Source organism: Henckelia pumila, chromosome 2 (assembly GCF_033568475.1).
Source record: "Henckelia pumila isolate YLH828 chromosome 2, ASM3356847v2, whole genome shotgun sequence".
Classification (NCBI taxonomy): Eukaryota; Viridiplantae; Streptophyta; class Magnoliopsida; order Lamiales; family Gesneriaceae; genus Henckelia; species Henckelia pumila.
The window spans coordinates 7878603-7950691 of record NC_133121.1 but is presented as its reverse complement, the minus strand read 5'-3'; the positions used below and the strand labels follow the sequence as shown (position 1 = coordinate 7950691).

General features: G+C 36.1%; 1 protein-coding gene and 4 long non-coding RNA genes across 7 annotated transcripts; 2 read left to right on the top strand and 3 right to left on the bottom strand.

The window, feature by feature from the left end:
• Positions 1 to 23205: 23205 nt before the first annotated feature.
• On the bottom strand, positions 23206 to 25007 carry LOC140879547 (uncharacterized). Its single transcript, XR_012149454.1, has 3 exons — positions 24916 to 25007; positions 24078 to 24309; positions 23206 to 23343 (listed from the first exon to the last, which is right to left on the bottom strand). It is a non-coding gene; the product is annotated as an uncharacterized lncRNA (long non-coding RNA).
• Positions 25008 to 25783: 776 nt separating this feature from the next.
• On the top strand, positions 25784 to 41705 carry LOC140885342 (xylan O-acetyltransferase 1-like). 2 transcript variants are annotated; one of them, XR_012150881.1, is made up of 4 exons: positions 25784 to 26362; positions 26447 to 26621; positions 26820 to 26896; positions 41560 to 41705. XR_012150881.1 is itself a non-coding variant. In XM_073292308.1 (4 exons), exons 1-3 carry the CDS (start codon positions 25872 to 25874, stop codon positions 26835 to 26837), a joined length of 684 nt encoding a protein of 227 aa, XP_073148409.1. In that variant the 5' UTR covers positions 25784 to 25871; the 3' UTR covers positions 26838 to 26881; positions 41560 to 41705. The 2 variants fall into 2 exon arrangements, 1 of the variants encoding a protein (XP_073148409.1); XM_073292308.1 differs by having other exon boundaries at positions 26820 to 26881.
• On the bottom strand, positions 41244 to 42419 carry LOC140885343 (uncharacterized). Of its 2 annotated transcripts, XR_012150883.1 has the most exons (3): positions 42305 to 42419; positions 42044 to 42194; positions 41244 to 41549 (listed from the first exon to the last, which is right to left on the bottom strand). It is a non-coding gene; the product is annotated as an uncharacterized lncRNA (long non-coding RNA). The 2 variants fall into 2 exon arrangements; XR_012150882.1 differs by lacking the exon at positions 41244 to 41549 and having other exon boundaries at positions 41823 to 42194.
• Positions 42420 to 60192: 17773 nt separating this feature from the next.
• Positions 60193 to 64637, top strand: LOC140882258 (uncharacterized). The gene is made up of 3 exons (XR_012150179.1): positions 60193 to 60731; positions 64115 to 64313; positions 64500 to 64637. It is a non-coding gene; the product is annotated as an uncharacterized lncRNA (long non-coding RNA).
• A 4258-nt stretch (positions 64638 to 68895) lies between these two features.
• Positions 68896 to 71187, bottom strand: LOC140882257 (uncharacterized). The gene is made up of 3 exons (XR_012150178.1): positions 71108 to 71187; positions 70206 to 70437; positions 68896 to 69048 (listed from the first exon to the last, which is right to left on the bottom strand). It is a non-coding gene; the product is annotated as an uncharacterized lncRNA (long non-coding RNA).
• Positions 71188 to 72089: the final 902 nt, after the last annotated feature.

The following is a 72089-nucleotide window of genomic DNA, read 5'->3' as shown; positions in this document are numbered from 1 at the left end:
GTCTTCTCTTACCATTGATAACTTTACCCGAGTTATCGAACTAGCCATGACTTACCAAAGTCAAAACATGCAATCACCTCCCGTGATTTATCGAACTTGAAAGTCCAAACGACTGCACTCCGAAAATCTCAACCACCCGAGAATCCTGAATGCAAATAATTTTCTTAATGTTCCGAGACATATACTTAAAGGATCCAAACTCATAAGCACGACGGCTTATAGTATCGTCCCAAGTATCTCTCGGTTCATGATATCTTAATTACTGATCTGCTCAACCAATCGATCTCGTCGATAAGTTGTGACTATCACACAACTTGTCAGTACCAACCAAATTATGGCAACCATCCGCCAGGTCTTGGTCATTTGAAATCTCACATGGCTCGATCAATAATCATGATCTCACGGCCATACGTCCGCATATCCCAAAATACTTGGAATCAAAAGAATCACAGCTGATTCAACTCACCTATCTCTGACAAAGTCAGACAATAGCTATTAGTAGTCTCCGGTACCAATCTTGCATCGATACTGACTCACTACCAACTGTCGCGAAACTTGCTCCTGATAACTATATCTTTTTCTAAGACTGCAACAAATCGAGACTGAGGTTACTTGCCGCGGTGTCCCACCTGAAATCACCACCAAGTGTACACTGGCATAAATCATGCTATCCTCACGCCTCAAGTAGTCATGTACAATCCTTAGCATCAGATATAATCTATCACTGAAGGAAACCATTAATGCTGAAAACTTACTCATCTCCGAATCAAATGTTTCAGGAATTTCACAAACCAAAACTCCTGGATAGCCCCTATCACAAGAGCATCCAAACCCCGACTAGATCCACTAGTCTAGCAGTATCCAATAGACTAAAACTATCTGTTCAGAGTACGTACTCGTCAAGGAAAATCCCTCCAAGACTGGTCCTTGTGACAAAACTGCAAACCAATATCTCTGACGACAGTCAGACGATATCTAAACCGCTGACACCTAACCAGGCATCCAATCCAATGTCATACCCCGTCGTGACTGTTATCAAAACTTTAGACTAAGTAGCCTTCCCACCGCCAAATCCTGAAGCACGAAGGCTTCCAGGCATTCTCCGAAGTACGAAAGACTCCCAGAGTAACACTGGCATAGGGTCGCGCTCCATCATGTCTAGTCATGGTCCTAGTCCACAACTCTCGGCATATACCCGACTTGGTATCCCGATGAAATCCCATCATCACGAAGTCTCAACCTATGCAGGTCAATCAGACTACTGTCCTAAGGAAACAACTTAGAACAAAAACTCAAAATTCCAAACAAAGATCGATATTTCCATGCTCCCAGATGAATTACCTCATCAATGGCACTAACTCAGTCAAACGACTAATTAGGTCAGCCTTAGGAAGACACCTAGACTAACCCCATGTCAATCCGTTACCGTTGACTTACTCAAAATCCATGAGCTATCCTAGTTGATTAGTCAACTAATTCCAAGCCAAACTCAGTAACATTACTTGTAATCAAACACGAATCTTTGAATAAGTAAAACATGTATCATTACTTCAAGTTATGTACAATTTCCTTTATTACAATCCCATGTAATACATACAGTATTCAAAATACAACAAAATGTACATCCAATAACTTAAACTGATACAACCAATTTCTGATGATTCATTACAACTGAAATACTGTTTACAAATACATCAATACAGTATTTAAAATCGTCGAACTTGTCTTCACTCCTTGAGCATGAAGCTTCCAATCGACACACGCATCGATACAAGCATACTTCCGTCCAAGTCTCTCTACATGTCCTCCAGCGAAGAACTCCGGAGAAATGGCACGTGATAGCTAACTAGTTATGCTCTGCGTCAGTGCATGTCAGTCGACTTCTTCTGCTCACGATCTACCATCAGCGTTCTTATTGTATCTAAATCATGCTTTTGAACATGAAGTATTCCGTATGCCTACCAAAAGCATCGATACAAGCATACCGGCAAAACCATGTTCTGCATGAGGTTAAAGACCTCACTCTCGAAACCTGTCATGTTTTAGGCACTCGAGGCATTCTCTGGTGAAGGTCTATCTAACAATCTCTCCAACTACGAGTGGAGAATCTTCAAGGACTGGAACCAAATGGATTACTAAACACCATTCGTTCCAAAAAGCCCTCAGAGGTATCTGACGCGATATAACCGATCTTCTCTTCCAGTCTTCCCTGGCTGGAATCCATATGTTCTTCGATCAACATCACAATGCATCAAATGATGAACCGTCCACAGTAGTCAGTCTATCTATCGATATGCTACTACTGGTGTTCTCATCACTGTTGCATTCCTTATAGTAAAAACTTCTGCCGCAAACCTTGGCAATGAAGAACCAAATCTTCTTTCGCTAGCCTCAATCAATCCTACAAGTATAATCAAGAAGTCTTATTATCAATTTCCTAAGTCCCTTGCATGCAGTGCTCTGATACCATAAATGTAGCGACCCGACCCGGATCCACTACCTAATCAGAGTTAAGAGCATAATTAAGCATGCATTAAATCAAATTGCTGCGGAAGACTAAATACAAGTAGACCGGCAGAATACAACCGGCTAATCAAACTCGATTTATACAACCCAATCGAATTACTTTAAATAAAACCTACAGCTAATCCTGCTGTCTTCAAGGTCACTGGCTACTCCAGGCTCCTGGTGCTCAATCCTGCACCTATACCTGCCCCATCGAATAGGGTATCCAGATACACAGAAAATACTGGACGTGAGCTCTAAGCTCAATAAGAAAGCATGGATAAACATACAAATATGATGCATGCAAATGACCGGGTATCCATATCTGGGATAACTGTATACAAACTGCTCAAACTGGCGCCTGGGATATAAGCTCGTCACATCGGGGTAGCTAACCACTATGTGCGACCACTCATTCCCGAATCCCGAACGCGGACCGCGGAGTCCTCGAGGTATCAGTACCTAAGGGTACTCGATATCAAACGTCCTAACAGGGCTGAGCAACCCTAACTGGCTCATCTCGAAAGATATACAGATGTACAGGCACAAGATGATATGCACATGCCGCATAACAATAATAACATGCAAACACATAAATGCAACATATAAGCATGCATATCCGCTGGCAATCTCAGTCAGTACTTACGTACCTTTCTAAGGCAGTCCTAGTAGTTTCACTCTAGGTTCCAAGCCTATCATCAAGTCTACAATGCAAATACCCATGCATCATTCAATAAGCGCTAAAAGCCTTAACTAAGCTATTGCATACTCCTAAATAATTAAAGGAGACCATAGATATACCTGCGTCCGTCGTCAGCCCACTGATGGCGACTATCCCGCAACTAGGGCACTCCCCTGCCGCGAATTCACAGCCTCGAACACGGCTCTACAACACGAGCGCTGCTCCGCTACTATGTCAGAAACTATCTGACTATACTAAAATATGTTCCCTACTCCAACTCTAAAATAAGAGTACCCAAAGCCCTAAAATAGAGCCACGAGGGCGAAGGAAAGGAACTCGGAATTGGCAAGAAATGAATGCCTCGGACCTTATATTTATAGGCATCGATCGGAACCTCCGATCCTCGATCGGAACTTCCGATCCTTGTTCGGAACGTCCGATCCTGCCATCGGAGCTTCCGAACATCCTTATCTTCCACATGTCAAAATCTCACCGGTTGACTTGGGATAGGGCGATCGGAGCTTCCGATCCCGATCGGAGTTTCCGATCCTGCCACACGTCATGCATGATGTAATATCGATCGGAGTTTCCGATCCTGATCGGAGCTTCCGATCCTTCAGATACCAAATTGGTTTAATTAACATAATTAATCTCTTAATTACCAATTTCGGTTACGGGGTACTACAATCCTTCTTTCGAACAAATAGAACAGGAGCATTCCAAGGCGATACACTAGGTCTGATGTATCCCTTGGCATTCAAATCCTCAAGTTGTTCCTTCAACTCTCTCAATTCAATAGGTGTCATACGATAATGAGCTTTGGAGATAGGTTGAGTACCGGCACTAAGTCAATACTGAATTTGATCTCTCGAATAGGCGGCAATCCAGGAACATCTTCCGGAAACACACCCGCAAAATCTCTAACCACTGGTATATCAACCAATTCAGGGCTAGATTTCATTACATCAACTGCATAGACAAAAAATCCTTCTGCACCTCTTTGTAACAAACGAGTCATAGATAACACTAAAATCAAAGGAATTCTAGATCGAGAACTCTTACCAAAGAATTTCCACTCGTCTGCCATTTCAGGTCTGAACCTGACAACTTTCTGAAAACAATCGACTATTGCCCGTATTTGGTTAAATAATCTATACCGACAATACAATCAAAATCTGACAGTCCAAGTACAATACAATCGAACTCTAACAAATTTCCCTCAAAACAAAGTTCACAGTTCCTGACTAATCTGACAGAAACAATTCCTCCACCCAAAGGTAAAGTAACACAATTCCTCCACCCAAAGGTAAAGTAACAGCTACTACAGTAGGAAACAACTCAGTAGGCAAAGCATGTAATAACACAAATTTCTCAGAGATAAAGTAATGGGAAGCACCTGTATCTATCAAGAAATGAGCAGAATAACCGAAAATCGAACATTTACCTGCTATAACATCGTCTGGTGCTGCCTGAGCCTGATCCTCTGTCAGTGCAAAGACACGTGCCTGCTGTCTCGGAGGCTGGTTCGCACTAGAGTTACCACCCTGTCTGTTCTGCTGCTGGGGCTGGAAAGAGTGCACTGCAGAAGACTGCCTCTCAGGCTGAGCTGTAGGTCGAGATGAAATTCCACTCTGAGCTTGATCTCTGTTACGTTGAGGGCACACCTTAGAGAAGTGTCCCGGTTGCTGACAGGTGTTGCAGTTCCCAAAGACTCCCACACACTGATCCGGTGAGTGTCTTCCCCCACACTTGCTGCAGTACATGGATGAAGATCCAGAACTCTGTCCTGAACCAAACTGTCGGGAACCACTGGAACTAGATGAACTGTTCCCCTGCCTCTTGAACTGTTTCCCTCTTGCTTTATACTGATCCTTTCTGTTTCCCATACTGTTTCCACCTTCGTACCTCTGTTGTTGGTCCTGAAACTGAGGTGGATGATTTTGATGCTGAGATGGTTGGTTCTGAAACTGCCTCTGCTGCTGAGACACCATCTGATTACCTCTCTGCCTCCACAAGCCTGCTTCCGCTCCCTTTGCGTGATTCATGGCATCCGCAAAGTTATCTGGCCTAGCGGTGTTCACCAAAGTGAAGATGTCGGGATTCAAGCCGTTGATAAACTGATCAGCTTTGGCTTCTTCACTGTCGGCAATGTGCGGGGCAAAACGCAACAAGCTGTCAAACTTGGCTACGTAATCCTCAATGTTCAGATTCCCTTGCCTCAGATTGGCAAACTCGGCTCCCTTGTCCTTTTGGTACGAAACAGGTAAAAACCGCTTATAAAACTCAGTTTTGAAAAGAGACCAATCAACAACTGTACCTCTGTTCTCCATGGATCTCTTGGTCGTGATCCACCAGTTCTTGGCAACACCACGCAGCTGATGAATGACTAACCTGGTTCGGCAGTCATCTGTATAATCCAGGGAATCGAACAGCTAATCAATGTCATCCAATCAACTCTCACAGTCAACTGGATTCTCAGTACCCATCAACAAAGGCGGATTAAAAGACTGAAACCTCTTCAGCAAGGTTTCCATAGGAGTTGCTGTAGCATCCAACTGATCAAATTCAGTACTAGCTTGCTCAGTCGCAGGAATAACTGGCGGAGGGTTTTTGTTTATCACTCGACGAGGACCCATCTGATAATCAAAGTTTAGGACATGATATATCTCAATTGCTATAATCGGTGCCCTTATAACCGCTTGGAATACCGGATACCAGTCGATAACAGAAACAGATATACTCAAGTAGATCATGCTTTATTATTTAAATCACATAACCACGTAATTCAAATAATTCTCAAACAATAAAGCATGCTCGCATGGAATTAAGTACACAGTTAAATAATTCAAACACATGCGAGGAGCCAATACACGCAGACTCGATCTCAACCAAGAATCTTAACTCTCTGATACCACTTAATGTGAGACCTCGGTTCTAAACAACTAATCTCGGGATTAAACAACAATAAGGCATTCAAGATCCAAGATTAAAAGCAATAAAAAAAAATTTTTTTTTTTTTGAAATACTGCCTCGCTCGAAAGTTACTGCCAGAGAAAACTCCCAGCTCCGCTCGATCGGTAAGATCTTACCGATCAAGCGGCCACCAAAATTTCAAAACAAAAACTCAGCAAAAGGACCTTCGCTCGATCGGTTAAATCTCGCCGATCGAGCGGTGACAGCTCTGAATCAAAAACAGCAGAAAACATGCTGGAAACTCAAGTCCAATACATTCAAAATACCAACATGCATTTCAATCACAAATTATCCGAATAATACATGAAGGACTAGAGTTGATCGACTATGCGTAAGGCTAGAACATGCAACCAAAAAGTTCGCATAATCGATACAACATAAACCACGAAGTTCGAGATCTAAACATGTTCTAACATAAACTAGGTAGACATGCTGACACGACTCCTAGACCGAGTCCCACTACTAGCTCTCCCTCTTGTTGCTAAGCAGGTCTTCGCTGACTTGATCCTGCCCCACCTGTTGCCAAGTACACATACAAAACAAAGCAATAGCCGGATAAACCGGTGAGAAAGATACTCCCAGTAAAAGCAACATAACAATTAATGAAACCAGTAAACATTCTTTCCAGACAACACGTAATCAATATCAACGTAATGAAATGCATGTCTTTAAATCGGGATATCAAATCTGATAAACGAGGGATTGCTGCTGTGCTTATGGGATCCCAAGGATGAGATCACGTAACAACTCACCGACTCTCCCAACCGAGGTGGTGCCACGTATCTCACTCCCCTAGACTTTGAGCAACTATAATGAGTATGCTAGCACCAGGCAAAACGACTACGACCTAGGCCACTCAATCATAGTTCCCAAACATCTAAACAAAAAGGGCGGTTCTGCCCGCTGAAATCAAAGTTGGCTCAAGATGAATGCATAAACAAAAACATAACATAAGCCTCATAACAAAACCCAACTAATCAACAAAATACGAGTTCAACATGCTAGAACAAGTATTGATGCAATATGTGATTTGAAAGGGAAACTCGAGAACCAACTGTCCCGAGTATGCTATCCCGCTAACGATGACTGCTTTTACCTTTCAATGCAGTAGCTCCAACTCTGGAAACTCTACAACAAAAGTCTTAAATCAAAAACTAAACAATCCCAACAACAACAACAACGGTACAATGTAATCTCTTTACCGATCTTCCTCCAACTCTTGATGCTCAACAGCTGTTAACTCCGGGCTTGACAACTCCAACGAAACTGTACGAAGACAAAAGATGATCAACATCATTGAACAAACTCAAAGCCCAAAGTACAACAACTCAAATGGTTCAAAATCTCAAAACTAAAACTGACGGCATAACGGCTATAAACTGAACAAACTGGAAACGCAGACAGTAGTTCAATACCGATATCAACTCGTATCAATGCTAATACTACCATAATAAGGCAAATCCAACAAATCTCAAAAACCACATTTTTGAAAATGGATTCCAAAAATCATAACAAATCCAAACGTCGCTCTAATTCAAAACTGACAGATAATAAATGATCAGAACTCCGTCAAGAACAACATACTCGAATCTCAAGCGATTCTAACAACATCCAAAAACTAGAATGAATCCGATCGTAGAAATACTTACGATATAACGGATCTCTCGTTGCAGTGATCACTAATCTGCCTTCAAAAATAGATTCCAACGGCCGGATCGAGCTCGGACTGAATTCAGAAAGCTTGGAGGCTCAAAGAATCGGCTTCAATGGAGGAGGTGTGCTTGGGGAAGATGGAGGAGACTTTTCAACTTAATTTTAAGTGTAGATAATATATAAAACTCAATATTTGCATTTTAGTCCATGAAAAATCCAAATTTTGCAAAAAGGACCCTGATCAAAATCAAGTCGGCTCTTGAACTCTGTAATCTCCGATTAACTCAAATAAACTCATTTAAGATAAAAATGGGGCGTTACACAAATATTCCCCTACACTGGTCACTGGAGTGATGACCTCCACACTTGCTACAAGAAGTACCAGAGGAACCTGAACCTTGACTGTAACTGTTCTGTTTCGAGCCACCAGAACTTGAAGAACTGCTTCCCGAGTTCTTAAACTGTTTTCCTTTGGGACGAAAGTAATTCTTCTTATTACCTCCACTGCTACCACCTTCAGTCCTCGGTGGTTGATTCTGGTATAGGGATGGTTGGGCCTGAAACTGCCTCTGTTGTTGTTGAGGGGCAAACTGATTCCCTCTCTGCCTTATCAGTCCAGCTTCCGCACCCTTGGCATGATCCATTGCATCAGAAAAGTTATTCGGCCTTCTGGTATTCACCAGAACAAAGATATCAGGGTTCAGACCGTTAATAAAGTGGTCAGCTTTCGCTTCCTCGTTATCAGAAATGTGTGGAGCAAACCTCAATAGACTGTCAAATTTGGTAACATATTCTTCGATACTCAAATTTTCTTGCTTCAAATTTGCGAACTCGGCATTCTTATCCTTACGGTACGAAACTGGGAAGAATCGTTTATAAAACTCAGTCTTGAACAGAATCCAAGTGATAAGCGTAACTCTGTTCTCCATGGCTTTCTTAGTCGAGGACTACCATTTCTTAGCCACTCCGTGCAACTGATGAATAACCAATCTAATTCTCTGGTCATCGGAATAGTCGAGAGAATCAAAAAGCTGATCTATATCATCCAACCAGCCCTCGCAATCCACGGGATTCTCCGTACCTTTCAAGATCGGTGGTCGGAAAGACTGAAACCTCTTCAGTAAGGTTTCCATAGGGGTAGCCGTGGCATCCATCTGATTCTCAACCGTATCGCCCTAGTCATTCTGAGGAGTCACTACAGGTGGAGTTTCAGTCGTAGCAAAAATTGGCGGAGTATTCATGTTCAATCTTCTTCGAGTACCCATCTAAAAACAAGGGATTAGGACACAGATATCTCAATCTCATAATTCCAGTGTCCCACAACCTCTGATCTTCTAACACAATTCAAAAGATGGAACTCGTATCCAATGAATGATTATAGTTCATATCTCAATCAATCCATGCTTTATAAATTAAATCACATAATCATGTAATTCAAATAATTCTCAATCAATAAAGCATGCTCGCATCGTATTTAATAAATCAATTAAATAACTCAAACACATGCGAGAAGCCAATACAAGCAGCCTCGATCTACCCCGCTCTCTTCTAAATTCAGTCCAAGATCTTATTTCTCTGATACCACTTAATGTGAGGCCTCGATTCTAATCATAATCTTAGAGTAAAGCAATTGATCAACACAATTAAACAATAAGGATTAAGACATCGAAATATTTTTTTTAAAAGTGCCCACTCGATCTGTAAATTCTTACCAATCGAGCGGCCAAGGATTCCGAAGCCACTGTCCAGCACAAACAGGACCCCCGCTCGATCGGTAAAATCTTACCGATCGAGCGGACACAAAAATGTCCAACTCTCTGCTTTGGTACAGGGGTGCTCGCTCGATCGGTGAACTTCTACCGATCGAGCGAGATGCTCTGTACTAGAAATAAAACTGGTTTTTCCTCAAAAATTCAACTTCAACTCTATCAAATACATTTCAAACATCATATTCCCATTCAACAAGATATAAAAGTATTCGATTCTAGATGCATACAATCTTCAACAAAAATCATGCATAATTTCCAACTAGTTCGACTTATACAAAACAACAGGAGTTCAAAAATACATAAATGACTCCTAACATCTAAGCCTCACTTCTATCATCTCATTCCCGATCTATCCATGAGGTCTTTGACTTGATCCTGCCCCACCTGTTGCCAAGTACACATACAAACAAAGACAACAGCCGGATAATCCGGTGAGAATAATATTCCCAGTAAAAGAGACTAGCATACAATATCACATAATATATCAAAACATGATATATAATCAAATTCCACATATACCTCAAGTAATTCATTCAATTGCGGAATTAAAATGATATGCATGACTTTAAAACTTCTGGATTATCAGACTCAGATAATCAAAAGAAATTCTTCTTTCTTTCTTCGGTTTGGGATCCCGAGGTTAAAATATCCAACAATCACACCGAACTCCCCTTTCGAGGTGGATGAGGTATATTTTAATCCTTTAGACTCTAGGGCATTATAGTGAGTTAATCGACACTTGTAGTAAATCGCCTACCAAGGCCACTCAACTATAATCTCTAGATCGTCTAATTCAAAATGAATAATCAATCGGCTCAAAATGAATGCATATGAAATCTCATGCATTCAATCATAAGTTCAAATAAGCATATAAACATGCAATATGTGATTTCTTCTAGGACACTCGAATCAATCCGGATTCAAGTTAATCGTCCTATTTCATTCCAAAGTCGTCTTATACCTCTTTGTCGTTCACAATCTTCAATCTGTAAAACAACAAATCTCAATTCAATATCCATTCAAGTTCTACGATCGATAAGTAAGAAGTCGATACTATACCGGCTCAATCTTCCAAACTAATCAAAGCTGCAATCTCGCAACTCCAAGGACTTCGAATCAATCTAACAGAAGAAGTCACATGATCAATATCGATAGCAAAACCTCATCAAACTCGGTATAATCAAATCAATAGAAACGACATCCCGAAACTCAAACTGACGGCATAACGGCTATAAACTGATCAAACCAAAATTGCAGACAGCAGAATATCAATTCCAAATACTCAAACCAATCATCTAACATCATTTCCAAGTCAAACCCAACACATCTAAAAAATCTAAGTTTCGAAAATCATAAGAAAAATCATAACAAATCCGATCGTCGATATATCTCCGAACCGTCTTATATATACTATCACAGCAACCTCAAGAACATCCTCTCCGAATATCAATCAATTCTAAAGACATCCAAAAATTCAAACCTCGTAGAAATAAGAGAAACTTACTTCCAGACGGAGCACTCGATGTTGTGATCGCAGATATCTACTTCAGATCAAATTCCAACGGACGGATCGAGTTAAAATCGAAATCACAAAAGCTTGGAATCTTTGGAACCGCCTTCAATGGAGCATGGCATCTTGGAGGGGATGAGAAGAATAATGAAAAGACTTAGTCAACTCACACAATATAACAATCTCATAATTTACAATTTAGTCCCTGAAAATCCAAAAATTGCAAAATAGTCCCTGATAAGTAAAAGTTCGGCTCTCTAATTCTGAAATCACTGAATATCTCAAATAAGTTCAATTAAGATAAAAACGGGGCGTTACACATCTTATGTCATTGACATTAAGATACATAGAGACAGAATTAGAGGAATTCTAGGTCTGTCTCAAGAAGCCTATATCAACAAGGTTTTAGAAAGATATCAGATGAAAGATTGTCAAGTGTAGCTTCCATTGTGAAAGGTGACAGGTTCAATTTGAACCAATGCCCAAAGAATGATCTTGAACGGGAACAAATGAAAAACATTCCTTATGCTTCTGATGTCGGAAGCTTGATGTATGCTCAGGTTTGTACTAGACCTGACATTGCATTCATTTTTGGGATGTTGGGAAGATATCAGAGTAATCCAAGTTTAGACCACTGGAAAGCTGCAAAGAAAGTGATGAGGTACCTTCAAGGGACCAAAGACTATATGCTTATGTTCAGACGAACTGAGAATCTGATTCAGACTACGCTGGCTGCATTGACTCTCGAAAATCCACTTCAGGATATATTTTCATACTTGTTTATCAGAGGACTTATCGCCATGATTCATGTATTTTTGTTTTCTTATTATTGGCTTGTATATGTGCCAAGTGGGAGAATGTAAGAAAATATGGCACATAATTAAAACGAGATATATACGATGACGGAAGCGGTGACGACCGATGCCGCCATACTTGAACACTGTGCATATGGCGTCTCACATTCATAAAATTGAGACATGCAACACACATTTATTTTGGATCTCGTGCTCCCGAACACTCATTGATGGTATGAGAATTTTCCTATAAATACCGAGGCTCTTGAGGTACCTAAATACACAACTCATAACAATACAAATACACCATCTACGAGAGAGTTGGAGTGTTTAGAAAGCTTCAAGTGGAGAGAAAAGCAGCACACTTACAAATTATTCGATGGCTGGAGGTAACACTCGATCTTGCTTCCGCATATTGTTTATCATGTTCATATATTGTATAAACATGATTATTGAGAAAACTCTAACATTTTTTTGTAATTTGACACTTTTATGATGAATTTTTTTGCAACATTTATTGTTTAGCAAGAGTTATTCATAATTTTAAGTTTTATAATCGTATTCAAATTAGGTTTTAGAGTTTATGTGGTCATTTATTTGCTTAATTATATTACCTACACAAATAAAAATGATATTATATTCCAAAAATTCTTTTAATTATATATAATGATTTAATTAGTTTTTCAAAATATACCAACGATAGTATGAGATATAAGATTCATGTTATAATAGTTTTATCTCAACTGTATAAACTTAGTTTTTTCTTCACACAAAGAAAAAAAAATCATTGACAAACAATATATATAAACTTCATATTTTATCCATATTTTTAAAAATTATATTTTATTAATATCAACCAAAGTATATCATTAACATCTAAAATAAAATAATTATCAATATTAATTTTTAAGATCTTTTGTGTTTTATCTCAAAATCAATAAATTTTTTGTAAAACAAAATTAAAGTTTAAATATTTATTATATATATATATATATATATATATATAATCAAAACGTAATAACCATAAAAATAAATAATGATAATATATATAGTAATCTTACTAGTCACAACACATCGATAATAAAATCGTAAAATTGATCATCAAATATCCTTCATATGCCGATAATCGAATACGACGATACCCAATAAATAATATCATGACAATAATTTCACTCTCGAAATCAATCATAATACTTCCAACTTCTTAATAAGTCTAGAGACAATGCAGCATTAGATTAATATTATACGTGTATTCATATATACGTGAAAATATACATAAATTCTATTTGTTATAATGTTTTGAATTTCGGTTTATAATTTGAAATTAGATCGAATGTTATAACTATTTTTTATTTCTGTTAATTTTTGCGTCTGCGTATCGTGAACATTCTATAAATTATATTTATGATAATATACAAAATGTCAGCTCTATATTTGATTGAATGTTATCAATATTTTTCTATGTAATATAATATACTAATTTTCGCTTTAAAATTCAAAATTTGATAAGATGCTATTACAACTTTATAAATTCAAATATTTTTGTGTTTATACATATGTATGTTAAAATTTCATAAATGCTATTAATAACGCATCAATTTTTTTATTCAAAAATTGAAATTTGATCGAATGTTATCACTGATTTTTAATTTGAATTATTTTTTTATGTCCATATGTAAGTGAAATATTTTTATAAATTATGTGTGTGTGTGTACCAACTACCAAGTTTAAGATAAAGGGTCTGTCTGATTTCGGTAGATTTTTTAAAAAATAAGTGTTGTTTTAAGTTGGCTTTTAAAAACACTTTTAAAAAAAAAGCTGAAATAATTTTATGTTTGGATAAATATATTGAAAGAACTTTTTTAAATGTGAGTTTTAAAAAAAAAAAAAAGCATTTTAAAAGCTATAAATATAGGCTTTTAAAAAAACACTTATTTTTGCTTAAATAAGTGCTTTTAAAAGCACTTAAAATTTATCCGAACACATTTGAATTAATAAAAACATTTTTTTTTTTGAAAAAATTATTATTTCTTAATTATCAACTGAAACCAATCGGGCTCAAAATTTTGAATTTTGATCGGATATTATCACATTTTTTTAATTTTAGTTAATTCTTTGTTTATTAATATATGTTACAAGTTACATAAATTCTATATATAATATGATAATGCACTAATATTCTATTTAAATTTAATCGGATATCTATACTGATCCTTATTTTATATAAAAATAATTAAAATTTTTATCAAATATATTCTACGAAAATGACAAAAATTTTGATATTTATTCTTTAGATATCTATTTATATTATTTCTATTGGCAACAATTTCCTAAAAGAAAGAAGTTAATTTAACCTCGCAAAATGTTATCCACATTTAAGAGTTATCTCAAATAATATAAATTTTTTATATAATAATTTTTCCCAATAATATTTAAAAATTATATAAATTTATTATATCATATCAATAATTTTAGATAAAATTTCAAATTTAAATTTTTCGTTAATACTAGTTGACATATAAAAAGAAAGGTTTTGTATTCGAGTTTTTAAATAAAATCAAAATTTTATTATTTAAAATAAATCAAGATTTGTTATTTCAAGAAAGATTTAACTTAAATTTAAATATACTAGTTTTTAAAATATTATAATTTGTAAATTTACTCAATGAGCATATAATGATTAAACGAGATGAGTTCGAGAAACCATATAAACCAATATACTTTCACAAGCCAACAAAATAAGACGTGTCCGATCCCGAGTTCGAGCTCAATCTGATTAGCCACTAAACAAGCCGAGTACGAGCTCGAGCTGGCAAGCCATTAAACGAGTTGACCGACCCCCTTCTAACGAGCCGAGTTAATGAGCCACTAAACGAGCCAAGCCCAAGCCCTATCTAACGAGTCACTTAAACGAGCCAAGCTCGAGCTAGTTCTAACGAGCCAATAAACGAGTCGAGCTCGAGCTTCTGAGTCTATTAACAAACATGTTCTTGAGCTAACGACCCAAACATCCTTAAGTTCAAATCCGGCTCATAAAAATTACCGAACTCAAAATTAAGCTCGAGTTCGACTCGATAAGCTTAATGAATGATCCCGAACGAGTTTTTTCATGAGCCGAGCTCCGAATAGCTTGCGAACAGCTCGGCTTGCTTACACCCTAAGTGTATATCTCAATTCCATGAAATATTTTGATAATATAACTATATATATATATATATATATATATATATATATATATATATATATATTTGGTTACTATTTGACTATTTCATGCAATTTAATTAAGAGAAAATAAGTTTTTTGGTCCATTAACTTGTCCATGTTTTGGTTTTGGTCCATTAACTTTTTCGATGTGAGTTTTGGTACACTAACTTTGCACTTTCAGTGTTTTTGGTCCAACTGCATACGTGTCAATTTCTGATTGGTCCAAAATGATGACGTGGACCAATCAGAAGCTGCCATGTATACAGCTGGGCAAAAAAACACTGAAAATGCAAAGTTAGTGTACCAAAACTCATATCGGAAAAGTTAATGGATCAAAACCCAAATGAGGTAAAGTTACTAGACCAAAAAACTTATTTTTTTTTAATTAATGCATTGTAGAAAAAAATCTTCATTCCAAGAAAGAGAAATCATTTTGTTGCAAATTCACCAGAAAATCGATTTTCTTCTAAATTAAGATTCTGTAATAAAGCTTAATTAATTGCAAAATTTTATTGAATAAGATGTTGTAATCAAGCATAGTCTGCGAATATATTTGCATACAATTGTTTCAATATTATAAACATATTCATGGATATAGTAGATATGGTATTCATAAGTTTCCCTGTTCTGGGGTCCTTTATCTTTGAATTTTGTTTCAATGAGTAGATCTATGTATGGATGCGAAAGAAAATGCTAGATTGGTTAACTCAATCTAATGCCAGAGGATGAAAAAGGGTGTTTTGTGCTACCTTCAGACGTGGAGAGTCTTGGCCGAGCTAGGTTAAATTCAAGCCTGGTTGCTAAGGTCTACTCCAACAAAGTAGTAAATCGAGATCTATTTCGTACTCAAATGCCAAAGATACTCCAATCTAATCAAGTAATTTTTTTAATTTTTTAAATTTTACATTATTATTACAAGCATTTTTTTACAAAATATTTTTAAAATTTTACATTATTATTAAAAACATTTATTTAAGATTTTTTGTACTCATAAAATAGACCAGGTCATAGTCGATACTACAACTATGTCTCACCTCAATTCGATATTGTTTGCATTGCCTGGAACCCTCTCCCGACGAATCATCCATGAAATCTCATCTTCTTCACTGACATCTGCATTTTTCAGTGTCCTCATCATTTATCAACAAAGACATATCTGGAGAGAAATCGGGACAAAGAAAGACAAAATAATCATCCTATATATGCCTGAAATATCATTGAATCCTATATTATGTGTCGATGTTGCACATAGGGTACTATCCTGTGTGCAGCGTGGCAAGCTTTCATTGGCCCAAATCATGTGAGCCCCACATGATTTGATGTGGGGCCACGTGATTTGGCATGTGTGGCCAATTTCTGGCCACACAACTAGAGTGGAGTTAGTACCCTCACTCTAGCATCGATTGAACCCTGTTGTGATGCCTTATGTTCTGTTTACCTATAATAGACTCCTAGATCTGATGTCGGGAATTTGTTTGGGTAGATTTCAACCTAGCATATGGGTAATACCCCAATGATAGATCAAATGTCCCATGATTTTCCACGTCAACAATATATAATTAATTACGCCTATGTGTAAAAATACGAATCATTGGATGCATGGTTTGTGTATTACTCATATGCTAGGATCTCATCTACCGTTTGTTTGAGACTTTCCCGACTGAATTCTTTGTTCCTAATTCAAAGAAAATTTTGGAGTCCTTTGCGTAAGTCAATTTGATAGTATGATAATTGTGAACTTGGAACCACACCAAAGTTCTTTGGAAGTGTTAACAAATAGAATCAAGCTCAGTATCGAGACAAATATTGAAGTTTTAATCTGCCTGAACTTGGTTATTTGAGCTCGAATCTCCTAAAATTTTGAAGTTATCATTGTGGAGAACTGCCCATCAGGCTAGAGTATTTTTCAAACAGAATATTTTTGTTCATGTTTAAGATCAATACATAAAAGACGAAAAATTAGTCATTTCAAGTTGTAACCAAAAAAAAACCTCAATATGTATTCAATAAAAGATATTGAAATTGATCTAATAAAAAAAGATTGTAGATGAACCGATTAATTACAATACAGGCAAATAAGAAACTGTTGAAAAACAAATTATTACAGTACAAAGAAAAATAAAAAAAAAATTGTAACAAAGTACATACAGTACTACTAAACCCAAAAAATGAAAATGAGTAAAAAGTTAAAAAATGAAAAATGAAGGGTCATAATAACACTAATAAGATTCGAACCTTGGCCTTTTCAATGATGTAAACTCCAAACCACTACAACCCTTTCTTGTCAACTTATTTAACTTTTTATTTATATATAAATACTTAACAAAAAAATCATATATAATAATAAGACTTCGAAAAATTTTCGGCCCCTGCGTGTGACAACACAAGAAGTTGGGAAATTCCGACATCCGTTGGATCCGAACCAACCACACTAAAATTCAAATCATTACCCGATTCATAACTTGCTCAAAGTAGTCAAATTTCAAGCTTCGTCGACTAACTTAATTATGATGAAGTTGAACCATGACATTGAATGGCTCGTGAAATATCGAGTTTTTAGTACACAGATGATCACTAATGTCATACAGCTACCATTTAATGGCCACATAATTAATCAGTTTGTTAATAACAAAACAGAGTAAAACCGATGAACAAACTTAGTGGGATCGTCTTCAACCACATTTCCACAAAAAACACACTTTCGCACTTTATGCCTGAATTGTTATGGTAGGCCCAGTTAATCAAATACGACCCCGACAAGAGCCACTTGTCCTGGAAGTAGCATGGGCCGCCGTATTGTACTTGCATGCATGGGAAATTCATCTCTTTTTGTTCAGCATTGCAGGTGATATTGATAATGGCACGAGCATCATTATCTGAAATGCTGGTGCGCAGTACGCACCATCTGCCTGATACAGAGTACAGGAGAAACGCTATCAAGAACCATATTGCAGGAAACTTCATGTTTAGTGTTTCTTTCTTTATTTTTTTTGTTTTTTTGTTTTTTGAGGAAGGTGGAACGTATATATATAGTAAACTATATTAAGAGCCTTCAATACTTCATGCAGATGGTGTACTGGTGGTTATGATTGCAAAAGTGCCCACCGGCATTTCTAAAAAAGGGTTGACACTACGCACCAGCTGCCTGATTCCATTAATCACTAAACCAAATAGGGATTTAAGCTACTGAACGAGTTTGACTAAGAGTCGCAACTTTTCGACATCGTCTATTCATTTATATAAATATGTGCATCATCATATTCAATGGTATGTCTTGAATTAGTTTATTACCTTCATTGTATCCTGAGAGAGATCGTAAAAATATCTCTTAAAAGATAACGTTTAAAACGTGTCTTGTAGTTCATCAAAATCCTTATAATATTTTTGAAATTCTTCAACAGTTTTAAGAGATGTCTTCATTCAAGGATTTAACTCTGAATGAATCCGTGGCACAATCTATTCCAGTGATGAATCAGGATCTAGTTTGTCTCGACCGTTTTAATTGCCATAACTTCTTGTGTTGGCAAGAAAAAGTTCTGTTCTTCTTGACAACAATCAAATTGTCATAAATTCTAAGTGATGACATTGCTCTCCAGATAAAGCTCCGACTGATGATGCAAAACGCAAAACGGAACTAAAAGCACAGAGACAGAAGCGGAAAGATGATGATTTCTTGTGCCGAGGCCATATACTGAATGCATTATCAGACTCTATTTACAGCGCACACAGAACAATTGAAACATCGAAGGAGTTGTGGTTGGCTCTGGAAAACAAATACCGTATCGAAGAGGCAAGTAATCAGAAGTTCTTAATAGGTAACTATTTCGATTTCAAGATGACTGAAGGTAAACCGTTCTTGATCAAGTTCATGATCTACAGTTAAATGTTAGTAATCTTAAGAATGCTGAAATTACTTTGTCTGAGCCTTTTCAAGTTGGATCAATAATTACAAAATTGTCTTATTCCTGGAATGACTATAAGAAGAAACTTAAACATGAAGAAAGTAAGCATACTTTGGAATCCCTCATGCGTCATCTGCATATTGAGGAAGTCTCTCGTAAGAGAGAGCATCTTGATCAGGAGACTGGAAAAGCTAATATGGTTCAAGGAAAAAAATCTAAGAACCATAAATGAAACGACCCTAACTCTATTATAAATAATAATTAAATAAATAAATGCATATTTTAAGAAAATTTTAGGCATGAACTATCTGTTTATATTTAAACCCGTCTGTCACAGACAACAACTAAAAATACAACCAACAATACTAAATAAACTAGACCGATAAATGAACGAGAACCATAGAAAATGATTCGACATTCCACGCGTCAAAAGATTAAGCAATTACATAATTACACGCCCACAAATAATTTTAGAAATATTTACAATAACATTTATCCAAATAGCAAAATTAAAGACTTTAAACTTTCTAAAGTAAGCTTTTGCGAAAGACTAGCATAGGTCGGAGGGATGTGTCATGTCCGCGTCGCAGTCCACTCAATAGTCTTGCCCCTCGATCTCTACAATAAATTAACCTGCACCAAATAGATGTAGTGAGCCTAGAGGTCCAACAAGAATATGAGGGAAATAACGAGTAATATATAAATACATTCACACGCATATTAAAAATAGCTTGTAATAAAAATATTTTTGTTCCCTTAACTTAAGAAAAATATTTCTATAAAGAACATGAACATGAATGAAACATATGCATGGCTAAGTAGAACATAATCAATGTAACTGAGTAAACTTTACTGAAACATGGTCATAAATGTTTTTGAACTATAACTGTGAACTTAGATCCTTGAATTGTGACTCTATGTTTTCGACCATGATCATGGTTGCAGTGCACTATGCTGCAAGGAAGTCAGGATATCTCCGAAACTTGTCTTGCCCGTACTTGGTAAGAGAAGTCAGGATTTCTCCCAAACTCGTCCATACACGTCTTTATATGGTATGGAAAGTCAGGATTTCTCCCAAACTCTTCCATACATGTTTGGTGGTATGGGAAGTCAGGACGTCTCCCAACTCATCCATACACGTCTTTCTGTGGTCACAACCATCTCCCTTCGTTCAAAATATTTTCTTTCCTTCTTAATTCATGGACTTAGCATGCTTATGTAGATGTAGTGTAATTGATAATATTTACTCGATGATCATGCAAGAGACTCAAATATGGATGACCGGGATGGTGATTAAGGGGAAAATCAAGGATGGGAATCTAAACTATAATTTTGCACTTAGGACATTTGATCGGTTCGCCCGTAAAACTTATAACTCACTCTATTCTTATTCCAAAAGGATTCTTCTTGAAACCACAACTCCCACACACTTAATAATAAGTTTAGAACTCCTCTTCGAGTTATTATTCCTATCCAATCATTTTATAAAAATTGCATTTCGGACAGACCCTCACTAAATTTCAAAATTTTGCACCTATTTCTTCAAATGCTTAGAACTCGACCAAAACTTAACCGAATTAGTTCCCTCTTTCGCCAGTATATTCCTAACATCTCAACCCGATTCCAAACCCGAGCCCTTCCGGATCTCCTTTTCCATCGTATTCCTCAATGCGCAGAAACTTGAAATTTTTGGGGAGTTCTGAATTTAGTATTTCAGCGGAGAAAGGGACGTTCCATACTGGCATAACTAAGTATTCGGATTGTTTCTTTTTCAAGAGTTCCATCTCTTCTTTCAATCTCTTGATCTCCTCTAATTGTGCGTTCTGATTGTTCCATATGTGTGTTTCCTCCATTCATGTCAGCCATCTCAGCTCTTTCTTCTTCAAGTTCCCGCAGACGGCGCCAATTGATTATACCAAAATTTACCTTGGCTTCGGTCTGGTAGAGCGGATCTCCAAATATTCAACGAATCGGGTCGGGTCGGGAACGATGGTGCTCTAGACAGACAAAAACTCCGTTAGGGGGCGTCAAAGGTGTTTTCGGCGTGATCCCACCGATGTAGAACTCAGTCACCAAGATAATTAGGAGTCTAAAACCAACCCATGAATCATATCAAATCTCGGATTTGTTGGATATTATCTTTATCTGTTACGGATCTTCATATATCTGATAATGACCAAAGGTAGGGGTAGGCATAATTTGGTTAAAACCGAAAAAACCTACCGAACCAAAAAATTTGGTTTATTTGGTTCGGTTTTTTCGGTTTTTCGATCGGTTTCGGTTTTAAATTTTATGAAAACCGATTTTTTGGTTTGGTTTTCGGTTTTATACCCCGAAAAAACTGAACCGACTGAATTTTAATTAAAATAAGATTTTTATGGATATTGGCCATTGGACCTTACAAATGGGCCTTTATTATCACTTTCATGCTTTCTTCCTTACAAGATATGATCCTATTTTAATTAAATATGGTTTTTATGGAACTTAATAGTCGCTTTATTGTTTAAATTGAAGTTAATATTATTAATTCTAATGGAATAATTTATGTTTTATTGTTATTAATTCTCTCTTATCAGTATTATGTATTACATGCATCAAGTAAAATATCATTTTAGTTCTTAAAATTTTTTTAGTATTAACCTTTTTATATTTTGGTTTTCATTTTAGTTTTAAATCCATAATTATTTTAAACAATGCATAATTTTCTCTGTCTCTAAAATAATATTTGCAGTCGGGCAAAATCAATTTAATTAATTAATTAAATCGTATAAAATCGACCAAAAAAACGGGACCGTATCACAAAAAAACTGGACCAAACCATAATAAAATGGTTCGGTTTCGGACCAGAGATTATGAAACTGAAACCAAAAAAACCGAATCATAGTAGAGTAAATTTGAACCAAACCGACCGATGCCCACCCCTAATCGAAGGTTCTAAATGTTGGGCACGGGTCGGTTCCCTATAGCACCTGGTTTAACTTAGCCCAAGGAGTTTAGCAGATAAGGCTTACATCACCTGTACTTATTCGAGCCCACATCCCCTCCATGGGCCATGCATTAAGCCCAGTTCAGTATTTCGTCCTGCCCAAGTAGAATCCAGCCTAGCAGGCTTTTGCAGCTAAGATTTGTGCTCCAAGTCATCTCCTTTTACCCTAACTGGACAATTTCAGTCTGGACTTCTCATAAAATTAAATTAGATGGGCTTTCAGGTAGATCTCTAAAAATTGGGCTCGGATCGGATCGGACCCACATATTTTATAGGGGCATCACATTCTTTTCAAATGATTCTAGAATGTTAATTGGTTTGTAGAGAGATTATTTTGAGTGTCTTTTGTTCTGTTTGAAAACCAAACTCGATATATTCTCTCCGTGTTCGGTTCGTTTTTTTAATATTCAAGAACGAACTAATGTAGCTAAAATATATTTTCAAGCCTGTACTGCTCCTTCCCCTCGACACAAAGATTTCGATCCAAACAATGGGCTTTCAACTTTTAATGTGACAGTGACGTCGCACAAAATAAACCATTTGTAGTGGTTTATTACTACATATGCCTTTATATATTGTCTTTTTTTTCAATATTTATTTTTCATTTTTTGTTAATATATGGACTAGTAAAACATGCAATGCGCGGATTCGAGTATTAATGTGTCTCTCTCTCTATATATATATATATATATATATATATATATATATTCATTAATTTGCAGATAAAATGATTAAGTACAAATATGTTTGAAGTAGCTTCTAAAAAACATAAAAATAAATAAATAAATAACGTAATCATATCAATTTTTAGAAAATAAACTAGCATTCCACCCGTACGATGCACGAGATTTTATTTTAATGTAATTAATATTAAAAATTAGTAATATGAGAATTTGAATAAATAATTAAAATACAATTAAACTAAGATTGAGTTTGAATGACTTAACTTAAAAAAAGCAAATCAAATTCGTTTTTACATTTATTTACTCTATAATTGAGCACTAATAACAATAAATTTAAAATCTTAAAAATATTTGTATAATTTGAAAATCATTGTGGAAGTGAAAATAAGTAAGATCTTTAAAGTTTCTATTGTTAAATTTATATAACAACAAAAGTAAATTCAAATGTAATAGATTTCAAATGATCTAATACAAATAAAACCTAAAAATTGATTATAAACCATACATTTAGAAACAAAAAAATAAATAATTTAGAATTAATTAACAACTTCAAACAACAACACTTGTCATTACATTTTTTTCAAATTTTGTTAATTGACTATCGAAATTTAAAGATTAATATTATTATATGGGAACAATTAAATTCCATCTCACTTTTACAAATAATGACAACTTCCGTAAGCTGCAACACAGAAACAAAAAGATAAAATTAGGATCTCTGAAAAATTCATAATATATATATATATATAACTTAAATAAAAAAACTCATAATATATATATAATTAGTTTAAAAAAAATTGTGTTATTCATGATGCAAATACAATATATGCTAAATTTACACAATATATTTAATATACCCTGAATATCTTTTTTTTCCAAAAAAAAATTGACCATCACATTATTCAAACTCAAGAAATTTTCAATTCAATTACACGAAAATTTAGTATAAATACAATATATACTAATTCACAAACATATACTAGGGTCCTTGAAACTAAATTTTATAAAACTCTTGAATTCAAGTTTTTTCATTTTCTTTATATATAAAAATTTTCGAGAAAAAATAATAATATAAAATGTATACAATATAATAATCATTTTAAAATCACTTTATATGATATCAAATACATTAACAAAATAGAGAGAGAATCTTTTTTAAAAAATTGTACGTACAGAACTATTCAAATTCAAGAAATTTCCAAATCAGTTAGACGAAAAATTTGTACAAATACCATATATAATAATATACGGGTGAATTTAACCATTAAACTATTCAAATTTTCATATATTTAAAAAGTAATGATATAAAATGTATGTGATATTATAATTTTTTTTTAAAAAAATCCACTATATATTTTAAAAATAAATCCAGTATACATATGTATATATTGTATACGAAAAAAATTGTTTTCTTACATGGATCTTGTAGCCACAGAATCCCCAATTCATTCCAACAATTTCCCGTCAAACGATAGTAAGAATTGAGAACGAACGATGTCATCCAGGCTAAGTTATCGGCCTGATAGCACCCACCTCCATGCTTAATCGGTCCACAATCAACAGTTGAGGAACATGCGAAATTCATAAATTTCAACATATCACCTTCTTTAGTGCTAAATTCGTTCACAATGCACCAATATTTTTGTGGCTGAAATAAAATTTAAATAAATATTATTATTACTACCATAAAGTGATATATATATATATATATAGTTTTGATATCACGCACCCTAGGGTGCTGGGATCCACGTGCACGTGTATTTAAAACAATTTCGATTGTCTTGAAACTTTCAAAGTAGGGTCGTTTCAAAAATGCGAATTCAACAATATATCTTATGATACAAATTTCAATCTCGGTGGTCGAAAATGTGAAGATGGACGAAAATTGCACATTTAGCCTAATTTTCGGTCATCTTCAAATCTCCGACTACTGATATTGAAATATATATCATATGATATATCGTTGATTTTACAATTTCAGGACAACACTACCATGAAAATTTCAAGACAATCGAAGTTGTTTTTGACATGAATTGCACGTGGATCCCCCATACTGTGGTGCGTGAGATCAAAATTAATATATATAAATATATATATATATATATATATCCACTATTTATGTAAAGAAGCTAATAGCAAAAGGATAGAAATAAAGGGAAAAAAAATTCGAGATAAGAAGAATTTTTTGGCATATCAACGAGTTTTTGGCTTTGGTGGATTCGTAATAAACCGCCAATAAACAATAAAAACTTACCAGTTCATTGGCATAACATCCACGTCCAATCAATGCGAAAAAGATTGAAACAAAAAGCAAATAAAAATTTGTATTAGTCATTTTTTTTACATGAAGTGTGTTGTTAAAGAATAGCATGTTATATAGATAAAAAAATATTTGTGAAATTAATGACATAGATCTTTTCAAATCCGTGAATCCAAAATATATAAATGATATTATATCTATGAATACCATATTTACTATATCCATTAATATGTTTATATTATTGAAACAATTATATGAGAATATATTCGCAGATTATGCTTGATTACAATATCTTATTCAATAAATTTTTGCAATTAATTAATCTTTATTACAGAATCTTAATTTAGAAGAAAATTGATTTCTGGTGAATCTGCGAAAATTAAATTATTTCTCGGGCAATGACGATTTTAACAAGAAAGAGGACAAAGACAAACAATTCGGTCTAATAGAAAACAAATTTAGACAATGAATTAGGCATGAAATTGCATAACGAACATAAAAATATATCATCTATTCCAGTTCGATTACCTTCATGGACAATACAACTATGTTCAGATATATTCTCTCAAACACCAACGTAACCTCAGATGGTTGATGGGTAGCGATTCATTGTCCAAAGATTTCAAGTGTTCATCGGCGCCGATGTGCAAGAGTGACTTTTAATCAATCCTAATATTTATCCAAGATCAATAATTACTTCAAACATGAGATTGAAAACAATCAAAAATAATCAAGCATATAAAAAAACAGGGCCATAGGATTTTGAATATTTTAAATAAATAAAATTTGATCTCGTTTTTTTATTTTATTTTATTTTTCTACATTTCAGTTCTATTTCATGAAGATATAATGTTATGTTATTTCTTAATTACATTTACAGGGAGCCAAAATTTCATGCCACCATTTTTATCATACTCACTCAAATTCATTTATTACTATTGGATTATGAAATGATTAAGGCTCCGTTTAGTATCAAAAGTCAGATCAAAAAAGCATTTTTTTTATTAAAAAAAATATATCATTTTGTTGATTTCCTGCCATCGTCGTTTTGTCGTCGCCGACCGTCGCCTAGTCTAGGAGGAAGGCTTTCCAAAAACGGGCAACCGATATATCATTTTGTTGGAACATCAACGTTCAGCAAATATACAGTTGTGCATGTTGGTTGTGTCGCCAAGAGAAATCCTGCGGCGCCTCTGGATAAAATTGTGTTCTTACCTGTGGGATATCAACAGGTACAAAGAGGAAGATCAAAGAAGAAGAAGTCGAAATCCCACCTCAATTTATTAACGGGAAATTGGGTTTTCGACAATGTTTCTCACCCACTGTACAAAGAGGAAGAATGCGAGTTTCAAACAGCACAAGTAGCTTGCATGAGAAATGGAAGGAAGAATTCTCTTTACCAGAACTGGAGATGGCAGCCCAGAGATTGCAATTTGCCCAAGTAAATTTCATTATATATTTTTCTTTGATCAGTTGATTTATTTTTTTCATTCATATTTATTTTTTTTAATTTAATTTAATGAAGGTTTAAGCCAAGATTATTACTTGAGAAAGTGGTCAGGAACAATAGGATGATGTTCGTTGGGGATTCTTTGAATCGGAACCAATGGGAATCCATGATCTGCTTTGTTCAATCTGCGGCGGCTCAGGGGAGGAAGAGCTTGATCAAGAATGGATCTTTAACAGTTTTCAGGATGGAGGTATATCTTTTATTTTATTTTATTTATAATTCTTGTAATCAGTTTTACTTATTTATTGATTGATATTTAAAACAAGTTCATAATTTCGATTAATTTATGTTCAATATTCTAATACATATTAACTGAAATATAAATAAGTGTAATCAAATTCCAAATAAAATTCATTTTTTTAAATGACTGTTGTGTTCTTGTTGACAGCAAGGAAATTTGGATTGACGGAGTTTGTGAAACCCAAAGATCATGACAAGCATGTTCAAGAGGTTAATCTTGTTGCGGTATTCTATTTTTGCTCCGTTTTACTTATTATAGCTATGTGCTCAAGTATTTTTTGCGCTGGTTAAACTCTTCTAGTATATTTGGTCCAGACTTAATATAAGGCCTGAACTTCTCTGAATTTGGACCTCGTGCTTGGGCTTTCTCGGTCCAATATCAGTAAGACCATAACAATACCCTAGGCCCATAACACATAGTCTGTAGTTGAGATCTCCGAAACAGATTATCCGACTGTTCTAGAACGCGATACATTGTCATTTCCAACGAATGACAATCATTTGATCCAGCCATGCATTCATCCACATATACAGCCAAACTTCCCGTAGGAAACCTTCCCGCTACATTCCAAGTACCGACGATCACGAAGACCCGGAAATACACAACGCAATGCACCAATGAATAAGACTTTATCGATTATAAAACAAACATATACATCAACCTTGAGGATAACCCACAAAATTAAATTACATGATTATTCAAATTTATAGACAAAAATATGATTTTTGGTCCTCATAAAATAGACCAGATCATCATCCATGAAATCCTCATCTTCTTCACTGACATCTGCATTTTCAATGTCCCCATCATTTATCAACAAAGACATATCTGGGGAGAAATCGGGACAAAGAAAGACAAAATTATCATCATATATATGCCTGAAATATCATTGAATTCGAATGTATCGGCTCTCCTCTTCCTGGAAAACAACCGTTCAAGTATTTCCCCGGTTCTCTAGTTTTGGCTCTTTTCTTTCATGACAACGAGGAACAGATCGAATTAGTCATTTCCCAAATCACCGAATGAAACAGTTAAAAGAACAAAGTTTGAACACTTTCCTGGTACGGACGACACCAGGTCCTGTAAATTTTCCCCGCACAGACATTTTGTAAAAGAGATAACAAAAACGTACGACAAACGGTAATAACGAGAGAAGTCAAATATACAACAGTTGGCGTAGTCGGGTAGAAGCTCAGAGGTGGCACCCCATACAATACGATGCTAATTATCCGGTAATTAAAAATAATTATCGTGAATAATTAAGTAAGAAAAAACCATACTAGTATAACTAATCACTCGTGCGCGTATACGGGTTTCTTCGACCCTACTCATGGGGTAATATCCCATGGGTGGTGTGAAAGCACATGATTGGTTCAATCATGTGGGACTAACATAATTTAGACCAATCACAACACGCCACACAACTCATGGGGTATTATCCCATGGGTAGGTTCGAAATTTCCCGAGGACAATCGGGAAGACATAATATTAAGAAGTTCTTGGGTCACCTCTTCATTTAGACCCTTCGAAGCCCAATCTTTAATTTGTCGGCCTATTGTTTGATAGTCCATTCTTATGTTAATTGGACATGATTTACTTTCCCACTTCATAATTTATTGTACATATCTATCTTTTCCTGTACTATCTATATATTATAAATCAGTCTAAAGATAAATTTCTAATTCTTCATCTATTGTTTATTTTATTAATCTTATTAAGCTTACTAAAAAATAAATACTATTATCTATTTGGCCCATAAAAATTTTTTTCGAACAATTGACCCCTGGAAATTAGTGATGGAAACAAAAAGCCCTATCTTTTCATGTACATCCCGGTTTAGTACATGCCGCCCGCAGGGCACTACCCTGCGGCTGATGTGTAACCCCATGATTGGTCAAAATTAGTGGGTTCCACGTAGGGCCCATTGATTTTAACCAATCATAAGCCGCCACGTCACCCGCAGTGCACTATCCTGCGGGTAGCATCTACTCAACCGTAGATCCCATGTGACCAAGTGTCGATAATTGGAAGCTTATCCGAATGATAGTTTGAATTATATTCAATCTTTTTTCTGGCTATTACTCTGATATGGGAAGAAGTACAACAAAAGTTAAATAACCACCCATATTTCTCTTGGCACTCTAATTGCTCTCGAAGTTGGAAATAATTGAAGTTTTGGAGCATCGCTCAAAAAATAGAAATTCTTGCTAATTACTGTAGAGTGAGTAGCTTTGAATGTAGCCTGTGATGATATTTCTCGAACAAAAAAAACTTTAACATAATTTAATGTCTAACGTTACACACCCAAAGTATTTGGATCAACTCAAATTATTATAATTGAAGTTATCTAATATAAAAAAATTAAATTAAATACCTTATTTGATAGAGTTAATGTCAAATGAATCGACCGTGTCGTTCTGTTTTGGCCCATCAATAAATGGGACGAGGTGAGTGGGCCACCAAGGGTTGCGAGTTAGGTTTGATAATTTTAAAAAAAAATCGTGCATAAATTATTATAAATAATATAAATCTTTTTAAAATCAATAAATCAGCAACCTCACATAAATCATTATAAATAACATAAATATTTCAAATTAAATCAATCATGAATAAAACATACATATAATATATATAATTCAAAACTTGTAAACCATACATAAATGAATGAAATAATTTTTAAATTAGTGATTCGACTAGTGTTGTGAAAATTTACTCGCAAGCGTATGAGTGTCAAGTTTTAATATAGTGATTAAATCAGATATCGATACATGGAGTAAAATAAAAATATTCAGTGCTTGTAATTAAAATAGTCTAAACTTTATCTAGAAAATCAATATTTGAGAAATTTGCAATAAATAAAAATAATCAGGATGTTTTTGATAGCACGCACACAACTTGCAGATATAATCAATCAGAGAAAATTGGTCTAGAGGTATAGATTTCACCTGGTTTCAACAACAGTCAATCCTAAATGATTAATCATCATGAATTTCAGTCAATTAATAGCCAAGAACACTTAAGTTTATTATTTTCCTCTCCCGAGCAACAAATAATGTTTATCAACTACAATTCAATTCCAATATTCCTATTAAAAATTTATCGCAGTGATCTATCACAAAACAATGTTCTTTTTAAAAGCTCTGTTAAAATCATACACTCTCCCGAGCTGTATAAATAATTAACAGTGTAGTTTCTAATGTCCTATTCAAAATCCCCTCTCCCGAGCAATGATTTCAAATAAATATAACAAATCAATTATTGATCAGATAATTGAAAATACAATCAATTCTAGAAAAAACAATTAATCTAGAAGAAACTCAATCCAATAAAATCAAGAATTCATGAAAGCGTCTACACCAGGTTCCATCTGACCTCTAGACTCTAAAAATTTAGTTCATAATAAAATTATGAATAAAACAAAACATATTCAAAAATCCAAACATATTCAGAATAAAATAAATAAAAGATAAAAGAAACAAATCCGTCGTCGACGCCGTGTCCGATCGATCAAACTCCGTCTTTGTTCTTCAGATAAGCTCCAGAAATCCTTCCCAAAAGTTCACGATAAAACTCTGATATTCTCTGATCTGTAGTGTTTAAGTTGTGGCGGCTCCCCCCTCCAATTTGTCTGGCAGAAATCTTTTTATATTGCTCAGCAAAAGCCCACAAAAAGCCCAAGAAAATTATTTCCCAATATAATAAAATTTTCAAATCACAGCGACGGGGCGGGCGCTCTAGTGAAGGCGCGGGCACCCCTTTCTCTCGACTTCATTCTCCAGAAAAGTAGCGCGATAGCTCTTTTTTAGCGCTAAAATTAAGCGCTGATGTTTCTTGGCACATTAACAAAGCCCATTTTCTTCCTTCTCTTGATCTGATCGTTCCTTTCTTCTCTTCAATTTTCTCTTCTTTTCTTTTTTCTTTCTTTTATTCTTCTTTTCTCCTTTTTCCTCTCATTTCCACATAAATTCAATAAATCACTGTAAACACAAAAACAACAAAATATCCACATAAATCTGCTCGAAACAAATAATTAACAATTAAAATCATAACTAAATTAAGTGTATAAAATACACTTATCAAATACCCCCAAACTTAGACTTTTGCTAGTCCCGAGCAAAACTATTCAATTCAAAAACTTCCAAAAACTCAAATCATCATAAACTCACAAGAATAGTCAATAAATATTATGGAGCAATGGCCTCGACAATGATTTCAAAGAATTTTCAAATCCAATCTCATCCAACTTACTAACACTTGAAAGTTTCAGTCATAACAAAATAACCGCATAAACTCACAATCTTCGCAACTCAAGTTCAAAACACCATTCTCCAAGTTCAATTCAAACATTCATAGATCATGAGGACTTTTCAAGAAGGCAGAGGCTCAAATAAAGGATATAAAATAAAAAACACTAACAATTAGGTAAATGCAAAGAATAATAGTGTGTGCGTGTTTCGATCAAAATTCATAATCATTAAAAGTATCAATCAACAGTCCATAGGCTAAATTCTCGCAACTCTTCTCTACTAGTATATTGGGCAACTGAGACTTGGTCAATATGACTTATTTGGCTTATAATGTAAGGCCTGGCTCATGGCTACAAACGAAGGATAAGAATTCAAAATTAAGGAGTAATTTATATTCATGTTTAAACTCTAATTTCAACTCCTTTTCTTTCACACTTTCACACTTAATTCTTTTTTTTTCAATTCACTTCACTGATTCAACTTTTTCTCACAACTTCTTTCACAACTTTTTCAAATTTTTTCTTTCTTTCTACTACCTCTTTTCATCTTTTCAATTCATCTACCACGCCATTCCATTTTCACAAATATCAACTAGGAGCATAAAACAATTTAGCATTCAAATTACTCCCTTAAAGGTAGGAAATAGTGTATAGGCTATTCAGGTAGTCAATGTAGGACCTTGAAATAATGACGAATGGGGGTTAATCACACGTTTACACGCATGCCATTAGATTTTCAATAAAGCTCAAACAAAGTACTAGGGATAACAAATAATTAGGTAGCTTGAAAGGCACAAAAGAATTCAGAAAAATCGCCTAAATCATTCATAATCTCAGTTTTGCCCGTATTTCGCCTCGAAGAGTGTTCAAACTAGTTCTAGACAAGTCTCAATCCACAATTAAATCATACAAATTCAATCAGTGCAGGAAAGAATAATCATCAGCAGTAAACGATGATTTTCAACAAATTCATATTTTCTCGTACCTCAATGTACTAATATACGTGTAGGCTCAAATAAGCAACTAAGGATAAAATTTTTCAATAAAAATCAGGCCCAAAAATTTCAAACAATGCCTCAATCATATCTATGTTTGTATGTTTCAAAAATCAGATTCAAGTATTAATCACAGAGTATATAGAAAATTGTTCATCTAATTGGTTCCATTTTTTCAAAAATATTTGTCAGATAGACAGACAATCATGTATTTCAGTTATAGCACAAAAAATATTTTTTTCATCATTGGCCATGCATCCATTTCTTTCTCAACTTTTTTTAAATTCAACTCAATAAAACTCAAAAAATTTAATCTATTAAGCACAATAACACTAATCAACTAAATCCTTGAAAAAAATGATTCATCCCCCCAAACTTAATATAATCATTGTCCCTAATGATTAAAAACAATAAAAAGAACAAGGGACATATACCTGGACACCGAGCATCAGTACTCGATGTTATCAACTTCATCTCCATGTTAAATAATTTTGCAGCCGCAATGCCAAGGTTAAAATAATTGAGAAGCACCACATGACATCCAAATGATCCTGAAAAGAATACATGCACACCATAAGAGAAGATGCAAATGAAACCCGAAGCAATCAGTTAAGAAAATATTGCTAGAAGAAACACAAATCCATGGCATGGCATGCTGCGGATAGGCGATAGCTCAAGGTGTAAGCTTGGTTTGATTTCATGCGAGGATTTTGGGCTGTAAGGTTCTAGGATAGGTGCGCTATAAGATGCTTGTTTGCGCTTGGAGGAGATCAGGAAGCTGCACGTTTTTTCTTGATGAAGCGCAGAAGATGAATAGAGAGCGCGATTGCTCTTTGTTTCTGCGCTAATGGGAGATGGTTAGAGCATTAATTGGGAAGATGGCCTGCGCTAATGGAGAGATGTTTGGTGCATGGTTGTGGAGTTGGAGATGGTGGAGCGTAGATGATGGATGGGGATGCGCGATAGCGCAGGTGGGAGGGCTGCTGGTGGGTGTTGGAGAGGCGCGATAGCGCGTGTTAGAGGGCTGTTGGGGAGCGCGATGGTGCTCTGCTGGTTGAAGCGATAGCGCTTCATGCTGCGTGGTTTGGAATCATTGGCGCAATGTTTTGGTGCAGCTCGAAAGCGCGATAGCGCATGACAGGCGCTGTTCAGTAGCGCGATTGCGCAAGGAGTAGCGCGGTTGGTGCATCAGTGCAACGAAGGGGAGGCGCGGGCGCTCGAGAGAAGGGGCGCAGGCGCGCCTTGAATTCGCAAATCAACACCAATTTTGTCCAGGAGATGCGCGGGCGCTCAATTTAATGGGGCGGACGTGCCTCTAGCTCGATTTTGAGGTTTCTCAAGCCTGCAAATTTTTGAAAATTAATAAAAATTAAGCTCAAAAATTTAAAATAAAAAACATAAAACAAATAAATAACAAAAATTAAATAAACTGCAAATAAAATAAAATAAAAGAAAATGCTTGGGTTGCCTCCCAAGTAGCGCTTGGTTTAAAGTCGTCAGCCTGACTTTCACTGGTGTTAGATCTTCCCTTTCTCTTTTACTCGCCAAATAAATTCCACGAACCGCCTTTTAAATTTTGCTTTCTTGTTCTTCGTAGCTTTCTTTGTTGGTAAATTTTTCGCTTCCAACTTCTCCACTGGATCAATTAAACACAATTCTTCAATGGGTGGAGTGGGTGCTTTCGTGAATAAGTTGAAGACCACTCGTTCGTACTCCACACCCATTGATAATTCACCATTCTTGACATTTATTTTGGCATCAGCAGTAGCCAAAAACGGGCGTCCAAAAATCAGCGGAGCACCATGATCCGCTTCAATGTCGAATATCACAAAATCCGCTGGAAAGATAAATTTATCCACCTTGACTAGAACATCTTCAATAATTCCTAGGGGATATGTAATGCTCCGATCCGCCAACTACAATGAAATAATAGTGGCTTTCATCTCGCCCAACTCCAAGGCCCTGTAAATAGATAATGGCATTAAGTTAATACTGACCCCTAAATCACAAAGTGCATTATTTAAATAAGAAGAACCAATAGTGCAAGGAATAGTAAAACTCCCTGGATCCTTAGGCTTCTGTGGCATCTTCTTTTGGAGCACCGCACTACACTCTTCAGTCAAATTCACCACCTCGTTTTCTAGCATCCTCCTCTTCTTGGACATCACCTCCTTGATGAACTTCGCATAATTCGGCATTTGCTCCAAGGCATCAGCAAAGGGGATGTTGATGTGAATTTTCTTGAAAATCTTCAAGAATTTGGAGAACTGCTCATCCAATGCCTTCTTCTTGAACCTTTGCGGGTATGGCAGTGGAGGCTTGTACATCAGTTTCGGGTCAAGTTCAGGCTCCTTCTCTTTCTCCTCGACTTCCTTTTCTTCAACAACAGCTTTTTCAGGTGTCTTGCTCTCAGGTTGGCACTCTTCTCTATCTACTTGCTTCTCACTTCTCAACGATATAGCATTGCATTGCTCCTTGGGATTCACCTCAGTATTGCTAGGAAACTGGCCGCGGTTGTATCCTTTAGTGCGTTTGCCAACTGCCCAATGCTAGTCTCCATGGATTGCAACACCGCGCCCATGTTGGCCATGTGCGTCTCCAAACTATCAAGGCGAGACTCAGTTCTCGTCATTCTCTTACCTGATTCCTGCACAAAAGTACTAACCACATCCTCCAAAGATGGCTTACCATCACCCTTATTAGTATTGTTAGCATATGAAATTTTTTTATTATTCCGCAAATTAGGGTGAAAAGTATTGGGAATAGGATTACCTCTGTAAGCTCCATAACCTCGGTAGCCATTAGGATGGATATAATTAACTTCCTTTGGGTTATGTGATCCTTCAACTCCAATGGAATCTGCAACAGTGATCTTATTCAAAGAAGCTACCTGTGTAGTCAGTGCAGATAATTTGGCCGTGATAGATGTGAGAGGATCTACTGCATACACTTCAGCTGGCTTCTTGACTCCCACACGCTCAGATGGCCATTGAAAACTGTTTATCGTCATCTGTTCCAGCATATCATAGGCTTGAGCGGGGTCCTTTGCAAAAATAGTTCCTCCAGAAGCAGAATCCACGTTCATCCTCGTAGGCGCATTCAGTCCGTTGTAAAACCACTCGATCTGTTCCCAATCTGCAAAATTGTGGTTAGGACAACGTCTAAGTAGTTCTTTGTACCTTTCCCACGCCTCGTAGAGCTGTTCAGAATCCATCTGCCTGAAAGTGCTGATCTCGATCTTCAACTGGGTGGACTTGGCAGGTGGAAAATATTTAGCAAAAAATTTTTCTGCCATCCCTTCCCAAGTAGTGATGCTTCCAAACGGCAGTGATTGCAACCAACTTCTGGCTTGATCCCTGAGAGAAAACAGAAACAAGCGTAAACGAATAATATCCTCAGGAACACCGTAAAATTTTACCGTATCAGTAATTTCTAAAAAGGTCCAGAGATGCAAGTGAGGATCAGCTATGACACTCCCATTAAATTGGTTCGATTGAACCATGTTAATCAAGGCCGGCTTTAGCTCAAAATTGTTGGCATTGATTGTTCCTCGAGCTATTCCAGAGTAGTGAGCCTGGATCGTCGGCCTGAAGTGATCTCTGATAGGCACCAGGGGAGCTTGATTCACATTCTCTTCAGCCATGTTATTAATTTCTTCTCTTCTCGCTCTTCTCAAAGCACGTGCAGTTCGTTCGATCACCGGATCAAAAAGTAGAGAATTCGCACTTTGAGATCGTCGCATAAACTGCAATTAAAATTAAGAAGAATTTAATTAGTAAATTCAAAATAAAATAAAAAAAACTCTAAATTAAAATCTAGACTAATTGGTAACAAGACTAAAAAAAATAATCAAAATTACTCCCCGGCAACGGCGCCAAAAACTTGTTGTGAAAATTTACTCGCAAGCGTACGAGTGTCAAGTTTTAATATAGTGATTAAATCAGATATCGATCCCACAGGGAGTAAAATGAAAATAAGCAGTGCTTGTAATTAAAATAGTCTAAACTTTATCTAGAAAATCAATATTTGAGAAATTTGCAATAAATAAAAATAATCAGGATGTTTTTGATAGCACGCAAACAACTTGCAGATATAATCAATCAGAGAAAATTGGTCTAGAGGTATAGATTTTACATGGTTTCAACAACAGTCAATCCTAAATGATTAATCTTCATGAATTTCAGTCAATTAATACCCAAGAACACTTAAGTGTATTATTTCCCTCTCCCGAGCAACAAATAATGTTTATCAACTACAATTCAATTTCAATATTCATATTAAGAATTTATCGCAGTGATCTATCACAAAACAATGTTTTTTTTAAAAGCTCTGTTAAAATCATACACTCTCCCAAGCTGTATAAATAATTAACAGTGTAGTTTCTAATGTCCTATTCAAAATCCCCTCTCCCGAGCAATGATTTCAAATAAATATAACAAATCAATTATTGATCATATAATTGAAAAGACAATCAATTCTAAAAAAAACAATTAATCTAGAAGAAACTCAATCCAATAAAATCAAGAATTCATGAAAGCGTCTACATCAGGTTCCATCTGACATCTAGACTCTAAAAATTTAGTTCATAATAAAATTATGAATAAAACAAAACAAATTCAAAAATCCAAACATATTCAGAATAAAATAAATAAAAGATAAAATAAACAAATCCGTCGTCGACACCGTGTCCGATCGATCAAACTCCGTCTTTGTTCTTCAGATAAGCTCCAGAAATCCTTCCCAAAAGTTCACGATCAAACTCTGATATTCTCTGATCTGTAGTGTTTAAGTTGTGGCGGCTCCCCCCTCCAATTTGTCTGGCAGAAATCTTTTTATATTGCTCAGCAAAAGCCCACAAAAAGCCCAAGAAAATTATTTCCCGATATAATAAAATTTCCAAATCACAGCGACGGGGCGGGCGCTCTAGTGAAGGCACGGGCGCCCCTTTCTCTCGACTTCATTCTCCAGAAAAGTAGCGCGATAGCTCTTCTTTAGCGCTAAAATTAAGCGCTGATGTTTCTTGGCCCATTAACAAAGCCCATTTTCTTCCTTCTCTTGATCTGATCGTTCCTTTCTTCTCTTTAATTTTCTCTTCTTTTCTTTTTCCTTTCTTTTATTCTTCTTTTCTCCTTTTTCCTCTCATTTCCACATAAATTCAATAAATCACTGTAAACACAAAAACAACAAAATACCCACATAAATCTGCTCGAAACAAATAATTAATAATTAAAATCATAACTAAATTAAGTGTATAAAATACACTTATCAGCTAGTCCGTTTAGGGTATTAGCTGACCCAAGAATAGTCTATCATAATCTTCGTGGTAGAGTTTACACCGCCACTCAAACCACTAATCTGATCATTTAAAGAGTCCCAAGCACAAATTACTCCATTATGGAATTTATTATCATTGCAAAAATAGAATTCTTTGCATAAAATTATATATATATATATTGGTCCGACAAACAAAACACTAAGTTAGACAAATATTGTCAACAACCACTCTTATTTATATATGGTTGTTTCTTAATGTCTAAGCCCTTAATTATTTACCATATTGAATTATAATTTTTGGATCATAAACTTATCCACCTTTGTGGCTTTCATATTTAATCATTTCATAATCCAATAGTAATAAATGAATTTGAGTGACCATGATAAAAATAGTGGCATGAAATATTGGCTCCGTATAAATGTAGTTAAGAAATTACATAACATATATCATATCTTAATGACATAGAAAATGTAGACGGAAAAAAAACCCTACGTACACGATTTTGGTCGTCTACAATGTAATGGATGGTGACAACGCTGATGAACAAAATTCTCAGCCACCGATTTTTTTATTTTTTTATTTGTATTATTTATTATTTGTATACTTTTTTATATATGATTTGTTTGTCGTATATATATTATGTTGACGCCTAGCCATTTGAAATTTTGAAGTGAATAAATAGGCATAGTTTTACTCCTAAAAAAAAGCATAGATTTAGTGAGAGAAGAGTTTACTAACATTACGTTTTTTTTTAATTTAATAATTTGAACTCGAGGCTAACTTCCTTTGGGTTGAATTTGGGGTCGAATCCGCAAAATTTCATAACCATAATGTAAATACACTCTTGAATCTCTATGAAAACTTAAAAATAAATAAATAAATAATAATAATAATAATAATAATAATAATAATAATAATAATAATAATAATAATAATAATAATAATAATAATAATAATAATAATAAACAGGAAAGAAATTTATACACACCTACGTGCAATAAACACTGGTTTAAATCAAGCTAATATATAATTTTAAATATTTTTAGGCACCGTTTGGATAAGTAATATAATTTAATATAAATAAATAGAAAATGATAGTTAATTTAGTATTTGATTTGATTGATAGATTATAGTTTATTTGATTTGATTGATTGAATTTTATATTAAAAATATAAATTACCATTTTGTCCTTTTAAGAATAAATAAAATATGAATAATATTATTTATAAGGGTAATATAGTAATTTAAATTCAATGATTTTATTGATGTAAGATAAATTATTAATGATTTGATTGATGTAAAATAAATAATTAATAGATGGATAAATAATATGACGAGAAGAACGTGAAATTGGATAGGATAAGTTGTACAAGTACTAATTGTACTTGTACCAAACGGTACCTTAGGGTACAAAAATCAGTGATTAATGGAGACTGGAATTTCCAGAAGTAAAAAAATTTACATTTAACTAGTCTTAAACTTGCAAAAAATTTTCAGAAAAAAGCATCTAGATTAATTTGGTTTAGTAGATTAAATCACAGAGAAGAGTTATTTTGGAGATATTTCTCATCCCATGCATACTCCCTATATATTTGAGAAGAAATCTAGAAATGTCAGACATCTAAATTAATTTGTTTAGTAGTTTAAATCTTTATTTGGTTTAGTGATTAATTGAATCAGGCAGCTGATGCGTAGTGTCAACTCTTTTTTAGAAATGTCGATGGGCACGTTTGCAAACCACCAGTCCACCATCTGCATCTTAAGGCTCCTAATTTCACTATATATACACGTTCCACGGCCTCCTAAAAAAACAAAGAAAGAAAGAAAGAAAAAAAACTCATCAAATGAAGTTTCCTGCGGCAATCTAGTTCGTGATAGCCTTTATCCCCTACTCTCATGAATCAGGCAGCTGGTGCGTACTAAGCACCAGCATGCCAGAGAATGACGCACGTGCCATCAGGGACGAAGCCAGAAAAATCAAATAGGGGGCGAGATCATGGTTCGCAGTTGCGGTGGCGGAGGCTGTCGTTTCGATTTTATTGGAATTTCACGGAACGATCGCGGTTATTGTCGAGAGATTTTTTATAATAAAAATACAAATAATTATATAATTTGCTAAAATTTTAATTAAAAAAATTATCTAAAACGTTCCGCGACGGCCGCGAAATCCGTGAAATTGTTGTTTCATTCCGCGACATCCGTGAAATCGCCGATATTTTAAAAAAATAGTGTTATATTAATCAACCTTTTTCCTCCATCACTTTGTCGCGACAACTGTCGTTCCCATTTCAAAACGGTCATTCCCTCCATTCCGTGACCGTTTTTGCGAACGATGGGCTAAATGAACAACACATATATTTCAAGAGAAAGATAATTATAGGACAAAATATTACTTCAACAAAATAAACAATCATTAAACAAAAAATAAATAACTTAGATAAAAAATAAAAATTTCAAAGTACAATTTTTATTTTTATTTATTTTTACTTTTTAATCTTTATTTAAGAATAAAAAAATTTTGGTCACTCCGACTCGGCCCTCTGCCCCCCACCATCGACTCCATTTACCTCCTACCCCTTTGTTAAGCTGAAAAATTGAGGGGGGCGGTTGCCCCCACTGCCCCCCCTCCCTCCGTCTCTGCGTTCCATCATCAATATCACATGCAATGCCGAACAAAAAAGGATGAATTTCCCGTGCATGCAAGTACAAAAAGGCGGCCCGTGTTACTTCACGGACAAGTGACTCTTGTTCGGGTCGTATTTGATCAACTTGGCCTATCATAACAGTTCAGCCATGATGTGAGAAAGTGTTTTCTTTGGTGCAAATGTGGTTGAAGACGATCCCAGTAAGTTTGTTTTACTTTGTTTTGTTATTAACAAACGGATAAAACAAACTGATTGGTTATGTGGCTAGTAAATGGTAGTTTCATGGCATTAGTGATCATCTGCGTACTAAAAACTCGATATTTCACGAGTCATTCAATGTCATGGTTCAAATTCATCATAATTAAGTTAGTCGATGAAGCTTGAAATTCGGCTACTTTGAGCAAGTTATTAATCGGATATGATTTGAATTTTACTGTGGCTGGTCCGGATCCAACAGATGTTAGAATTTCCCAACTTCTTGTGTTGTCACACGCAGGGGCGGATCTACAGTGTGACCCGCCCCACCCCCCACCCAAAAAAAAAAAACAATTTCGATGTCTTATTACTCTGTTAATAACAAAACAGAGTAAAACAAACTTACTGGTACGTCTTCAACCATATTTGCACGAAAGAACACACTTTCGCACTTCATGCCTGAATTGTTGTGGTAGGCCCAGTTAATCAAATACGACCCGGACAAGAGCCACTTGTCCGGAAAGTAGCACGGGCCGCCTTTTTGTACTTGCATGCATGGAAAATTCATCTCTTTTTGTTCAGTATTCAGGTGATATTGATGATGACATGTGAGTCTGGTGCGTAGTACCCACCAGCTGCCTGATTTATGAAAGTAGGGGATAAACGCTATCACAAACCAGATTGCTGCAGGAAACTTCATGTGGTGTTTCTTTCTTTCTTTCTTTCTTTCTTTGTTTTTTTTTTTTTGAGGTGGCCGTGGAACATGTATATATATAGTGAGATTAGGAGCCTTCGGATGCAGATGGTGGATTGGTGGTTTGCAAACGTGCCCATCGACATTTCTAAAAAAAGGGGTTGACACTACGCACCAGCTACCTGATTCCATTAATCACTAAACCAAATAGGGATTTAAGCTACTAAACCAAATTAATTTAGATGTCTGGCAGTTGTAGCTTTCTTCTCAAATAGGGAGTATTCATGCATGGGATGGGAAATATCTCAAAAATAACTCTTCTATGTGATTTAACCTACTAAACCAAATTAATCTAGATGCTTTTTTCTGAAAATTTTTTTGCAAGTCTAAGACTAGTTAAATGTGAATTTTTTTACTTCTGAAAATTCCAATCTCCATTTATCTGGCATACCAAAAGCATGATAAGAGAAGGATTAGTAAGCATTGGTAGAATACTATATAGAATCACTTGAATCCATCTTTTCAAATTATTCTACTGAATAAAAATCCTTCCAACTCGAACATTATCTGAAATCCATATATAATAGTGGTGAAATAAAAATTCATTAGTCCAAGCATAACATCACTAACATGTCTTTATTGTCTTTCACCCTAAGATATTACACATTAAGCACTCATCAAATAACTTGCATGTCACCAGCATCCATTCATTGATACAGATTCTAACACCAGTTATGATATAAAATTTCAGTTTTCAGCTTAGCCTATGAATTCCGAAAGCTACTTACTTTCTGTGTTTCCTTTTGTCGTCGCTACATTGCGTCCATCTACCAAAAGAAATAGACGTGAACAACTATGACAGAGGTAACAACAACAAAAGGAAACATTGAAGCAAATAGATCTCAGACACCATGACAGTCAGGGCACCTTCGAATTGGATCATCCTACCCATATGCATACTACTTCGGCTAGCTACTCAGAACTTAAAGCAACTACAAGTCTACAACCGACAATGTATATACAGAGAAAACACGTACAGCCTCACACAAACCAACCTGCATGTAGTATACTTTTAATGCTGGTTACCTTGCTCCAACGAATTATTAAGTTAAACATAATTAGCCTCGTATGCTCGGTAGCTTGTTCCGACAAATTTAATATTTTTCAGTAGCCTTATTACCACCTTTAGGTGTAGAAATACAAAAAAGCTCAAAATCACAACATTTAAAGGACGATCTACAAAACATACAATGAAATGAATCAGGCATCAAGGTGTTTTTTTCCAAGTATCTGATCTGTCCACGTAAAGCAACTGACATACCTTATTTCCATTAAATATCGGTCAGAAGAAGTTTTAAAATGCGACTCGAGGATTAAGACATTTTAGGGGATCATATAATCAACGTGGCGGCAGGAATTTCATTTTGAATGGAACCTACTGGAAACCGCCTCGTAGCTCGGTAGATGCAGAACTGCAAGATGAACGGGATAAATGTGAAATACAAAATTGTGGTAAATGAATGTCTTATGGACTCGTGAAATATCAGTAGGGCTAACGAATTCTTCAATAAATAGTAATTACCATCCCCATAAGATGCCATTGTGAGTGGAGATGATAAAAGTTTTTGCACTGTTTTAGCAATATCTTGAGCAATAATTTCATCAACAGCCTTCAAGAAATGCTCTACAGGTTTCCTATGATGAGGGACTCTGTTACTCCGATAAAATATTTCCACCCGAGCCCGTTTATAATGGGTTTACCTAACATAGCCCAAGGTGGTAGGGTCCAGTCCAGTCCAAAGCTATGTTGGGCTTTGTCATGACCTGGGCTGGTCATAATGGGCCGAGCTAGGTTATGCTTTAATAGGCCATGTACAATCTTTTTCTAATTCAAGTGGGATTTTGATATATACGAGATAAGCTTAGATCTTATCAAATATTTATGAGATAGAGATAAGCTTACAAAGGGACCAATGAGTGAAGAGTCCTACTCCCTAACATGTTATAATTCGACTAGGTAACTTATTCTATTTCTACTATAAATACAGGTATTATTCATTATTCACTACTCACTTTTATATTCACGCACTCATATCTCTCAGTTTTCGCATTAATCATACCCTCTGCCTTCAAGACACTGACTTAGGCATCGGAGGGGTCACGCCGAAAACACCTTCGGCGTCCCTTTGACCTAGCTGTTGCTTGTGCAGTTCCGCCACACCCGATCCGACCTGCTCCATAAAGAAATTGGAGGATCCATTCTACCAGACCGAACCCGAGGTAAAATTCCGACATCATCAATTGGCGCCGTCTGTGGGAATTTGAAGAAAAAGAGTTTCGATGGCTGATCAGAATGGAAATCATCCTAATTTAGAGTTGTTAATAGCTCAGGCTGTTCAGAGGGCTTTGGCAGAGAAGGATGAGGAAAACATTCCGCACCCCGATCATAATGCCCACCTCGAGGAGATCAAAAAATTGAAGGAAGAAATGGAGCAGCTCAGGAAGAAGCAGTCCGGGTACCTAGCTACCACAATCAGAAACATTCCTTTTACTCAGGAGATATTGGACGCTGACCTTCCCAAACAATTTAAATTGCCCCACGTCGGGGAGTACGATGGTAAAGGCGATCCAGAGGAACATTTAGCATGATTCGAGAATGCAGCTTTGCTGCATAAATATTCGGATCCGATCAAGTGTAGGTCTTTCCTTACTACTCTCATAGGACCAGCCCAGCAATGGTTCAATACGTTACGCGCTGGGGAGATCAAGGAATTCAAGGATTTTAGCAAATCCTTTTTGCATCACTTTGCTAGTAGCAAAAAGCATCCTACCACTACTTTCAGTCTCTTTGCAATCAAACAACGGGTATGAAAATTTGAGGGCATACATTCGAAGGTTTAGTGCCTTGGCTCTCGAGGTACCCATGGCTACCCCAGACCTGCTCATCAGCGCATTCATGCAAGGGCTGGATACAAAAGATTTTCTTAAATCTTTAATAAAAAGGCCGCCGGAGACGTATGAGGAATTACTTGCCCGAGCTGAGAAATATGTCAACATGGAATAGATTCAGGTCTCGCGAGCAGCTGTGAAGAGGGAGCGACCAAAAAGTCCAAAGGGCAATAGGGTTCCGAGCAATGGGACAGGAATGGGACAACCATTCCGACCTGCGCTGTTGGGAGAATTCAGATCTTTCACTCCCTTGCGCATGAGTAAAGTCCGAGCCCTCCAAATTTGTGATGATCGGAAGCTCACACAAAGGCCTCCATGGACTGAGAAGGGACCTCGGAACAGGGAATCAGATAAATATTGTCACTTTCATAATGAGTATGGGCATATTACTGAGAACTGTCGTCAATTAGATCAAGAGATTGAAAGAATAATACAACAACATGCTGAATTAAAAAATATATTGACCCGTCAAGAGGGATATCGCCCGAACAAGAGACAGCAAGAAAGACCGAGGCAAAGAGCCAGGACTGCTCCTCCCCATGAAGATTTCAATCACCCGAATCAGGGCCAGCCCGACGATGACCGAGCTCATCAAAGACCAGCTCCGCCTGCTAGAGGAATTATAAACATGATTTCTGGAGGCCCTACTGATGGAGATTCCAATCGAGCTAGGAAAAATAGCAGTAGAAAATTAATAAATATGGAGATTGGGAATCAAATCTTCCATACTGGCCCGACCCTCTCCTTTGGTCCAGAAGATTTGAAAGGGGTTTCCAGCAACCATAACGATGCGCTGGTAATAAGGGCCACAATCGCAAACTATGACGTAGCTCGGATATTCGTGGATTCAGGCAGTTCAGTCAATGTTTTATTCCAGGAAGCAATAAATCAAATGGATTTGAGACAGTACAAGATGGAGCCTGTGGTAACATCACTCTTTCGTTTCATGGGTCATGCCATCCGACCTGTTGGATTAGTCCACCTACCCTTAACTCTTGGAAAAAACAACACTCGCAAAACCCGAATTGTAAGTTTCATTATAGTGGATGCCCCATCCGCTTATAATGCTATATTAGGCAGACCTGCCATGACCACTTTCATGGCTGTGGCGTCAGCTCTGCATCAGAAAATGAAATTCCCAGTGGGTAATGAGGTTGGGGAGGTGCAAGGTGATCAAGTTATTTCGCGCAAGTGTTATGTGGAGGAGGTCAGAATAGAGCAAAAAGTAGCCAGGACTGATAACGTCGACCGACCTGGAATTTCTGGCATGGAAAATATCAACTTGATAGAAGATACTATTGTCACCACTGAAGAAGAAACTGAAGAAGTAATAATCTCCCCTCCTTTCGGGGTAGTAAAAATTGCTCGAACCCTGGAAACAGAGTTGAAGCGAACACTGCTGGAATGCTTGCAAAAAAATAAAGACGTCTTTGCATGGTCAGTATCAGACCTGGTAGGGGTTCATCGGGAAATATCATAACACAAGCTCAATGTGATAAAAGGTTATCGCCCTATTATTCAAAAGAAACGACACTTCGGTCCTGAAAAGGATGCAGTAATAAAGGAGCAGGTGGACGAGTTACTCAAGGTGGGGCACATTGAAGAAATTCACTTCCCGACCTGGTTGTCCAACATAGTCCTAGTTCCAAAGTCTACGGGAAAATGGCGCATGTGTGTAGATTTTCGAGATTTGAATAAAGCATGCCCTAAAGATTGTTACCCCCTACCTAGAATCGATCAGCTGGTTGATTCGACTGCAGGGCATGAATTACTCAGTTTCTTGGATGCTTATCAGGGATATCACCAAATTCCCTTGGCAAAAGAGGACAAAGACAAAGTGAGTTTTGTCACATCAACTGGAACTTATTGATATGTGGTCATACCGTTTGGACTCAAAAATGCCGAGGCAACATATCAGAGACTAATGGACAAAGTGTTCGAGCAACAAATTGGAAAAAACATTGAGGTATACGTTGATGATATCCTGATCAAAACCCGAACTGCAGACCAGTTCATCACCGACCTGGCTCAAACATTCCAGACATTGAAAAATTATCAATTGAAGCTAAACCCTAGCAAGTGTACTTTTGGAGTCCGGGCTGGTAAATTCCTAGGTTACATGGTTACGAGAAGGGGAATTGAGGCAAATCCTGAAAAAGTCCAAGCTATCATTTCTATGAGCTCGCCCAGAAATGTACAGGAAGTACAAAGGCTGACAGGAAGAATTACCGCATTAGCCCGGTTTATAAGCAGATCTGCAGATAAAAGTTTATCTTTCTTCAAGGCACTGCGAAAGACCAAAAATTTCGAATGGAATGAGGAAAGTGAGAAGGCCTTCCAGGATTTGAAGACCTATTTAAAACAATTGCCCGTGCTGAATAAGCCTATTCCAAGGGAAGAGTTGTTCCTATATCTGGCAGTCACACCCCGAGCAGCCAGTTCAGTCCTGGTCAGGAAGGACGGGGCAAATCATCAGCCTGTTTATTTTGTGAGTCATGTCTTGAAGGGAGCCGAGCTCAATTATTTAACCCCAGAAAAACTTGCCTTAGCTCTGGTAATCACCGCAAGAAAATTACGGCCTTACTTCCTGTCACATCCCATCACCGTGCTCACCAATAGCGTCCTGGGAAAAATTGCAACTAATCCAGATGCATCAGGTAGACTGGTCAGATGGATCACAGAATTGAGTGAGTACGATCTCAAGTTTGAACCTCGAACAGCTATAAAATCTCAAGCCCTGGCTGACTTCTTGGCAGAGACAGTCCAGCTAGAACAAGAAGAGTTATGGAAGATTTTTGTAGATGGGTCATCATGTCAGTCAGGGAGCGGAGCTGGAATCGTGATCATCTCACCTTGGGGTGAAGAAACTAATATATCAATCAGATTGGACTTCAGAGCCTCTAACAATGAAGCAGAATATGAGGCATTTCTACTCGGACTTAAGGCAGCACGGAATTTGGGTATCTCCCGGGCTACTCTATATTCCGATTCCCAACTAGCTATTCAGCAGAGCAACGGAAAGTTTGAGGTCAAAGATGATAAAATGAGGAAATATGCTAAGGCATTAGACACAGCTAAGGAAGGATTCACCGAGCTGAATTTAGAGCTCATCTCCCGCGCTGAGAACATCAAGGCCGACCATTTGGCTCGCCTAGCTAGTGCATTGAATGATCGGCCTGATCCCATTGTTGCAGGTCGGGAACTTGTGTCTCAGTTGGAAACTCTTGATGATATGCTAACTCAAGTACCAGAATGGGATTGGAGATATGACATACACACATATCTGACTAAGAAGGAATTACCAAATGATAACAAAAAGGCCAAGGAAGTAAAAAGAAGGGCTCTTCTCTTCGTCATGATCGATCAAGTTTTGTTCAAGAGATCTTTCTCTCAGCCCTTGTTAAAGTGTTTAGGCCCTGACGAGGCAAATTACGTATTATGAGAAATTCATGAAGGGTCTTGCGGAAGTCACCTGGGCAGTCTTGCCCTAGCTCGCAAAGCTCTTCTTGCTGGTTTATTTTGGCCTACTATGCGCAAAGACTCCTCAGATCTGGTTCATTCGTGCTATAATTGCCAAAGACACGCTAACCTACAGTGGAGACCTGCAGAGTACATGAAGGCAGTGGTGGCTGCTTGCCCTTTTGACCAATGGGGGATGGACATAGTAGGGCCATTCCCTGTTAGCACAGGACAAAGGAAATTCTTGTTGGTCGCAGTCGATTACTTTTCCAAATGGGTGGAGGCCGAACCCCTTGCGAAGATTACGGAGAACGAAGTGCTCAATTTTTTATGGAAAAATATAGTATGCCGCTTTGGGATCCCTCGCAGGCTAGTGTCAGACAATGGGCGACAGTTTTGTGGATCTAAAGTCCGAGCATGGTGTCAAGAAATGAAGATTGAACAGGTTTTCACCTCTGTTGCGTATCCACGGGGGAATGGACAGGTCGAAGTTACCAATAGAACGATAGTCCAAGCTCTCAAGACACGACTGGATGCGGCTAAGGGCAAGTGGGCAGATGAGCTCCCTTCCGTATTGTGGTCCTACCGAACTACAACTCGGTCCGGTACAGGTGAAACCCCTTTCAGCATGGTATACGGGACTGAAGCTGTGCTCCCAACAGAGATAGGGCAAGAGAGTGCAAGAATCATGGCGTATGGGGAAAACAATCAAGAATTACGAGCAATGGATCTAGATTTACTCGAAGAAAACAGGTCCCGAGCTGCAATTAGGCTAGCGGCCTATCGCAAAAGAATGACCCAAGCATACAACAAAAGAGTATACCCCAAGGTTTTCCAAGAGGGAGACCTGGTTATGCGAAAAATACAACATCAAGGGGAACGAGGAAAGCTAGAAGCCAAGTATGAAGGCCCATTCAAAGTGATAGGAAAAGCCGGAGTAGCCGCATATTACTTGGAAGATGCTCAAGGTAAAAAGGGAAAAAGGCCATGGAACGCTCAGCACTTGAAAAAATATTATCCCTAACAGCTCAGTTCGGGCCTCATCATGTTATCTATTTTTCACTAAACTGGCACTTAACCAGTTATTTATATTTTTGAAGTTTTCTTGTTTACATTAGGATCATTACTGTCTAGTGTCAATTTTATTTTGGAAATATGGCGCTGAAAAGTTTTGGCCTGTTTTTATAAAACAATTTTTTGAGAAACATACCTTGCAAAGCCCAGGCAGGTCTGGCACTCAAAATCCACATCAGTGGTCTCAAAGCCCAGGCAGGTCTGGCACTCAAAATCCACATCAGTGGTCTCAAAAGCCCAGGCAGGTCTGGCACTTAAAATCCACATCAGTGGTCTCAAAGCCCAGGCAGGTCTGGCACTCAAAATCCACATCAGTGGTCTCAAAAGCCCAGGCAGGTCTGGCACTTAAAATCCACATCAGTGGTCTCAAAGCCCAGGCAGGTCTGACACTCAAAATCCACATCAGTGGTCTCAAAAGCCCAGGCAGGTCTGGCACTCAAAATCCACATCAGTGGTCTCAAAGCCCAGGCAGGTCTGGCACTCAAAATCCACATCAGTGGTCTCAAAAGCCCAGGCAGGTCTGGCACTCAAAATCCACATCAGTGGTCTCAAAGCCCAGGCAGGTCTGGCACTCAAAATTCACATAAGTGGTCTCAAAGCCCAGGCAGGTCTGGCACTTAAAATCCACATCAGTGGTCTCAAAGCCCAGGCAGGTCTGGCACTCAAAATCCACATTAGTGGTCTCAAAGCCCAGGCAGGTCTGGCACTTAAAACCCATATCAGTATTAGAGCCTAATAGCTGAGCAGGTCCAGCACATCAACTACTTCGGTAGTAAGCAGGTCTAGCATTAAAACAATTTCCATTAACGGTACTTAGAACTTAAAAGTTTAAATATGGATCGAGATCAGGGGCTGAATTAAGGTTGAATAAATTCATTTATCGCCCTGCCGTAATTAAGTCAGTTCGGGCATATATAGGTCGGGACTTCATAAACTTGCATAAGGTTGCTCAGTTATTAAGTCAGTTCGGGCATATATAGGTCGGGACCTTATAAACTTGCATGATAAGTTTGGTTTCAGTTATTAAAACAGTCCGGGCACACGCAGATCGGGGCCTTAAAACAGTCGGACTTGGTAAAATTTCTCGCATTTTTTAAAGAAACCCGAACTAAAAATAGAATAAGAAATAAACATTCATCCATAGCAACAATGTGTCAGCCCGACCCGGGCAATAACAAAAATCGATGACCACGCAGGGTATCATTCATATCATGTTTTTAGACAATTCAGAGCAGGAAGAAGAAATAATCAAGGGGTGGGGGCATCCTGTGGCCTTGAGTTCTGGCCGGGACTTGTTGTTTTCTCCGGCTCGGCCTCCTCGGAGTCCTCATCAGGCATGTCATCTAGGGCCTTGGAACAGTCCAGGAAAAGGGCGGGGTGCTCGGTCTCGGAATACCCATTAGCCCTGAACTGGGCTAAACACCCCTTAAAACCCTCGTCGAAAAAAGTAGCTGCCTTCTCAGCTACGGCGTTAGCAAAATCAGCGGAATTCAAGAATTCTCTTTTCCCGACCTCCTTCGCAGCCTCAAGTTCCCGAGTCAGGGCCCGTGCTTGGTTCTTTAGTTCAATCTTGTCCACTTCCAGCTCGGCAACCTCTTTATGAGCAGCCTCCAGAGCATCCCGTATGGATTCAATCTCCACCCTCATCTCGGTCACCTTTTCATCATGATCAGCCTTCATTTCCCGGGTTTTTCGTGTGAGCTCAGAAATCCGAGCAACGAAGGCCTCCTGGTTCAGGTTGTGTTCCTCCCGGTCTTTGAAAGCTCGGCTGGTGATCTCCCCTCCCCAAGCTAGAGCCTGTGAAAACATGAAGTTTAAAACCCAGCTCGGTACAGGACAGCTCCGTATACAAGGTAAGATCAAAAAATGCAATATACCTGCAGTGATGCAAGAGCGAAGTTCTGTTCAGCCTCCAGGGTAGGCACTCCTTGAAGGATTTTTAAATCAGAACGAGAAATCAGGTTCTGCATTATGCCTAGGCACCCTTGGGGGTCGGGCTTCGAGAAAAATGACATCTCTGGGACCCCGGGCTGATCTGGCATTCCCTGAGGTTCAGCGTCAGGTAGGGACCCGAACTCTATTATGGGTTCTTTGCCACGGGCTCGGGACGAGGAAACAATGGACGGCTGCTCAAGCTCGGGAAGATTGGCGCTGGGCTTTTCCTTGGTTTTGGAAGCTTTCTTTTTTGACTGTTCAGGGGGAGGAGGTTCGGGATGAGTTCTGGCCTCACTGTCCTCTGTTTTCTTCCTCTTCAAGTTCTTTAGTGCAGCTCTGAAGTTGGCAGGCATAGCGGCAGATTTGATCCTGTCGTCTAAAAATAAAAAATGTATACATATATAAAAATACGGTAAATCAAAGGCATAAGGGGAATCAGTCTAAGATAAGGAGCACGGGTACAGGGGTACTACCTACATCCCCTTGGATCTCTACTCCCTTCCCACTGAAGCCATAATGACAGAGCAGATCCTCCCCAATCAGGCTCTCAATATCAAAAGTTTGCGCAGACATGGTGTTGATAAAATTGGTAAAGTTGTGACTAGGTAAAGCTGGCAGTTCAGACTGGTAAAGTTCATAGCCCAGTTAGACCGGCATTCCCATGGCTGGTTGGGGTTGACAAAAAAGTATCTGTTTGTCCAGCCTTTGTGGGAGCTAGGCTTACCCTTCAGAAAGGGGTATTCGGGTCGCATGGAAATATAGAAGCGGCCCGGGGCGGTTTTCTTAATTTGCAAGAAGTAAATATAATTTCCTATGTCTAAGGGAATTCGGAAGAAACAGAAAAGTACACCTAATGATAGAATTGAACTAAAAGAGTTCGGGGATAATTGACTCGGGCACACACAAAAGTATTGACACAAGTAGGAAATGCAGTTCGGGACTGGAAATCTTAAACCCATCTTGATTTGATCTAGGCTGAAGCTCAAGAAATTAGGAGGGGGTCTGTGAGCCCGGTCTTTACGGCCCGGGATTATAAGATCATAGGTATCGGGCATTCCCGATTTCTCCCTAATGAGGGGACCTAGGTCTGGACTTAGATGGGAGGCCAGGACTTCATACCATTGTTTCCCTTTGGCAGATAATCGGGCTTCATCTGACCTGAGTTTGTGCAATCGCTTTAATTTTTCTATACGAGTCTCCGACAGATCCAGGTCTGAGCTTGGATTATCCGAGTCGGAGGACTCGGGGTTGTTAAGGGGAGAGCTGGGTGTTTCAACAAATTCTACTATTTCTCTAATAGAGGTCTCATCTGGGGAAGACATGTTAACTAACCTAGTGAAAGGAAGACTTACAGGTGGAACAGTTGAAGCTTGGTAAGTAAATGAGCAGGTCGGGAGCAAGTAGTCCGGGTCGGGGGAGCTCTTGAAATTTTGGCAGCGTGACAGTACAAAAGTGAAAAGTAAAAAACAAAATTTTTACTGACCTATTTATAGAGGAGGTGAGATGATCTAAGCCATCGATTAGCTTCTTGATCTACGGTTCGGGACGGGACAGGTCAGAGCTACTAAGGCTTCGGGAGATGCACCGTCCTAAGACATCTGAGTCGTCCATTAAAAGCACATCACGCGAATCTTGATCTGGACCGTTCAAAGAAACACATCTCGTGGGTTCAATTCTGGGCTGTCTGTACAAAGCCTGTATAGAACGGGGTCAGGACTGAGTAATTGGTCTAAACTCATTCTTCTTTTAGACCAGTTAGGAAGGTACTATTGTTACTCCGATAAAATATTTCCACCCGAGCCCGTTTATAATGGGTTTACCTAGCATAGCCCAAGGTGGTAGGGTCCAGTCCAGTCCAAAGCTATGTTGGGCTTTGTCATGACCTGGGCTGGTCATAATGGGCCGAGCTAGGTTATGCTTTAATAGGCCATGTACAATATTTTTCTAATTCAAGTGGGATTTTGATATATACGAGATAAGCTTAGATCTTATCAAATATTTATGAGATAGAGATAAGCTTACAAAGGGACCAATGAGTGAGGAGTCCTACTCCCTAACATGTTATAATTCGACTAGGTAACTTATTCTATTTCTACTATAAATACAGGTATTATTCATTATTCACTACTCACTTTTATATTCACGCACTCATATCTCTCAGTTTTCGCATTAATCATACTCTCTGCCTTCAAGACACTGACTTAGGCATCGGAGGGGTCACGCCGAAAACACCTTCGGCGTCCCTTTGACCTAGCTGTTGCTTGTGCAGTTCCGCCACACCCGACCCGACCTGCTCCATAAAGAAATTGGAGGATCCATTCTACCAGACCGAACCCGAGGTAAAATTCCGACATCATCAGACTCTTTAAATGATCATATTAGTGATTTGACTGACAATGTAAACTGTAAACACACTATTACCAAATTATGTTACAACACAATTCGATGTGTGTAAATAATAAATATATCTATATTCCTATACATGCTTGAAATCGAAAACGAGCTAGGCTGGAACAACCACATAAATTGTTTGAATTATTTTAATTATTTGTAATTTGTTATCCACATGCGACCATAAAATAATTAATTCCTTTTCAAGTTTTTATACATTCATCTCGGTGAATGAGATTCTACTACGAAGGTTTTACAATCATAGATATAGAGACTCTACCACGGAGGTTATGATAAACTATATATTTTTCGGCCAGCTAATCTCCTAAACGGACTAGTCGATCGCTAGTTTTTTTTACATTTTTTAAAATTATTTCATTGATTTATGTATGGTTTATGAGTTTTGAATTATATATATATTATACATACGTTTCATGCATGATTGATTTATGGGCAATTTGCTCGAAAATCCCCAAATGCAAACATATTTTGCTTTGGGGTCCCTAGTCATAAAATGTGATACAAAACAATACAAGATATGGTACAAAATCATACAAAATGTGGTACAAATTAACAAAAATTGTGGTACAAAAAAATGGCTAGGGAGTGCAGAGCAAAACATGTTTGCATTAGGGATTTTTGAGCAATTTGCACTTGATTTATTTTGAAATGTTTATGTTATTTATAATGATTTATGTGAGGCTGCTGATTTATTAATTTTTTTAAAAAATTATATTATTTATAATAATTTATGCACGATTTTTTTTTAAAAAAAATTATCAAACCTAATTACAATAAATTATGTTAATAAAATTATGTTAAAATACTTTGGGTGTGTAATGTTAGACATTAAATTATGTTAATAAAATGACTGGCTTTACCCTTCAAAAAAAAATTATGTTTAAGTTTTTTTTTTAAACAGTTGAAAATATTTCATCATTAGGCTACATTCAAAGCTACTCACTCTACAATAATTAGCAAAAATTTCTAATTTTGAGCGATGCTCCAAAAAATCAATTATTTCCAACTTCGAGAGCAATTAGAGTGTCAAAGGGAAACTGGGTGGTTTTTAACTTTTGTTGTAGGTCTTCCCATATCAGAGTAATTAATAGCCAAAAAAAAAGTTGAATATAATTCAAGCTATCATTCGGATAAGCTTCCAATTATCGACCCAAAACTTTTGGTATTATGGAATCTACATGAAAAGATAGGGTTGTTTCCATCACAAATTTCCGGGGGTCAATTGTTGGAAAAAAAATTTATGTGCCAAATAGATAAAAGTAGTTATTTCTTTTAGTAAGCTTTATATCTAAGATTAATAAAATAAACAATAGATGAAGAATTAGATCAAATTTATCTTTAGGGTGATTTATAATATATAGGTTGTACAGAAAAAGAGAGATTATGTACAATAAATTATAGAAAGAAAACGAAATCATCTCAATAATAATAGCAAAGGTAATTAAGAACTTTGTTGCGTGGGTTCCAAGAATTGAATTACACGATTTATTTATCGCCAGCACATCTAGTTGGGATAGCCCAATTAAACATAAGCATGGACTATCAAACAATAGGCCAACAAATTAAAGATTCGGCATCCAAGGGACTTGTAGAAAATGAAGAGGTAGCCCTAGAACATCTAATGTTATGTTTTCCTGATTGTCCCGTATTCGCTCACGAGTGGCTAGTTATACTTGGGGCAAATTATTTTAAAACCACTAAACCCAAATATTTCTTTCTTTAAATTTCCTACTCCCCAAATTCTTAGTTTCCACTCTTTAGCGGTCCTTTGTTTTGATTTAATTATGCAATTAGCAACTAATCTTTTGTACATGACATTGTTACATCTATCGATCCAGCCCAGGTCATGAAGAATTAATGGTTACGCAAGGTTTTCAGTCAATATACTCTGTATTAGTGTCTAACATGCTTCTCTAAAATGAATTAATTATTCTTATAAAATTAAGTTATGATAGTTTTGCATTATATCGTGATATTTGCATTCAATTAATTATAAATTTTATTAATTAAAATTTTGAATTGAAATTTGTACATGATATTTTGTAATTTAAGATTATATAATATAAATTAAAATTTTGAATTGAATTTTCTGGTGTAAAAACTAATGTACATATTTAATCTCAATGTAACATCACTTTAATTTTATTGTAGGTATAGTTGTGGAGCGTTTGTGGTACTTTCGTGTGAATATAAAGATATATGACAAATATATACAACAAAGATATAATAGTGGAGTAAAATGTGGTACTATTATTTTAAAATTACGAAACATTGAAAATTCAATTTAAAAAAATCTTATTACTAACAAGGATAAATACTTGAGCATGGTCCTGATCATGTTGTGCTTACAGTCGAGGAACGCTCAGACTAGCAAAGAGATATCAAAACTTGGATCTGAACTGGAGGCTCTAAAGGTCTACTGGAGCTATATTTGAATGAAAATATGAACCTAATCTTTCTTGCACGTTTCAATTTATGTACATTAGTATACTTACTGGTACTGAGAGAGTTTCGAATGCACGTGTTTGAACTTTGTTCTTGCAAACTATGCTTCCTGTACATCAAATAAGTTACTTATTGTGAATTATGAGTCCGTCCATGGTCATTTTAACGTCGATCTACATTTGTTTTGGCAGAGATGGATTCATAACAAAAATGTTTAAGCTGAATTGTAAGGCCCGGGATTAATTAATATTAATCCGAATTTATTTAATTTTAATTCGAGTATATTTAGTTTGGGAATACTTAGAGTTTTGATTTAAATTCTAATATTCTTAAATTATTTTGGATTGAAATTGAATTAAAAAGAAGGCCGAGGACTAAATTACAAATTTTGAAGTATGAGGGACTAAATTGCAATTTCTATTGAAGTTATCCGATTTTTAATTCTATTACTCAGCATGAATACGTGTTATTGTCTATGAAATTCAGAACTTTGAGCAGAGAAGTCGATTTTCTTCGTTTTTTGTTTGATTTCATAATTTTCGAATTGCCGTAACTTTTGCTCCGGTTATCTGATTTCGATTTCGTAAATTGTTCTGGAATCCTTGCGACAAGGGCTTCGATCTCGTGTAAGTATTATGATGTTTTTGATGAATTTCAAAATCAGTAGATGGCAGATATCAGATTTTGATGTTATGATCTTATTCTTCAACGTATACGCGATTATATATCGAAACCGGATTGATGAGCTTATGTTATTTATGTTGAAGCATGATTCCAGCTTGTATTTGATATGTTAAGTGGTTGGTATGAAGATTTAGATGCTGGTTATTGAATTGAATATAAGTATCAGTTGAGTTGAAGTGAGATTTGATTTCGAGATATTTCGTCGGTTACCGATTTTCAATCGCTACGCTGTTGAATCGAGTTTTTAGACTGTTTTGATAGCCTCTACCTAAGCTGAAGTCTTTATCTAGATGTTATGAATGTTATAGCATTTTTATTCTTCAGTTTCAGTTGAGTTTGAAGGCTAATGATACAAGACGTCGAGTTGAATCGAATAAGAAGAAGTTGAGGTTTGAAATGAGATTGGTTGACGATCTATTGATGGTTTTGATTCGTTTCTGATATAATAAGCTTGAATGAAGTTTGATATGAGTATTTTGATTGTTATATTTCAGATTGAAGAATTCAGAACCGAGATATTCGAAGGTATAATGACGACATCGCAAGTTAGGGACTTTGAAACTCAAAGAACGACTATTCTTGAGTTGGCCCGCAAAAACCACATACTTGATATGTTTTGATTTATGTTTAATGTTGTCGATCCATCTCAGGTAGTGGATCTTTAAGTTTGAGTCGATATGATAGTATATTGAATTGATTCTATGCCAAGGTTGCGGTTAACCTTATTTTCTAGCCCAGAATGGCTACGATAGATGGATATCCATGTCAAGATCATTTATGAATCTTGATGGCCTCGAAGTTATATGAATCAGTTCTTATGTGAAGCGTTAATTTACTCTATTTGTTGAGTCGAGTTTAAATAGAGTCGATATGATTTATTTAACCCTTTCTATATGTTGGTTATACTGAGATTGTTTTCTCACCGGAGTTTATCTGGTTGTTGTCTTGTTTTGTATGTGTGCATGATAACAGATGGGGCAGGAGCTAGTCAAGGACGACGATAGTAGCTCATGAGTGAAGATTAGATATGGACTCGGGTTGTTTCTAGCTGAATCGAGGTGGTTAAGTTCCAGCATGAATGTTGGAAAAACTTGAAGTAGTTGGTGTTGAGTTGTGAGTGAACAACATATGTAAATTGTAACTCTTGCTAGACTTTAATCTTCTAATTGATGTATCGATTTCCTTATGAACATGTTTAGATCTGGTTATATGTTAATCTACATGTTCTAGACTTGAATTTGAGGGATTGGAATTGATTGAAAGGATCAAAGTTGCTGACAAAAGAACAGAGCAGGCTTTCTGCCCAGGATGCGCCACGCGGCATAAAACTACCACCCGCGCGCAGTCTGGTGCTCAGCCTACTGTTTTGGAAAAAAACAGGGGCGCCCACGCGGCAGTTTTTGACCGCCCGCGCGCACCCCTTTTTGAAAAAAAAAAATTCTTGATCCTTATTCTTTCCTTATTAAGTTAATGATTCTTATTCATTAATTGCCCCTTAAGATTTGAGATTAGCAACCCGAGGCCCCAAATTTCTTGGCCATATAATTTTAGGAGATAGCATTTCGGTTGATCCAAGTAAGGTAGAAGCTGTGATCAGTTGGCAGAGACCGACATCTGTGCCAGAAATTCGAAGTTTTATGGGCTTAGCTGGTTATTACCGTCGATTCATTTGAGATTTTTCATCGATAGCGAAGCCTATTACACATCTTACACAGAAGAATGCACCATTTATTTGGTCTGAGGCGTGTGAAAGGAGTTTTATCGAACTAAAGAAGAGATTGACTACAGCGCCGGTTTTGAAAATCCCTACAGGTATTGGTAATTTTGTTGTTTATTGTGATGCGTCTCACCAGGGTTTGAGATGTATTTTAATGCAAAAAGGAAATGTTGTCGCTTATGCTTCTCGACAACTGAAACCACATGAAGTCAGGTATCCGATTCATGATCTTGAATTGGCTACAATCGTCTTTGTCGAACTAAAGAAGAGATTGACTACAGCGCCGGTTTTGAAAATCCCTACAGGTACTGGTAATTTTGTTGTTTATTGTGATGCGTCTCACCAGGGTTTGGGATGTATTTTAATGCAAAAAGGACATGTTGTCTCTTATGCTTCTCGACAACTGAAACCACATGAAGTCGGGTATCCGATTCATGATCTTGAATTGGTTGCAATCGTCTTTGCATTGAAAATCTGGAGACATTACTTATACGGCGAGAAGTTTGAAATCTTTTCTGATACCACCTGTTGTGGGGCCTCGGGTTGCTAATCTCAAATCTTAAGGGGCAATTAATGAATAAGCATCATTAAATGAAGACATTCCCCCAAATCTACTATTTTTAATCTATTTGGTTGTTTTCTTCTTTTCTGCAGTAAATTTGTCCTGCACAAAATTTAAGGCCAATTTTATGCTTTTTAGTGTTACAGAAATATTTAGTACGATAATATATTGTGAAAATAGCTTGATTAACTTGATACTCTATGAACAATGTGTGAATTAAAATATAGTTTTAGCTTAGTTATTATGGTACATATATCTTAGTTTGCATTAATTACCAGATTCCATTTTCAATGCTTAGAAACGGAGCTGCTGCCTATTTATAGGAAAAGAAAACGCGTGGAATTGAATGTGAATTCATTTTCCCCACCAAGAACTCCCATCTGTCTTGTTCCGTATCTTCCAACCACCATATTCAATATATACCTAACATTTTTGGGTCTATCTTTACTTCACCACGACGATACAATAGGTTGTAAAGGACACCAGAGTTTCAGAAAATAGATGCAAGAAAAAAATAACTTTATGATTAATTAATCTGTTATAGCCCTTTGTGTTATGAATTGATTTTGGTAAACTATCACACGCATTGCACATAGAATTCTACTCAATCAAATATTACTCTTCGTACTTGTGTCAGGTTGAATGACTTGGCATTAGAATCATCATGTTATATTCTTCGTTGCTATGACATGTGGTAAGCAGATGCTGGAACTGGAAGAGAAATGTGCTTCTATTGGCGATGAGTTGCTGAGAACGGTTTTTCTGCCCGCATTTTCATAATGATAATTCAGAGAAAATTGTTGGGCTTTGGCCCAACTAATACCATGTTTTTTCCCAAGCCCAACTTGAAGCCTGATATAATCCCCTAGCCCTAATCAGAAACAAGTGTGCATTCCATTTGTTTGTGAGAGCCGCCAGAGAGAGAGAGCCGAGAGAAGCATTCCATCCTTGAGAAGGGACGTTCCCCCTTGTGAAGTCTGCTGCTGCGTGAGAGCTGCTCAGAGGGAAGGTTGCTTTGTGCTTCCCTTCATAGGTGAATGAGTGTCTTCTCCTTTCTATTAGATTTGTGCTATACTTAGTGTCGTTGCCTACTCTCTCGTTCTTGTTCCTGTTCGTGAGCTCTTGCTGGGTTGAGGGCAGTGGGCGTGTAGTTGGGATTAGGGGAAATCTTTTCGGTCTTCGTCTTGGTTCTTGGTTCTTGGTGAATCAGAGAAAGCGTAGTGCCTGAGCCCTGAAAGCTAAAAGCTTAAGATTCCTATTTCCTACTGCTTTGTTTCTCTGTTATTATTCTGCATACTTGGATGTTTTGCTTGCTGCTTCTCTTTGTTTTGGTGTGCAGCTTATGAACGTGAGAAAGAAGCTCGAAGAAGTGGTTTGAAGGCTGTCGGCAAATACCTAACAGTGGTATCAGAGCCAGGTATATTGGCTCTGATATATTGGTTGGAACCTATTTTTACTGTTTTAGTAGCGTAACCGCTTGGTTTGGATGTAATCGCTTGGTGCGAATGCTGTGTGCATGTGTTGTTGTTAGAAGTCTAGGTTTTGTGTGGATGTGTTGTTGATATAAGCCTAGGACTTATGTGCATTTGTTGCTGGTAGAAGTCTAGGATTTATGTGCATTTGTTGCTGGTAGAATCCTAGGATTTTTGTGTGATTGGTTACTATTGTATTTCCATACTTGGTAATTGTCATGTTTCCATGTTATCACGTGTCTTTGTGACCATGTGCATGTTTTCTGTGTGAAAATGTGTTAGCTTTTTGCTTGTGTCTCTTTGTGTGACCTGTGTCTTTGTGACTATCTGATTTTTTCTGTGTGAAATTTGCTAGCATGTTTTTTCTATTTTTCTGTGTGAAAAATAGTTATATTTTTCAGAACTTAACTGGGCTCCAAGCGAGGTGGAGCATTTTCTTGGTTAGGGTCTTGTTTCTGAAAATGTTGAAAAGTTTTTTAAACTTTGATTTTTGACAGATTTGTTCTGTTTTTCGTTGTAGTATTGTAGCTTACTTTGTGTTTGCTGCATATTGGTTTAAAAGACTAACTTTGTGTTGTCTGTGTGGGGCAATGATGATGGCTATAAATGACTCTCCGAACTAGTGAACCGGCGTTGAGCCAAAAGGTGGAGATTTGTTGGGCTTTGGCCCAACTAATACCCTGTTTATCCCAAGCCCAACTTGAAGCCTGATATAATCCCCTAGCCCTAATCAGAAACAAGTGAGCGTTCCATTTGTTTGTGAGATCCGCCAGAGAGAGAGAGCCGAGAGAAGCATTCCATCCTTGAGAAGGGCCGTTCCCCCTTGTGAAGTCTGCTGCTGCGTGAGAGCTGCTCAGAGGGAAGGTTGCTTTGTGCTTCCCTTCATAGGTGAATGAGTGTCTTCTCCTTTCTATTAGCTTTGTGCTATACTTAGTGTCGTTGCCTACTCTCTCGTTCTTGTTCCTGTTCGTGAGCTCTTGCTGGGTTGAGGGCAGTGGGCGTGTAGTTGGGATTAGGGGAAATCTTTTCGGTCTTCGTATTGGTTCTTGGTTCTTGGTGAATCAGAGAAAGCGTAGTGTCTGAGCCCCGAAAGCTAAAAGCTTAAGATTCATATTTCCTACTGCTTTGTTTCTCTGTTATTATTTTGCATACTTGGATGTTTTGCTTGCTGCTTCTCTTTGTTTTGGTGTGCAGCTTACGAACGTGAGAAAGAAGCTCGAAGAAATGGTTTGAAGGCTGTCGGCAAATACCTAACAAAAATGATTGAAATTCTTTAGATGAGCGCTGAAAGCTAGCAACTGTAAGTGGTTTCATTCGATGTTTAACCTGTTAGTCTCTGTGTGGTTTTATCAGATGTTGATATACCGTTCTAGTCTTCTAGAGAGCACTATAAAATTTATATGCCTTAGCTACTGTATTTCTGCAGTCAGATAGCTAGAAGACCATATTGCATAGGTGAGATATATATATTTACCATTCAATACTTGAATACACATGTATTTTCATTTGGATATCATGATGCCTAAAATTGTGTGGGTTATTCTACTTCTCTAACAAACAACAGTGACCTGCATTTTGTTTCAATGCTTGTCATTAGATAATAAACCCATGTGCTTTCACCAAATTTCTTTCATGATTAATGGGGCACAAAGTTGATGTAGGCTCGAGCTGCCTCGTCGCTTGCTTCCACAGTTCCCTGCTATTAAGTTACTTGAGAACTAGAGTGTGGTCACTAGCTCTTTATCATATATAGGTTTTGTTTTCCTTCATAAACGTGAGTCAATACAGTTTTAGCAGGACCTTTGGATTGCATTGGTATATTTTGGTAAGTTGATATGGGTAGAGAAGAGTGCTGAGACCGGTCGATGATAAAAAAAACTTGCTTTCACTGCGGAAATAAGAAAGTTGCCTCACCCCTATCACTGTCACACCTGCAGATATGCATCGTTAAAATTACTAAACAACAAATTGCACAGCTTTCCCAAGCTATTCTCAGAACACCGTGTCTTTACAGAAACTTTAATCTGAAATCCCTAAAATAACAATGACAATAAATTTCCAATTTCAAAATTTTCGGAAGTTTTGTAAAAGATGACTCCCTCCAGTTTGCTTATTGTATCAACTCCTTGGCCAAGTTGCCTTCTAGGCATAGTGTTAGGAACTAAATCTTCAATATATTCAAAGTAAACAGAATTATAATAATATGAGTTAAACACCCAGCCAAAGGATTGAATCCTTTACAAATTCCCTAGCTCAAAGCTAGCTAGTAACCCAACTAAACTGTAAAAACGTGAATCATTGTTTCCTAACAAACTCCTCTGTTTAATCCCTCTACATTCTTCTGAGATACAGAGTCTTAGGCAGCTTCTAGTATATTTGGTCCAAGCCCAATATAAGGTTTGAACTTCTCTAAATTTGGACCTCGTGTTTGGGCTTTCTCTGTCCAATATCAGTAAGACCATAACAATACCCTATGCCCATAACACATAGTCCTTCATCACCTTTCTTTTCGCCGGAAGCCAAGTGCGCAGCTATGAAGCAAAATCTAGTTCCACCAATAGACAGGCTAATGGAAACTGATCCTTTGTTTCTCAAATACCCATGATACCGCAAGACACATAACAAACTCTCACACCCAATACATTGTATCTCTTTAGCAATTCTTTTCTCATCCAAACAGTTAGAAACACACCATCTTCTTGCTAGCTATTAAGCTTTACCTGCCAAATCCATTTTGCTTCCCGGATTGAATCCCTATCGGATATTTTCCAGGAATTTCTTTTTGTTTGCTAACACTCGGACTACTTTCAGAATCAAAAATGCTTTCATAATGATAATACTCATTTTTAATGGGATGTATCATTGGGGTTGACCACGGACATCCATATTATCGTTACGAGTTTAGCCAATAAGTAGATTCCATTTTGCAGCTTTTGTCGGATCTTTCGTTCCAAAAACAGTTAGAGGCACAATTTCTTGAAATCTGTAGGATTAAGAATCTTGGTCTCATGAGACAAAACGAAATTGAAAACATTTGTTGATAGTTTTATTTTCGCACACCCAAGGACATAGATATATATCTGGTGCGTCTTTGAGATTCAGCCATGCATTCATCCACATCTACAGCCAAACTTCACGTAGGAAACCTTCCCGCTACATTCCAAGTAGCATCGATTGAACCCTGTTGTGATGCATTATGTTTTGTTTACCTATAATAGACTCCTAGATCTGATGTCGGGCATTTGTTTGTTTGAGACTTTCCCAACTGAATTCTTTGTTCCTAATTCAAAGCAAATTTTGGAGTCCTTTGCGTAGGTCAATTTGATAGTATGATAATTGTAAACTTGGAACCACACCAAAGTTCTTTGGAAGTGTTAACAAATAGAATCAAGCTCAATATCGAGACAAATATTGAAGTTTTAATCTGCCTGAACTTGGTTATTTGGGATCGAATCTCCTAAAATTTTGAAGTTATCATTGTGGAGAACTGCCCATCAGGCTAGAGTATTTTTTAAACAGAATATTTTTGTTCATGTTTAAGATCAATACATAAAAGACGAAAAATTAGTCATTTCAAGTTGTAACAAAAAAAAACCTCAATATGTATTCAATGAAAGATATTGAAATTGATCTAATAAAAAAAGATTGTAGATGAACCGATTAATTACAATACAGGCAAATAAAAAATCGTTGAAAAAAAAAATTATTACAATAAAAAGAAAAATAAAAAAAATTGTAAGAAAGTACATACAGTACTACTGAACCCAAAAAATGAAAATGAGTAAAAAGTTGAAAAATGAAAAATGAAGGGTCCAATAATATCACTAATAAGATTTGAACCTTGCCCTTTTCAATGATGTAAACTCCAAACCACCTAATCTACAAACTTTTCTTGTCAACTTGTTTAACTTTTTATTTATATATACATACTTGACAAAAAATCGTATATAATAATAAGACTTCGAAAAAATTTTGGCCCCTGCATGTGACAACACAAGAATTTGGGAAATTCCGACATCCGTTGGATCCGGACCAACCACACTAAAATTCAAATCATTACCCGATTCATAACTTGCTCAAAGTAGTCAAATTTCAAGCTTCGTCGACTAACTTAATTATGATGAAGTTGAACCATGACATTGAATGGCTCGTGAAATATCGAGTTTTTAGTACGCAGATGATCACTAATGCCATGTAGCTACCATTTACTAGCCACATAATTAATCAGTTTGTTAATAACAAAACAGAGTAAAACCGATGAACAAACTTACTGGGATCGTCTTCAACCACATTTCCAAAAAAAACACACTTCCGCACTTTTATGCCTGAATTGTTATGGTAGGCCCAGTTAATCAAATACGACCCCGACAAAAGCCACTTGTCCGGGAAATAGCATGGGCCGCCGTATTGTACTTGCATGCATGGAAAATTCATCTCTTTTAGTTCAGCATTGCAGGTGATATTATAAAGGCATGAGCATCATTATTTGAAATGCTGGTGCGTAGTACGCACCAGCTGCCTGATACAGAGTACAAGAGAAACGCTATCAGGAACCAGATTGCAGGAAACTTCATGTTTAGTGTTTCTTTCTTTTTTTATTTTTTTTTGTTTTTTGTTTTTTTGAGGAAGGTGTAACGTGTATATATAGTAAACTAGATTAAGAGCCTTCAATACTTTATGCAGATGGTGGACTGGTGGTTATGATTGCAAAAGTGCCCACCGGCATTTCTAAAAAAGGGTTGACACTACGCACGAGCTGCCTGATTCCATAAATCACTAAACCAAATAGGGATTTAAGCTATTGAATGAGTATGACTAAGAGTCGCAACTTTTCAACATCGTCTATTCATTTATATAAATATGTGCATCATCAGATTCAATGGTATGTCTTGAATCAGTTTATTACCTCCATTGTATCATGAGAGAAATCGTAAAAACATCTCTTAAAAGATAGCATTTAAAACATGCCTTGGAGTTTATCAAAATCCTTATAATATTTTTGAAATTCTTCAACAGTTTTAAGAGATGTCTTCATTCAAGGATTTAACTCTGAATGAATCCGTTGCAGAATCTATTCAAGTGATGAATCAGGATCTAGTTCGTATCGACCGTTTTAATGGCCATAACTTCTTGTGTTGGCAAGAAAAAGTTTTGTTCTTCTTGACAACAATCAAACTGTCATAAATTCTATGTGATGAAATTTCTCTCCAGATGACGCTCCGACTGATGATGCAAAACACAAAGCGAAACTAAAAGCACAGAGACAGAAGCGAAAAGATGATGATTTCTTGTGCCGAGGCCATATACTGAATGCATTATCAGACTCTATTTACAGCGCACACAGAACAATTGAAACATCGAAGGAGTTGTGGTTGGCTCTGGAAAACAAATATTGTATCGAAAAGGCAAGTAATCAGAAGTTCTTAATAGGTAACTATTTCGATTTCAAGATGACTGGAGGTAAACCCGTTCTTGATCAATATTCATGATCTACAGTTAATTGTTAGTAATCTTAAGAATGCTGAAATTACTTTGTCTGAGCCTTTTCAAGTTGGATCAATAATTACAAAATTGCCTTATTCCTGGAATGACTATAAGAAGAAACTTAAACATGATGAAAGTAAGCATACTTTGGAATCCCTCATGCGTCATCTGCGTATTGAGGAAGTCTCTCGTAAGAGAAAGCGTCTTGATCAGGAGACTGGAAAAGTTAATATGGTTCAAGGGAAAAAAATCTAAGAACAATAAATGAAACGACCCTAACTCTATTATAAATAATAATTAAATAAATAAATGCAAATTTTAAGAAAATTTTCGGCATGACCTATCTGTTTATATTTAAATCCGTCTGTCACAGACAACAACTAAAAATAAAACTAACAATACTAAATAAACTAGACCGATAAATGAACGAAAACCATAGAAAATGATTTGACATTCGACACGTCAAAAGATTAAGCAATTACATAATTACACGCCCACAAATAATTCTAGAAATATTTACAATAACATTTATCCAAACAGCAAAATTAAAGACTTAAACTCTCTAAAGTAAGCTTTTTCGGAAGACTAGCATAGGTCGGAGGGATGTGTCATGTCCGCGCCGTAGTCCACTCGATAGTCTTTCCCCTTGATCTCTACAATAAATTAACCTGCACCAAATAGATGTAGTGAGCCTAGAGGCCCAACAAAAATATGGGGGAAATAGCGAGTAATACATAAATACATGCACACGCAGATTAAAAATAGCTTGTAATAAAAATACTTTTGTTCCCTTAACTTAAGAAAAAGATTTCTATAAAGAACATGAACATGAATGAAACATATGCATGGCTAAGTAGAACATAATCAATGTAACTGAGTAAAATTTACTGAAACATGGTCATAAATGTTTTTGAACTGTAACTGTAAACTTAGATCCTTGAATTGTGATTTTATGATTTCGATCATGGTCATGGCTGCAGTACACTATGCCGCAAGGAAGTCAGGATATCTCCCAAACTTGTCTTGCCCGTACTTTATAAGAGAAGTCAGGATTTCTCCCAAACTCGTCCATACACGTCTTTCTGTGGTATGGAAAGTCAGGATTTCTCCCAAACTCGTCCATATATGTTTGGTGGTATGGGAAGTCAGGACGTCTCCCAGCTCATCCATACACGTCTTTCTGTGGTCACAACCATCTCCCTTCGTTCAAAATATTTTATTTCCTTCTTAATTTGTGGACTTAGCATGCTTATGTAGATGTAGCGTACTTGATAATATTTACTCGATGATCATGCAAGAGACTCAAATATGGATGACCGGGATGGTGATTAAGGAGCAAATCAAGGATGGAAATCTAAACCATAATTTTGCACTTAGGACATTTGACCGGTTCGCCCGTAAAACTTATAACTCACTCAATTCTTATTCTAAAAGGATTTTACTTGAAACCACAACTCCCACACACTTAATACTAAGTTTAGAACTCCTTTTCGAGTTATTATTCCTATCCAATCATTTTATAAAAATTGCATTTCGGACAGACCCTCACTAAATTTCAAAATTCTGCACCTATTTCTTCAAATGCTTAGAATTTGACCAAAACTTAACCGAATTAGTTCCCGCTTTCGCCAGCATATTCCTAACATCTCATCCCAAGGCTCTTTCAACAGCGTCGGCAACTAGTAGTTCCATATGTGCGTTTTCTCCATTCATGTTAGCCATCTCAGCTCTTTCTTCTTCAAGTTCCCACAGATGGCGCCAATTGATGATACCAAAATTTACCTTGGCTTCGGTCTGGTCGATCAGATCTCCAGATATTCAACAAATCGGGTCGGATCGGGAATGATGGTGCTCTACACAAACAAAAACTTCGTTAGGGGGCGTCGAAGGTGTTTTCGGCGTGACCCCTTCGATGTAGAACTCAATCACCAAGATAATTAGGAGTCTAAAACCAACCCATGAATCATATCAAATCTCGGATTTGTTAGATAGTATCCTTATATGTTACGGATCTTCGTTTATCTGATAATGACCGAAGGTAAGGGTGGGCATAAAATCGAAAAAACCGACCGAACCAAAAAATTTGGTCTATTTGGTTCGGTTTTTGATCGGTTTCGGTTTTAAAATTTATGAAAACCGATTTTTTGGTTTGATTTTCGGTTTTATACCCCCAAAAAATTGAACCGACCGTATTTTAAATAAAATAAGATTTTTATGGATATTGGCCATTGGACCTTACAAATGGGCCTTTATTATCACTTTTATGTTTTCTTCCTTACAAGATGTGAGCCTATTTTAATTAAATATGATTTTTATGGAACTTAATAGTTGCTTTATTGTTTAAATTGAAGTTAATATTATTAATTTTAATGGAATAATTTATGTTTTATTGTTATCAATTCTCTCTTATCAGTATTATGTATTGCATGCATCAAGTAAAATATCATTTTAGTTCTTAAAATTTTTTTAGTATTAACCTTTTTATATTTTGGTTTTCATTTTAGTTTTAAATCCATAATTATTTTAAACATTGCATAATTTTCTTTGTCTCTAAAATAATATTTGCAGTTTTGCAAAATCAATTTAATTCATTACTTAAACCGTATAGAATCGACCAAAAAATCGGACTGTATCACAAAAAACCGGACCGGAGATTATGAAAACCAAAACCAAAAAAACCGAATCATAATAGAGTAAATTCGAACCAAACCGACCGATGCTCATTCTAACCGAAGGTTCTAAATGTTGGGCCCGGGTCGGTCCCCTATAGCACGTGGTTTGACTTAGCCCAAGGAGTTTAGCAGACAGGGCTTACATCACCTGTACTTATTCGAGTCCACATCCCCTCCATGGGCCATGCATTAAGCCCAGTTCAGTATTTTGTCCTGCCCAAGTAGAATCATGTCTAGCAGGCTTTTGCAGCTAAAATTTGTGCTCCAAGTCATCTCCTTTTACCCTAACTGGACAATTTCAGTCTGGAATTCTCATAAAATTAAATTAGATGGGTTTTCAGGTAGATCTCCAAAAATTGGGCTCGGATCGGATCGAACCCACATATTTTATAGGGGCATCACATTCTTTTCAAACGATTCTAGAATGTTAACTGGTTTGTAGAGAGATTATTTTGAGTGTTTTTTGTTCTGTTTGAAAACCAAACTCGACATATTCTCTCTGTGTTCGGTTCATTTTTTAATATTCAAGAACGAGCTAATGTAGCTAAAAGATATTTTAAAGCATGTACTGCTCCTTCCCCTCGACACAAAGATTTCGATCCCAACAATGGGCTTTCAACTTTTAATGTGACTGTGACGTCGCAAAAAAATAAACCATTTGTAGTGGTTTATTACTATAGATGCCTTTATATATTGTCTTTTTTTTCAATATTTATTTTTCATTTTTTGTTAATATATGGACTAGTAAAACATACAATGCGCGCATTTGAGTATTAATGTGTCTAGATATATATATATTTATATTCATTAATTTGCAGATAAAATGATTAAGTACAAATATGTATGAAGTAGCTTCTAAAAAACATAAATAAATAAATAAATAACGTAATCATATCAATTTTTAGAAAATAAACTAGCATTCCACCCGTGCGATGCACGAGATTTTATTTTAATGTAATTAATATTAAAAATTAGTAATATGAGCATTTGAATAAATAATTAAAATACAATTAAACTAAGATTGAGTTTGAATGAAAATAACTTTAAAAAAACAAATCAAATTCGTTTTTTACATTTATTTACTTTATAATTGAGCACTAATAACAATAAATTTAAAATCTTAAAAATATTTGAATAATTTGAAAATCATTGTGAAAGTGAAAATAAGTAAGATCTTTAAAGTTTCTATTGTTAAATTTATATAACAGCAAAAGTAAAATCAAATGTAATAGATTTCAAATGATCTAATACAAATAAAACAAAAAAATTGATTATAAACCATACATTTAGAAACACAAAAATAAATAATTTAGAATTAATGAACAACTTCAAACAACAACACTTGTCATTACATTTTTTTTAAATGTTGTTAATTGACTATCGAAATTTAAAGATTCATATTATTATATGAGAACAATTAAATTTCATCTCACTTTTACAAAAAATGACAACTTCCGAAAGCTGCAACACAGAAACATAAAGATAAAATTAGGATCTCTGAAAAATTCATAATATATAACTTAAATAAAAAACTCATAATATATATATAATTAGTAAAAATAATTGTGTTATTCATGATACAAATACAATATATGCTAATTTACACAATATATTTAATATACCCTAAATATCTTTTTTTTAGAAAAAATTTGACCATCACATTATTCAACTCAAGAAATTTTCAATTCACTTACACGAAAATTTAGTATAAATACAATATATACTAATTCACAAACATATACTAGGGTCCATGAAACTAAATTTTATAAAACTCTTGAATTCAAGTTTTTTCATTTTCTTTATATATAAAAAAAAGATATAAAATATTTTCGAGAAAAAATAATAATATAAAATGTATGCAATATAATAATCATTTTAAATCACTGTATATGATATCAAATACATTAACAAAATAGAGAGAGAATTTATTTAAAAAATGATACGTACAAACTATTCAAATTCAAGAAATTTCCAAATCAGTTAGACGAAAAATTTGTACAAATACCATATATAATAATATACGGGTGTTTGGGATAGCTTACAAACACTTGAAAACAGCTTATAAATTGTTTCAAATCTTATAACCTCTTTAAGTTTGTTTGTCATGTTATAAACTGTCAAATAATCTGTTTGACAGCTTATAAGCTATTTTTAAAAAGGTAAGTTCACCTCTAATTTTTTAACAAAAATCTTACTTTGATATTTTTTCCTATATTATCCTTATATATTTTATTAAATTCTCTCAACGTTCTCTGTCCATTTTTTATACATAATTCATCAAATTTTTTTCTAAATTAAAAATAAAAAGTTTTATTTTTAATATATGTTTAATATTTATGATAAATTTAAAACTATTTTTAAACTAAAAAATTTAACCATTAAACTATTCAAATTTTCATATATTTAAAAAGTAATGATATAAAATGTATGTGATATTATAATTTTTTAAAAAAAGAATCCACTATATATTTTAAAAATAAATCTAGTATACGGTAATGTCGATGCCACCCATGTGGGTAGTACCCATGGGTGGCGTGTCATTTTTTGATTGGCTGGCATCGACATTTCCCCAGTGTACATATGTATATATTGTGTACGAAAAAAATTTGTATTCTTACATGGATCTTCTGGCCACAGAATTCCCAATTCATTCCAACAATTGCCCGTCACACGATAGTAGGAATTGAGAACGAACGATGCCATCCAGGCTAAGTTATCGGCATCATAGCACCCACCTCCAAGCTTAATCGGTCCACAATCAACAATTGAGGAACATGCGAAATTCAGAAATTTCAACATATCACCTTCTTCAGCGCCAGATTCGTATAGAATGCACCAATATTTTTGTAGCTAAAATAAAATTTAAATAAATATTATTATTACTACCATAAACTAATATATATATAGAGAGAGAGAGAGTTTTGATATCAGGCACCCTTGGGTGCTGGGATCCACGTGCACCCGTATTTAAAACATTCGATTGTCTTGAAATTTTCAAGGTAGGGTCGTTTAAAAAATGCGAATTCAACAATATATCATATGATACAAATTTTAATTTCGGTGGTCGAAAATGTGAAGATGGCCGAAAATTGCACATTTAACCTAATTTTCGGTCATCTTCAAATCTCCAACTTATGATGAGATTGAAATATATATCATATGATATATCGTTGGATTTGCATTTTTAGGACAACTTTACCATGAAAATTTCAGGACAATCGAAGTTATTTTTGACATGAGTTGCATGTGGATCCCTCATACTCTAGGGTGCGTGAGATCTTACCTAATATATATATATTATATATATATATATATATATATATATATATATATATATATATATATATATATATACACACATACCCACTATTTATATAAAGAAGCTAATAGCAAAAGGATTGAAAGAAAGGAAATAAAAAAAAAAATGGTTTTTCGAGATAAGAAGAATTTTTTGGCATATCAACGAGTTTTTGGCTTTGGTGGATTCGTAATAAACCGCCAATAAACAATAAAAACTTACCAGTTCATTGGCATAACATCTATGTCCAATCAATGCGAAAAAGATCGAAACAAAAAGCAAATAAAAATTTTTATTAGTCATTTTTTTTTACATGAGTGTGTTGTTTAAGAATAGTATATTATATAGCTAAAAAATATTTGTGAAATTAATGACATATATTTTTTCAAATCCGTGAATCCGAAATATATAAATGATATTATATCTATGAATACCATATTTACTATATCCATTAATATGTTTATAATATTGAAACAATTATATGAGAATATATTCGCAGATTATGCTTGATTACAATATTTTATTCAATAAATATTTGCAATTAATTAATCTTTATTACAAAATCTTAATTTAGAAGAAAATCGATTTTCTGGTGAATCTGCGAAAATTAAATTATTTCTCGGGCAATGACGATTTTAACGAGAAAGAGGACAAAGACAAACAATTCGGTCTAATAGAAAACAAATTCAGACAATGAATCGGGCATGAAATTGCATAACGAACATAAACATATAGCATCTATTCCAGTTCGATTACCTTCATGGACAACACAACTATGTTCAGATATATTCTCTCAAACACCAACGTAACCTCAGATGGTTGATGGGTAGCGATTCATTGTCCAAAGATTTCAAGTGTTCATCGGCGCCGATGTGCAAGAGTGACTTTTAATCAATCATAATGTTTATCCAAGATCAATAATTACTTCAAACATGAGATTGAAAACAATAAAAAATAATCAAGCACATCAAAAAATAGGGCCATACGATTTTGAATATTTGATATTGCTGTAAAAAAAAATAAATAAATAAATAAATTTTGATCTCGTTTTTTTATTTTATTTTATTTTTCTACATTTAAGTTCTATTTCATGAAGATATAATGTTATGTTATTTCTTAATTACATTTACACGGAGCCAAAATTTCATGCCACCATTTTTATCATACTCACTCAAATTCATTTATTACTATTGGATTATGAAAT

Coding starts and splice junctions, on each gene's coding strand:
- LOC140885342 (XM_073292308.1), top strand. CDS start 25,872: ATGATTAAGGCTCCGTTTAGTATCAAAAGTCAGATCAAAAAAGCATTT. Junction 26,363..26,446: donor AGAGATTGCAATTTGCCCAA/GTAAATTTCATT, acceptor AATTTAATGAAG/GTTTAAGCCAAGATTATTAC.